This window comes from Anolis sagrei, chromosome 3, assembly GCF_037176765.1.
Source record: "Anolis sagrei isolate rAnoSag1 chromosome 3, rAnoSag1.mat, whole genome shotgun sequence".
NCBI classification, from domain to species: Eukaryota; Metazoa; Chordata; class Lepidosauria; order Squamata; family Dactyloidae; genus Anolis; species Anolis sagrei.
In genome coordinates, this window is record NC_090023.1 from 199,022,976 (window position 1) to 199,095,064 (window position 72,089).

Genomic DNA, 72,089 nt, shown 5'->3' on the forward strand with positions numbered 1-72,089 from the left:
CTGTCAACACATGGAACCACAGACAACACAGGTGGCACAAGGGTAGCAGAACAGGAAAGCAGTTAAAAGTTTCTGAAACTCTTTCTTTTAAACATGATAATGTTAAAGAAATCTTAAAATAACAATGGGAGAGAGAGATCTGACAGAATTTTTTGCTTAAAAAAATCACTCCATTATGTGCTGGACCTCATATGCCCACATGTGAATCTGCTTGTGTTTACATTAAGATATTTGCATGTGTGCATATGAGGTCCGGCACATAACAGAGTGATTAAAAAAAACTTCCACTGCTTATCTCCCATCTACCCTCCATCTTGATCCGCTACAAAGGAAGACTGGGAGGTCAATGAGGACCGTTTTACCCACCACATTAGCAGCATTATAATATTTATGGGTTTTTTTGTCCAGTTTCCAGAGTTTGGTTCCATTTGGGAAGGAAAAGGACATATACAAAGATATGACCAGGATGGAATCAAATGCTCTGTGGTGGAATACACAACAGTTGCTATCCCATTGTCTAATCCTGTGACTGTTTGGTTGCTGTTAGTACAGCCCCTGTTGAATGAATTGGTGAGGTGGGTGGGTGGCTTTGCAATGTGACTCACCCCTAGGAAGGGGCCAACATTTCTGTCATAGTTCTTTTATCTTCTTATTCTCCATTAGTACCACCATTATTTCCTCCTCTTCTGATATCAAGTAGATTTATCATTTTCTCATTCATTCATTCATAGCATTTATTTAGTGACACTATTTCGGGTAAGTGGCTTTGGAACAGCAGGTTATTGATGCTGTGATTTTTGAGCATTGTACATTTCATTCCTTTTATATTTTATAAAACCTTTTGTTTTTTGATATGTTGTAGCAGATTATAGGGTAGTTTTACAATGGTGTCATCAATCTACTTCAAATCAATAGAAAATATTTCAGGTATGCATTTAAAGTGCAAGCTTTGTTATTGTTGTTTCTTAAGTACTTTGGACAACGCTCTGTCAGTCTATAGCTGGCCCATTTGTTGATTAAAGCTTGTGAGTGTTTGTTCCATTCACAGTCTGTTGTGATCAAACTGAGTGATAAATTAGCATTCTGACTGACTGACAACATTTACAAACTACCATGGAGTATTTCTTAGGCAGCATCTGTTCCCAGTTGTGAATTTTTGCTTATTCTCTTCACCTAGTGAGCTGCTAACAAGTTGGCAATTATTTAAATACCTGAAGCAAACCTGCCACTAAAAAGTAGTTTTCTCAAAACATTAGCAATAATTAAGCACTCTTTTGTTCCCATGTGTTTCTCTGAGTTATTCATGTGTTTTGCTGCATGATAGTTACATTCAAAGAGTTAAATTCAAAGAGCCTAAAAGTTTGCCTAATACTTTTAAGTGAAGTTTCAATTGATTTAAAGTGTAGGAAGAGGTATTTAGGATTATTGGCAAAATACATCTATAGGATGCTGCCAATGGCAGTTGAAGTGGAATCATAGCACTATAATTCTATAATATGAAAGGTTGCTGTGCTTTTTCTAGGCTATATGGCTATGTTCCAGAAGCATTCTCTCCTGACATTTCACCCACATCTATAACAGGTATCCTCAGTGGTTGTGAGGTCTGTTGGAAACTAGGCAAGTGAGGTTCATATATCTGTGGAATGTCCATGGTGGGAGAAAGAACTCTTGTCTGTTCGAGGCAAGTGTGAATATTGCAATTGGCCACTTTGATTAGCATTGAATGGCCCTGTAGGTTCAAAGCGTGGCTGATTGCTGCCTGGGGAATCCTTTCTTGGGAGGTGTTAGCTGGCCTTGATTGATTCTTGTCTGGAATTCCCCCTTTTTTTTAGTGTTGCTCTTTTTTATTGTCCTGATTTTAGAGGTTTTTTTAATACTGACAGCCAGATTTTGTTCATTTTCACGGTTTCCTCCTTTCTGTTGAAATTGTCCACATGCTTGTGAATTTCAATGGCTTCTCTGCTTAGCCTGACATGGTAGTTGTTAGAGTGGTTCAGCATTTCTGTGTTCTCAAATAATATACTGTGTCCAGGTTGGTTCATCAAGTGCTCCACTATGACTGACTTCTCTGGTTGAGTTAGTCTATGCCTTTCATGTTCCTTGATTTGTGTTTGGGCAATAATGCTTTTGGTGGTCCCTCTGTAGACTTGTCCACAGCTGCATGGTATACTGTAGATTCCTGCAAAGGTGAGAGGATCCCTCTTGTCTTTTGCTGAACATAGCATTTGTTGGATTTTCTTAGGGGGCCTGTAGATAGTTTGTAGGTTGTGTTTCTTCATCACTTTCCCTATGCGGTCAGTGGTTCCCTTGATGTATGACAAGAACACTTTTCCTCTGCGTGGATCTTTGCCACAGCAGAGCACCTGGTGAACCAACCTGGACATAGCATATTATTTAAGAACACAGAAATGCTGAACCACTCTAACAACTACCATGTCAGACTACACAGAGAAGCCATGCAATTCCACAAGCATGTGGACAATTTCAACAGAAAAGAGGAAACCATGAAAATGAACAAAATCTGGCTACTAGCATTTAAAAAACCTCTGAAATCAGGACAGTAAATGAAGAGCAACACCCAAAAAACCAGGGGAATTCCAGACAAGAATCAATCAGGGCCAGCTGACACGTCCCAACAAAAGATCACCCAGGCAGGAAGCAGCTAGGCTTTGAATCTACAAGGCCATTCAGTGCTAATCAAGGTGGCCAATTGCAACATTCACGCTTGCCTCAAACAGACAAGAGTTCTTTCTCCAACCCTGGACATTCAGAGATATAAACCTCATTTGCCTAGTTTCCAACAGACCTCACAACCTCTGAGAATGCCGGCCATAGATGTGGATGAAACGTCAGGAGAGAATGTTTCTGAAACATAGCCCATACAGCCCGGAAAACTCCCCAAAACCCAGCAATTCTGGCCATGAAAACCTTTGACAACAATATGAAAGGTCTTCTGGAGAAACAAGGTTTGAACCTGGAACAATATCTATGCAAGGGACGTGCCATATCGTATAGCTGACCACCAACACTTTCCTTTCTGCATTTGTATATGCTATTTTTTTCTACAAGAGATACTGGGGGTGGAGGAGTAGAAGAGTAATACATGTATTTAGGTGGCATTAAAGTGACAAATATTTAAAAGACAAAATATGGATAATTATTGCTAATTGCTGGCTATGCCTCTTGTTTTACACCTAATAAATTGCTGTAAATGCCATTTTGCATCCCAACTAATTAACAGTGAAGGTCATAAAGTACACATTAACTATATTTAAATGTATGTTGGACAAGTATCAGCAAACAATCAAACTGTAGCTTTACGATGACACATAATTTAGCCACGATGCTTCATATTTGTGTCATACCCGCAATAGATTTGAGATAAACCCCATTCCATGTCAGGAAAAAAAATGCTAATCTGGAATTGACATTGCAGCAAAGAATTTATTTTTTCTCCCTTTTTTTCTTCTTGGCTGAAGTTATTATCACAACTGCTGGAGAATTTGTGAGATTGGGAGATAAGAATCATAATGATCCATCGGGGACTCGTCAATCACAGCAAACTGCTACCAGAATCGAAATTACATCTGCATTTGAATTAGCAACACTACTCGCCAATTTAGTTGAGAGTGAACATTTTTCCATTGAAGATGGAATTAAATTAGAAAATGAGTGAGTCTTTAATTTCCAGATTATAAATCACCGAAAATAATTCAGCTCCTGTACCTTAAGGCCAATTACATTATCCTAAGCGACATTTTATCTCACAACCTTCCAAGTGATTTCATGATGAGGAACCATCATACAAATCAGTTTTGCTCTAGTAGCAAGAAATATATCTATATAGAGTTACACATAAAATAGCAGGAACAGGTTTAATGCTGAAGCTTACTTTACATGAAATTTGATTGTCTGATTGATGGGATATTTTTCTGCATTGGGCTCTAGATCAGAAATGGCCAATTCGGGATGTCTAGTTGTTATCCAAAATAGCTCTTTTTAAAAGCCCTTTGTATGATGTGATGGGGTGCAATTATATTGCTACAATTTTCATATAACATGATATCACATTTTTAAAAATTAAACTTTAGGAACATCTGCATGTTGGTTTTAAACAATGACAACCACCCTTATTTTTAAGCCTTTTGCTTATCTCCTTATAATTAAAATGCCACAAAATGTGAAAAGCCACAAAGTTGTGTGTGTGTGTATGCGCAATCCATACAAGCAAGTATAGAAGCCAATATATTTTGATCTCAAATAATAACACAAAATATAGAATGTCATTATTATTATTATCATTATTATTATTATTATTATTATTATATCTAAGAATGTATTCTAGTTACTCTTAATTATCATTAAAACATTTAAGATGAGGAAGTGATTTGATTTTTTTTAAAACAGTGTATCTGCCTAAAAAGAATATTGCTAATTACAAAAGCTCATTTCTGGATATGCTTTTCCACCAAGGTGCCCTCTTTTATTGCATAGTTCTTGGAGTAGCTCCATTTTCCACAGAGTCTGAAAGCACATAATGAAGCAATAACTCCTCCTTTAATTTTAAAAAATATATTATTTATTATGAAATCGTTTGGTGTGCTTTAATATGGAGGTCACCTTGGTAGGCTTTCTGGGCCCACCAAGGGTCTCATAAATAATAAATAAATAAAATAAACATGAATAAATCAATATCTAGCCAATAGATAAGCACTATAAGTTAAAATTGTTTCATCCTAAATGATTTTATCTCTGAAATTTAAGACGTTCTCATAATTATGCCCTTCATGATAACAACTGAATAGTACTTCACTAGAAGCCAAATAATTACTAAGTAAAAACTTGGCTTTGGGATCAATAGTGCAATGCAATAACAGATTTGGAATATATGCAATGACCAAAGAACAGCTTTGGACTATGATTTCTGGATGGCATGATTTTAATATTGAATGTAATGTTTTTAAATGTTTAATATATATTAATTTTAATTTGATTGATTTTAAGCTTAATGTTTTGCATGTGTTTTATGGCATTGAATAATTGCCTATATGTAAGCCACCTTGAGTCCCCTTTGGGGTGGAGGGTAGGGTAAATAAATATAGATACATAGATAGTATTTGGAAAATGCTCCTTGTCAGCATACTGGGGAAATTCTATCATGTCCAACAAAGTGGGGGGGGGGGGAGAGAGTCTGCATGTGGGCAACGGCCATGGCCAGGACTGGCCCACGACATTTACTGCTTATGGGAGAAGAATATGTGGCATCCTATGTCTCCACAGAACTTTATTCCCCATAGAAAGTCAACTAAGTTTGGATCTACACTGCCATGTAATGTGATTTGGAGCTACATTAGTGCATAATGGTCAGTGTAGACCCATATAATGCAGTTTACTGCATCACAAATCACAGTTTACTGCATTATATGGCAGTGTAGATCCAGCTTCTGGCCGCATCCACACTAACCATGTAATGCAGTTCAAAGCTAGCTTCTACTTCAGTGTACGGAAAACAAATTCCCCAGTAACACACAAAAGAAAAACCTTAATGATAACATTGTAATAATAACCTTGTTATTCTATGATTTGTGTAATCACCAACTGATTACACAGTTTCAGGATTTTCTATGTAAACATCTCCACACGAAACCATTTTCTTTCATATCAGTTTGAAATAGCATTAAAATAGTCAGTGTAGATGGGGTCTGAGCAAATAGCTGAATTTTACTCCAAAAATTTTTATGGGACAATGTCTTCGACAAGCTGAGTTCAGAGACACGGTATGACTCACACCTTTCTGTTTTCTAGCACTTTGTTATCATGGCATGATGTCCCATCTCCTGAAACAGCTGCATAATTTTGCCTGCTGACAAGAATCTCATCCCATTGAAACCAAGAAGCATTTTTCCTCACTTCGCTGCACTACTGGAATGCTGCTGGCATGGAGTCTCCAGGAGCCCATCTTATGATGCAGGGCAAAAATTGTGCCTCCTCTGTAAGCCGCCCTGAGTCCCCCCCGGGGTGAGAAGGGCGGGGTATAAGTAAATGAAATAAATAAATAAATAAATTCTGATGAAGCTTCATTTGGGCCTTGTGCCAACAGCATGCTGGCAGTGCAGAGAAATGGAACCCAGAGGAGTCGGATGTATACCCAACTCCACATTAAAAAAGCTGGGGAGGAAGTGGTAAAAAGTAGGGGACTGTGGGGCAACTTCATGGAAAGGGATCCCACGACCCACAATGGTAAGGGAATGCAGCATGATGCTGCCTCATGGTTTCCATGGTCTAGTTTGGGAAGAGGCCTATGGGGATGACACTGGTGCTTTCCTCCTCCTGTTGTAGAATATAATAGACAAAAGCACTGAAGGAAGAGCAACTGAAGGAAATTAAGTGAGCCACAACTTTCTTCTATCCAGCTTAAGTTCTATAGGGAAGTCAATTGTGAATGACATATGACCAATGAACTTTATTTCTACTACATATCTTTGGCAGCCAAAAGAACTTCTCTTTTACCACTTGGATCCTGCTTATAAGGCTGTCTCAAAGCCAACCTTAAAAACTCTGGCATAGACACTGAGAACTGGGAAGCACTGGCCCTTGAACACTCCAGCTGGAGGTCAACGGTGGCCAGCAGTGCCATAGAATTTGAAGAGGCATGAATGGAGGGTGAAAGAGAGAAATGTGCCAAGAGGAAGGCGCATCAATCCAACCCCGACCAGGACCACCTTCCACCTGGAAACTAATGCCCTCACTGCGGGAGATGATGCAGATCAAGAATAGGGCTCCGCAGTCACCTACGGACCCACTGCCAGTACACCGATCTTGGAAGACAATCCTACTCGGACAGCGAAGGATCGCTAAGAAAGTAAGTAATAGAGAAGACAGGATCCTGACTACAGTACTAATCCTTTCCTCTGTGGAATTAGAGGTAGCCTAACTGTAAAAAAAACTGTGCTAAAAATCAGTTCCTATAATTTCACTATGTGAAATTTACTGTCAGTATTAGATTAAGAATAGTATAAGATGAAAGAAATGTCTCAAGGAAATGGGTAGGATTCTATCTAGCACAGGGGTCCTCAAACTTTTTAAACAGAGGGCCAGGTCACAGTCCTTCAAACTGTTGGAGGGCCAGATTATAATTTGAAAAAAAAATGAATGAATTCCTATGCACATTGCACATATCTTATTTGTAGTGCAAAAAAACCCACTTAAAAACAATACAATAAGTAAAATGAAGAATAATTTTAACAAATATAAACTTATTAGTATTTCAATGGGAAGTGTGGGCCTGCTTTTGGCAGATGAGATAGGATTGTTGTTGTTGTTGTTGTTGTTGTGTGCTTTCAAGTCATTTCAGACTTAGGTTGACCCTGAGCAAGGGCCAGGTAAATGACCTTGGAGGGCCGTATCTGGCCCCCGGGCCTTAGTTTGAGGACCCCTGATCTAGCAGAACAGTTGCCTGGTATAGTATGTCAACATTTTCTGATAAATCCAGTTGATCGTATACAGCTAGAATACACTGCTAAACAGCCCTTTCTGTTGTTGTTGTTGTTGTTGTTTTTGGATTTAGAACATGAAAGTGAGGAAGAAATGTGTGCATTGGCCACAGTTCCCACAACTGACTGGCAAACATTGACATTTAATAAATTAACTATGAACACATCAAAGCCCCTTTGGAAATAAAGGCTAATATGTTGTTACTTACTCAAGCAAGTGTAGGTCCAGCTTATTTATTTATTTATTTATTTGCCTTACTTATATACCGCTGTTCTCAGCCCGAAGGCGACTCACAGCGGTTCACAACAAATATGAACAGCAAAAATTCAGTGCTACAGTATAGAAACAGTTAACAACCTAACACATTACACAATTAATAAACAGTTACTACAATACCCATTCACTGTCGCCTCGTCATCAAAAACATGTTCCAGATTCGTCATCCATTGTTCCATTCCAGTGTTCATTAACCAATCATTGCACTAATTATTGGAACGCCTGCTCAAACAGCCAGGTCTTCACTTTTTTGCGGAATACCATTAGCGATGGTGCTAGTCTAATGTCCGTAGGAAGGCCGTTCCACAGCCGAGGAGCCACCACCGAAAAGGCCCTATCTCTCGTCCCCGCCAGCCGAGCTTGAGAAGCAGGCGGGATCGAGAGCAGGGTCTCCCTGGAAGATCTCAAAGTCCTGGTGGGTTCATAGGCAGAGATGCGGTCAGATAGGTAGCTTGGGCTGGAACCGTTTAGGGCTTTAAAGGCCAACGCCAGCACTTTGAATTCAGCCCGGTAGCAGATCAGTAGCCAGTGGAGTTGGCGCAACAGGGGGGTTGTATGCTCCCTGTGCTCTGCTCCTGTTAAAATCATGGCTGCCGAGCGTTGGACTTGTTGGAGCTTCCGAGCTGTCTTCAAAGGCAACCCCACGTAGAGAGCGTTGCAGTAGTCTAAACGGGATGTAACCAGAGCGTGGACTACCATGGCCAAGTCAGACTTCCCAAGGTACGGGCGCAGCTGGCGCACAAGCTTTAGCTGTGCAAATGCTCCCCTGGTCACCGCCGAAACCTGGAGTTCCAGGCTCAGCGATGAGTCCAGGGTCACACCCAAGCTGCGAACCTGCATCTTCAGGGGGAATGCGGCCCCATCCAACACAGGCTGTAACCCTATGCCCTGTTCGGCCTTGCGACTGACCAGGAGTACCTCTGTCTTGTCTGGATTCAATTTCAATTTGTTCGCCCTCATCCAGACCATCACAGCGGCCAAGCACCGGTTCAGGACCTGGACAGCCTCCTTAGTAGCAGGTGGAAAGGAGTGACAGAGTTGGACATCATCCGCGTACAGATGACACCGTACCCCGAAACTCCGGATGATCTCCCCCAGCGGCTTCATGTAGATGTTAAACAACATGGGAGACACTTATACCCCAGCTTATACCATCATATTGTTGAAACTGGAACTCCCTACAGACAATGGCCACGCTGCCCTACCAAACCTATATGTTCCAGGTATTCTCCAATATCTGGACACATATCAGTCATGTAATCTTCTAGGACCTCTCAAGGGCCTGATGAGGTCCCAGTGTATGTCCCATCACTTTGCTTCCATTGAAACATGGTCCACCACTCTTCCTTCCCTGCTCTCCTTTCTACTGGTCAATAAATAGCCATTTTGGAGCTTGAGTGAAACTAGTAGATAAGGAGTTGAGAATGGATCCACTATCTCAGACAAAATCAACTTTATTATCTAGTGGCGAACATTGACATTTAACAAATAAACTATGAACATGTCAAAGCCCCTTTGAAAATAAAGGCTAATATGCTGCTACTTACCCAGGCAAGTGTAGGTCCAGTTTATACCGTAATATTGTGGAAACTGGAACTCCCTACAGACAATGGCCATGTTGCCCTACCAACCTATATGTCCCAGGTATTCTCCAATATCTGGACCCATATCAGTCGTGTAATCTTCTAGGACCTCTCAAGGGCCTGATGAGGTCCCAGTGTATGTCCCATCACTTTGCTTCCATTGAAACATGGCTAAGTAGTCCACCACTCTTCCTTCTCTGCTCTCCTTTCTACTGGTCAATAAATGGCCGTGTTGGAGCTGGAGTGAAGCTAGTAGATGATGGGTTAGGAAAGGATGCACTATCTGAGGCAAAATCAACTTTATTATCTACTAGCAAAGCTCAAGAATGGCCAATCATTAAAATTATCATAGCTCAGAAGTGATGAATTACAAATGACATAATTCCCGGTACTGTTACTTTTCAGGGTAACAAGGATGTCACAAAACTACATGTTAAAAATGACATAACAAGAGCAAGTGACATTGCAGCCATGAATAACATTTTTAGTTACTTTCAGAAATTACTTTAATAGTACTTTTAAAGGCGCTTTTATTAAGAATTTTCAAGGTTGATGGCATTCCCTGATCAATAATATTAATATCAGTTTTCCTGATGGAGAATGTACTGTTTATTCCATCAACATATTTGGGTAGAGTAAATTTCTTGGTCTCATTTCCCCTGAAGGAAACTGTATGAGGGTGTGAGGGATGTCTATGTTTTGTTTTGTTTTGCTTTGTTTTATAGTCCTCTCAATCATCCATTGTGACTGCAGAATCATTTCTTTCCCATGATGGTCATAGAGTCCCAAAGAAGTGCAATGCATTGAGAAGACTGGAGGTTTCTATCCCTTTAACCTGAATAGTTTGACCATATGGCCTTTCATTTTCAGCAAATATATTGCAATTAACACTCCAAGTTTCCTTCACAGTTTCTAATTTCCTTTCTGCCCTTATCTTGGGGTTTTTTTTTTCATACTGTATGATAGCATGATTCTATTTATTTAATTTCTGAAATGTACCAAAATAATCATAAATGCAGGAGTGCTACGTTTAATGGAAAGTGGAACAGTAACTTGCGGTTTCTGTTGGCATTATGGTATTTCACCTCTTCTGCTTTGAACATGTTTAATTATGTATGAGCTTCTCTCTCTCTCTTTTCGAGAAAAATAAAAGCTACCCTCAAATAATGTGAAACGTCTACTAGGAGAGGAGATTTGAAGATGATAAATGTTATTTAGAATCTCTGTGATATGATTCATATTATGATGTGATTGGAAACAATATTAAAACCTACCAAGGCTATTATACCTAAATTTTTGTTTCAATTCATGCAATATTGCTGCTGCTTAATATGATTTCTATTTACTTCGTTCCATTGTTACTGTTTTATTGAGGTTGTGTCGGTTTTATCAAGCTAATCTCGACTGGAAATGGAGGTCAGAAGATCCAAAGCACAGGCAAAAGGCTTGCTTCTATTATATATTCTCCAGGGTATGAATTCACTTGAAAACCTTCACTCTAATATAAACTCTTTTTCTTTGCTGTTCTTTGGTTACAATATTTTACCTGCACAAGCCCCAACAGCTTGATATTTAAAAGCTATATAAACTCTCATAATCGAATTTTATGTTCTCTTCCTTTGAAGCAGCATTAGATTTTTTTCTTTTAAAAAACAGCTAAAATGAATGTGTTTATTGAAGAGCTTCAAATCTAGTTATCTCTACTATCAATAAAGAAATGAATATGAAAGGTTATTTTAATTATAACTTAAGCACATTTACCACTCTTGTTATATGCCATGGGAATGTAATGCACAAACTCATTCATTTATGTTCTGTTCTTGTCAAAGGCAAGGCACAGAGAACCTTGCTAGGAAATAATTTTCTCTTGCTATCTCTCCTCCCTTTGAATGCACCTCAAGACTTGGTGGGATAGGTCATATAATGCCATTTCTATACCAACCCTTTTTTTCCAAAGGGCATTGCAAATCAGTTCCATGGTGGCTACATGATGTATGGACCTCATTTAAATTAAGACTGGCTGAGGCTGCTTAACTCAGCCTTGAACCACCCCAACTGTCAAAACCTAAAACCAGAGCTTTGGAAAAAAAACATACTCTTGAGTATGAATCTCTCCATATTTTGATACCTAAAGGAGAGATTCTCCTCTCCATCCTACTATCTTATGAAACATGGTTGGAGACACAACATAATCTTTTAAAAGTATTCTTGAGGTAAAATCCCCCATTTTTGTTGCATTTATGTATGAGGCTATATTTATGCCAGTGATTCTCAAACTGTGCTCCTCCAGGTGTTTTGGACTTCAGCTCCCATAATTTCTAATAGCTGGTAAACTGGCTGGGATTTCTGGGAGATGAAGTTCAAAACACCTGGAAAAGTACAATTTGAGAAGAACTGGCTTATGCAGACTGATCTTATTCCCAAGGAGGGCGTGGGTCTAAGAAGTACAGCTGCAAGAAATAAATACTGCAACTAATGCCTGTAACATCTGCTAAATGGGCACCTGACTCATTTTACCTAATGGTTAATTATTATGGTTTTATTATTGTATTTATTTATATCTCGCTTTTTCTCTCTTAAAGGAGACTCAAAAACTCAGTTGGCCTTGACAGAGGGAACAGGTTGCTTAGTGTCTGCCAGATTTGTTGTTACTCTACCTTTGTATGCAATGGAGTGTCATTATTGAAGCTAACCTGTCCCTTTATATTATGTTGTGAGCGATGAATATGCAGTAGGATCCAACATATATCAGGTTCTTTCAGACCTTCCTGGATTTCCCTGCATGGCAAGTGGTTGGACTGTATAACTCTGTGTTGTCTTCCAACTTTATGGATCCGTGATTCAGAGGATCCGTGATTCTTTCCTGTCTTCTGGGATAACCTCCCATTCCATGCCGTTTCCTGTCATTTCCCAGATTCTTGAGTCTTCTCTCCATTTTCAGGTGCTGGCAAAATGGATTTCCACAGGCAGCCACTAGAATTGGCTGTGTATCATGGGATGGCTTCTATGGGACTCCATTTTGCCAGTGATTGAAAATGGAGATATGTCAGGTTTTCCCCTGAATTATCTCTGCAGCAGTCAGCAAACACCACAAGAGTAGTCTAGAGTTAGTCCAGGGTCAAATCACCAGTCCAAGATATAATCCAAAACCAAAATCACAGATACAGTCCATCTCTCAAGGCCCCAGGTATCACACACAGTCTCGAGGACTTTGCTGGTTTTTATGCTGGTTTTGCCGCTGTTTCCAATTGCTGGCCCTCTTTTCTGCCAAACAACTGGACCTGTGAATTTACATTCCTTCTCTACTCAACTGCAGCCAGACTGAAATGCTTAACTCTTGTCTTCCAGCTCAGGGACCTGCTCCTGCTTCTCATCTGTATCCTGAAAATTGGTAGGTCCTTCACTGTTCAACTGACGGTGCTGTTGCTCCTGATCTATAGCCTAAAAAGTAATGGGTTCTTCCCTGTTTGGCGGAGGATGCTGTTGCTCTGAGTTTGACTCCAGCTCAGATGCTGGGAGAGGCAGTCCCCCTTCCTCATCCTGACTGTCAACACTGGCCATGATGAGAGAAGCTGCAGAGAAGACTGCATCTGATAACATCCTAAGTGGAACTATCCAATATTGGGCTATATAGATCAGTTTTCAATTCCATATAGAAAAGCTCTTCTGCACTGTGGTAGAGACTTTTTCTTTGGAAGTTTATAGACCATGCTGTCAGGAGTGCTTTGTATGTTCCTCCGTGGCAGAGGGTAGGACTGGATGGCCCTTGTAGGTGTCTTCTAATTGTATGTTTCTATTATTCTATCCTGATTGTAGGCAAAATATTGGACTGTTGATATGTGACATTCCTGCAGGTGTTGTTGTTGTTGTTGACCTTAGACGTCAAAATTAATAATTCAAGGTCTTGGCCTGATCCTCAGATTGTTTTATCCATAGGGATGGGGTCCATGATCTGCCCCTCTTCAGAGAGCACTACTATCATTGTAATCAGGCATTTGGAACAAGCAAGCACATCCTACTCAGATTCGGGTACAAAATCACTTCTCAAGGCTGGGAAATTGACAAAATAGACATTAAATTCAATGGAATTTAAATGCATCCAAATAATTATGTTCGGGCTCTGTCAATTTACAATCTTATCCCAAACATAGTCTCTCTAAAGTCAATTGGTCTAAGCCTAGAATTCTAGAGGTAGATTTGTTGCTTCATAATGTTCCATTTTGCAATATTTCAGGGAGATTGCCATTTGATTCAGCCTATGGACAGGCTTACAAATGGGTATATATTCCATTGTTTCAGAATTCTTCTCTTAAGCTTCTAAACATTGTTATTGGAAATGTGATTGAAATCTGACAAAAACACACACACAAAAACATTTTATAATAATATCCTGCAGCAAAAGTATTGTGCCAATAACTAAACAATACTTTATCACCTTTGCCACTCTCAACAGCTCCCATTAATACTGAGATCAGAGTGTTAGGCCTTCTATTCCCCAGATGACCATGCTAGTGACAAGGCTGGCTTAGGCAATGACACTGAAAAATATTTGCCATGACACAGCCACAAATCACTCCTGGACAAGTTTAAAACTCAATATTCGCTAAACTTGCATCTGCTCTTTTCTTGTTAGAACATGTACAAAACAATGATTACTTTCTGGAGTCCAAAGTCTCAAAATATTGATGGAGAATGACCAAAGAGATTTTTTTTAATGTACTGAAAACCGCCAAAACACCAGTGTCTATTGTATGGAGGCTGGAGTGAAATTAATGCAGAAAAAATAGGCAAGCAATATACTATATTGTTTCAGGAAAGACATTTTATGCATCATTCACTTTGAAAACATACTGCATTTCTATTAATCATAAACTTTTTTATTTTCTTGCAATACTTAGTGATTGATTATAACTACAATGTTATACTCATTTACTTAGAAGTAGGCTCCATCAAACTCAGTAGGACTTAAATAGAATCAAATAGTCTTCTGCAATTAAAGGTAGATAGGTATTGAGTAGCTGCATGCCATGAACGTATTAGGATTAGCAATATTTTAAATAGATCAACTTCTGCTTGAGTCTGTTAAGGATGGATGAATCAATTGGTTTGTAGCCTGTATCACATTCACATGTACTCTTGCATCTCCATTCTGTTGTCTTTCCGCATCAATCTGCAAATTGGGAGAAAAGCAATGAAGCTTTGCATTATATTTGTACACATTTTACCACCAAACACATAGTTTCGTGTGCAATGAAACTTAATTTATTTTTTTGCATTTGGAGAAATGCAAAAATGGAAGGATACTTCAACAGTCCTCCAGTCTGTATTTATTAGTCCAGAAAAGGGGAACTAGGTTTGGGCACTTGAATGCAAACACAAATGCTTTAGCATCCCTGCAGGTTGCACATTACACATTCTTACATTGTTCCTGCATTCATGTCAAAATGGCCAAGAGCTTTTTCATGTAAGCTTAGATAGGAAAGCAACTTTATTACTTCTTAGGTGTGTGTTTGAGAACCAGTGTGCATGGTATAGTGGCCTCCAAACTATGACTCTGGATACCAGGTTCAAATTCTCACTCAGCCATCAAAACTCATTGAATGAATTTGGGCAAGTCACACTGTCTGAGCCTCATAGGAATCATAGACACATATAGTGGAAAGTGACAAAAAGGGCCACTCAGTCCAACCACATGCCAAAACAGATGGTAATCCAGCCTCTATTTAAAATTCTCCAGAGATGGAGACTACTGTCGGACAACCCTTACCATTGGGAAGTTCTTTCAAAAGTTTTGGGTGGGATTTATTTTGCTGTAGTTGGAATCCATTGCTCCATAAGCTAATCTCTGGAGCAGCAGAAAAACAAACTTGTTCCCTTCTTCATATGATGTCTTTTCAAATATTTAAACATGACTATCATGTCACCTTTTAACCTTCTCTTCTTCAGGTTAAATATACACAGGTCTCCAAGCTGCTGCTAATAGGCCTTGGCTACCAGACCTTTTACTACTACTACTACTACTACTACTACTCTGGAAACATTTCATCTTATCAATAACTTTCTTGAACGGTGGCACCGAGAGCTAAACACAGTGTTCCAGATGAATTCTGATTAAAGCAACATAGAATGAGCACTATTGTTTCCCTAAATCTAGACACTAGACTCTTATTGATGCAGCTTAGAATCACATTTACTTTTTTAGGTGCCGCATCACATTGTGGATTCAGTTTGCATAATAATAATAATAATAATAATAATAATAATAATAATAATAATTGATTTATATACTGCTCTATCTCCCTGAGGGGGACTCAAGGCAGTTTCCAAGTAACATCACTGAAACATACAAAGTAAACAGCATAACATAAAATTAACAAAACAATATAAGCATAAAATTATCACAATAACACATGTATGTTAAAAGTAATCCTGCCTGTTCATGGCAATTAAAAAAACGGGCCAAGGCTAGTGCAAACTCAAAATATGAGGGGGCCGGGAATTAAGTACAGTGCTATAACAGGCTAATGGCAATAGCAGGTATGGGTCTGTGGCTGCTCATTTCCAGGGCCTATTAGAGGGATGACTGGGGTAATAGGTAAGAAGTGCAAGGCCATATTCAACAATGTTTGGGGCTGGGCTAGAACTGCTCATTCTCAAAGGCTTGTTGAAACCACCAGGTCTTCAAGCTCTTACGAAAGGAGGGGCGGGATGGGGCCTGTCTTATTTCCCTTGGAAGGGCGTTCGAGAGGCATTCTACATATGACCTCTACATACACCTTCCCTTTTGCCATGGAGCCTGCTGGCTCTCACTCCATGACACACAATTACTTCTGTCGGGGCTCCATGGTAAAAGGGAAGGTGAACCAGTGTATGTCACCATGGCAGCAACATGGGAGGCTTTCTGTGTCCAATTGAGATCAATGGGGGGAAGTCAGGCAATGCAGAGCAAGGGGAGATAGGTTCCCCATGACACCTGACAGGCACCACCAGATTTGTCATGATGTGTGGCTATTCCAGTGGCCCATCTGATGAGGTCGTAAAACTCCTAGATCTCTTTTGAATGTGCTGTTGTCTAGCAAGGTGTGAAGGCGAATGGCAATGGCAAACCCTCTGTGAACAAACTTGCCAAGAAAAACTCTTGATTATTTTCACTTTAGGACCATCATAAATCAAAAATGTGAAGGCATATAAGAACACAGTGTGAAACCTAAACAGATTGTCAAGTAAAAGCAGGGCCCCAGTTCACATACTTATCTATACCATCTTGCAGAAAATTAAAGAAGGAGCAGACCAAAGACTTCACATTTATTACAGAGATTATTTGAATCTAAACATCCCTTTAGGTCAGTGATTCTCAACTGGTGGGTCCCCAGGTATTTTAGCCCCAGGTGTTTTAGCCTACAACTCCCAGAAATCCCAGCCAGTTTACCAGCTATTAGGATTTCTGGGAGTTGAAGGCCAAAACATCTGGGGACCCACAGGTTGAGAACCACTGCTTTAGGTTATCTTCCTTCCTCTTTGAGTAGGAACGGGGTTTTTTCACATGACACATCTTTTAAGCTTGCATGAAAACTGCTTTTAGTCTCCTTGTGGAGAAAAAAAGCAAGGTATAAATAAACATAATAAACATCCTTACTTCTCAACCTGGTTCAGGTTAGTTTAGTCAATTAGGCTATATTGTATATAAGACAGATCCTAGCTCTAAAGCTTCCTAAGGCAACACTGTAATGGATTGCCTACTCTGTAGTCCTAAAAGTAATATTCCCAAGTTCAGACTGTAACACAGCACCACCCTCAAAACCTTAGGGAAACCAAATCAAAGGAAAGGAAGTGCAGATAATGCATTAACGTTCAAAGATGATGACCTGCAACTTAAATTCATTTCAGTTTTCATTTTAAGCCACAGAAATAATCTATGTACAATAGTGTGTCTGTGTGCGTGTATGTGTGCGCAATTGTATCGTAAGTAATTTCCCCTCCTTCCTCTCTTTCCAGCAAGATCAAATGCAGTATCAGTTTAATATCCGATCAGTCTTCTATCAGTTCGCTATATCCTGCTTCAGCAGAAAACAGTCTCAAAAATCTAATTGCCCTGTTCATTGCCTAATTTTTAGGGCTTTTAATAAAAGTTCCCATGCTTTCAGCAAAACCAAAACACCAAATTCACTAACCTGGGAGTAAGTCTCATTGGATTCGGTGGGACTTTATTCATAGTGAACACGTATAAGTTTGTGCCATGAGATCGGTTTCCAAGAAGTTGAAAACAGTAAATCTTCTGTTTTACCAGTCAAATATAAGCCATTTTCAATCCTTTAAAATAAAATACCAAATACATAACAGAAAAATCATGACAAAGGATGGATTTTAGAGATTGTACAGAAGGAAATTGAAACAAATTGATATATAAAAATAAAAAAGCTTCTTTGCTGTTAGATGTGCTTTGTTATGACTGACTAAACTAAATGTGTTTAATATTAAAGGTAATGATGCAACTGATTGAATACTTTGCCATTACGGCACATGAAATATCATTAACAGGTTCAGGATGACTTTATATCTATATCATATCATAGAATAAAGCAAATGGAAATGCTGGAACAGAATGATTTGCGTAGGAACCTTGCAACCTTGGGGAAAAAAATATGTGTTTCAGAACAATAGCTCAGTGAACATGAACCGCAATAGAAAATTGGGAAAGGTGGTCTAAAATAAGACAAAGCTAGAGCTTTTTTAAAAAAAATCAATAAAAATTGGATGCATATGTCACAAATTCCTTAATTGGCTGTCCATATCCATGGATTTTACATCCACAGATTCAACCACGGCTTGAAAAATTCACCAGCACTACGCTAAAAAATCCAAAAATCAAACCTTAAGTTTGCCATTTTATTTCAAGGACACTATTTTAATGTGCATTAGATATATTGGGACTTCGGCATCCACGGATTTTGAAATCCATGGTAGATCCTGGAATCAATTCCCAACAGATACTAAGGAGCCACTGTATTATCTATTTATCTGTAACGAGACATTTCTAAACACTTCAAAAACACATTTCACAGTTCTGGTCCTAACCAAAATTATCTCCTTTCTACTCTAGTAGTCTGCAGCATGCATGTAAATAAGCATTATGTGCCGAACCATGTAGTTGCATGAACCATCACAAACCAATTGGGGGAAACTATGAATTGATTTGATTTGATTTAAATCAATAAAAGAGTATACAATGTTTTTAGCCTAAGTGGTGTCAAGCTCATGGGTTGGGGACATCAAAGCTGCTACATCTTTTCCCTCTTATACTCACTGATGCTATACACCCAATGACTTTGGAAGCCAATTAGCATTTTTAACCAGGGGAGATCCTAGATGTGATCCCACACTCATAAATCTCTCTCAGATTCCCTTTTGACCTCGATATATTCATGTGCTACCTTTTTCATGCATTTGGAAAAGACATCCGCATTCATGCCATCCTTGGGAGAAAGAATTCTGTTTAGAAATTTCAGAATTCTGTTCAGAAATTTAAGTCCAATATTAGCAATAAAGCTGCTCTTTCTATGGTCCACTGCATGTGTCCACTTAGTGTTTTTATATTGGTGCTGAAAGAGTGGTTCTTTTCTCTACAGTACAGCTGATCAGCTGGACCGCAGGGGGCAAGTGAGGCTCCTTCACACCCCATTAGGCATGGCTCTGGGCTGCATATGGCATGCAGGTCAAAAGTTCAGGCTTTTCTAACTGAACTTTTTGCAGGCCAAAAGTGTATTTTTATATAGGATTTTACTGAGCAAAGTCACTATTTTGCAGCAGTCATGCAATCAGAAAAACTAGATACAGAGCACTTTAATTATTGCACCTTTTTTCACTACCACAGTTGCGCTGATTAACCAGTTTATGGGTCTTAGTTTGTACTTTCGCAGATTCTTGCAACTTCATTTTCTGTCACTTCCACTGCTCCATATTTTTAAAGCAATTTCACAGTTACAACAATGTTTATTCCCTACCCCTGCCATATATTTTGGGAGATGGACTGAATCTGCCTGTGGCATGAAACAGAGTGCCCTCCTCCTCCAGCAATAAAGATCCTACAATATTAGCTCAAGAGTCTCAGTTTGCAAATCATGCCAACACATTCCACTAAATGCTGGCAATTCAATACAGGTAGTGTTTATTTATGGGATAAAAGCAAGCATGTCCAGTAACAACTACTTTCTGCCTCTATAAATTACAGTATATTAATTTATATTTTTAAAAAATCTTCTGATAAATTTAGACCTACATGTGCTTTTAAACCATATTTCTGAGACCTGGATCTTAGCTCATAGTGAATTTGGTTAGATCCTGCATACACTGTCTGTAATTGAAAGATTCAAACTCCAAGGTTGGAAAGTCCTGTGTTCATCATGTATTATGGCCAGAAGCTCTTATTACTTTACACCAGTGGTTCTCGACCTGTGAGTCACCAGTTTTTTTGGCCTACCACTCCCAAAAATCCCAGCAAGTTTACCAGCTGTTAGGATTTCTGAGAGTTGAAGGCCAAAACATCTGGTGACCCACAGGTTGAGAACCACTGTTTTAGACACTCTTAAATGTATCCTCCACTAATGGCAACTCCAGTTACATTTTACTGGACATGTGATTAGCTTATATTAATACAGTCAGCCCTTCAACTTTTCAGATTTGACTTTTGTGAATATTATTAATAGATTTGATTAACATATTCTATATTGGAATTCCTAGGTCCTCCAGCGTAACTCTGTATAGCCTTCCAGAAGTTTATCGTGTAGTCATAGTGGAGGACCTAGAGAGAGAGACCTAGAGAGAACACTTTTTCTATGAATCCTTAGTAAGTTTGCACCCATAACTCTCAAAAATATGGAACACTGACTCTGTGTGTGTGTGTGTAGAGAGAGAGAGAGAGAGAGAGGTAAATATATGGTATATATGCTTAGCATACTTTATCTATGGTATGATCCTAGTCTCATCCTTCCTTTTCTTCTTTGTTTTCCTTCTCAATCTTCTTCTGTTGCTCCCCGATTTTTTTGCAGTTATAATATTGAAATTTAATTAAAAAAATATTTTTAAAATATAAAAATTCAATCACACTGAAAGATGAATTCCTCTAATTAAAAGCCTATCATTATGATGGGCACTAAACACATTGTTATGATTGGCATTTAAATTGTCATGTTTGCATATGCCAGCTCTCCACTTCCAATGTGGAAATGATAAAAATGAAGAGATGTGCCTGGGATGAAGCCACACATTCACTTTCTTCTTTTTCTGAACTGTCGTCTAACATTATAATAGAGAGGGTTGGAGGGAAATAAAAGGAAAAATTGTTCCATTCAATGTCTAAGTAAATGCCCCTTGCCAGCCCACCTTAAACACCAGCAGCTGGCTTGGCCAAATGTATATATAGCTATGTATATATAGCTAAATAATGTGTCCCCCCCCCCCCCCCAAGCAGCTCATCTTAACTTTCAAAAGCTGGAAACATCATTTTCTTTGCAACTATCTTGATTGGTGGCTGAACTGATCTCCTTTGGCCAAGCCAGCTGCTGGTGTTTAAGGTGGACTGGCAAGGGGCATTGATATAGTCCTACCTTTGTCTTATCTAAGACTATGGAGCAATTACAGATCCATAATTCTAGGTGACAAATCCATAGCTGCAATATGCATGGCAGGGGGTTGAACTAGATGACTTATGTGGTTTCTTCCAACTCTGTGATTCTATGAATAGAGCATGCCGCCCAAAATTTAAAACAATTTTTAATACCAGTAGAGTGACAAAAATGAAACACAATCCAACTAAAAGAATTTCTGTGCCAGGCAATCAAGTCTCAAAGCCTGAGTAAAAAAGAAGGACCTTAGGCTTCCAGCAGAAGAGAACAAAGAAGAGACCGATCTAACATCTTGTGGCAGAGAATTCAAGCATCAATCACACATGCATTTATACTTTGGTACTCAAAGAATCCAAAAAAGCAGAGTCATAGCATTATTAAGTCAAGACTACCAATAAAACTTGAGTGTGTAAAAATATTAACTCAACTATTGATAGAAAAGGAAGACTGGGTAATGCACAGCCATTCATTCCTCCTGTCAGAGAGACAGGAGGTAAAGATGAAGTTATAAAATTATGACTCCAGAAGACACAAGGGCCATCCCTGGAGCTCTCTGCAAAAGGAAGAAAAGTCATGGCTTCACTAGGTGAAGCACAGATAGTTACAAGAAAGAAAGGAAAAGAGAGCTATAATGCTTGCTTCTTTTGAAGGAGAACAGAAGAAATCAGTGGGTTTTACATTTTAGTTTGGTCCCAGTTTCTCTTATTACAAATCACAATGCAACAATCACACCAGTCTTACAATTGCAATGTGTGTAATCTATTTCATTCTTATGACTACATAGATGTGGTCCCAGGAAAACAACAGCAGGCCAGGTATCATTTTGATCCCAAATTATAATTTCAGATAATTCAGATAATGATGAGATGTCCATCCTAAAAGAATTAACTCACCAAAATAATACCAATGAATAAAAAGCAGGAAAAATGAATGAACTAACTATGTGTTGATTACATCTGACTTGAGATACCAACCAAACCACTTTTATTTGACTATAGTAAAGGTAAATCACTGAGTATAAAGTTAACAACCTTAAAATCTTATACCACTTATTCCAGCTGCAAAATACAGGTCACTCTGGATGGTCAAAAGAACTGACAAAACAAGGTTTCAATATAATGTCTACACATTCAGAGTAGATGGTCTTTGGATATCTTAAGCTGATAAACAAACTTTTCAACAAGATGGAAGGAAAACTACACGGGCATAGCAGTTTGATACTAATTCAGCTGACATGACCTCATCCTACAAAATCTTGAGGTTTGTATTTTGGTAAGATACTTGTGATATTCTAAACTAGGGGTCTTCAAATTAAGGCCTGAGGGCTGGATACAGCCCTTCAAGGTCATTTACCCGGTGCTTACTCAGGATCAACCTAAGTCTGAAAAGACTTGAAAGCACACAACAACAACAACAACAATAATATCCCATCATCCAAAAGTAGGCCCACACTTCCCATTGAAATACTAATAAGCTTATATTTATTAAAATTGTTCTTCATTTTAATTATTGTATTGTTTTTAAGTTTTTTTGCACTACAAATAATAATAATAATAATAATAATAATAATAATAATCATTTGATACACCATCATCTCACCAAGGGGACTCAGGGTGGTGTACATGAGGCCAAGCCCAACAACACATAAGTAAAAACAAAACAGCAAGCAAATAAAACAGTACAATTAATATAACTCACATATAAACAATAACACAGAGAATTTAAAACCTTATGGCTGTGTGCATAGGAATTCATTCATATTTTTTTCAAATTATAATCTGGCCCTCCAACAGTTTGAGGGACTATGACCTGGCCCTCTGTTTAAAAAGTTTGACGACTCCTGTTCTAAACTATAGCACTGGAATCTGTATGGTGGAGCCACAGCAGTTAAAATGGAGTCATCATAGTGGTATTGATGTGTGCTACAAATACACTCCAAAACTCCAAACATTCCTCCCACCTTTTCCCTTACCGCCATTGCTGCTCTTGCTCCATGAAAGGAAAAGTGGAGAAATTTATTCCTTTATATCCCAGTTGGAATATGTATAAGCAGATTGCCCACTGTTTTAAAATAAAAACTGACAAAATGTGAATGTTTTCGCAGAACCTTGGAAAGTTTTCTGGTAGGATCACAAAAGGGGAAGACAGTAGGCTTGTACATTTTGGCTGAACCTCTCCGGATTCTGATAGATGCCCATATCCATTTTAATGTGCCTCCCAGGTAGTCAGATAGCCTTTTTTGGTCATCACCTGAAAAATATGGCTAGATCTGGCTCATTGGCAACAATGGGGAACTTACAAGGCTCCCCTTTCCTTTCCTGGGACACTTTCCTTGATTCCCTTCAAGGGAGCCATAATCAGCTGCCACGTGGTCCCGTTACAATCGGAAATTCATGACGTCTGGGCCCTTGCCATTACAGCCACCCAATCCAGCCAAAGAAGCTGGACTGGCCAAAAGAAAATGGCTAAAATGGATCCATGCACAAGCCTAGAAGACTGTACGAAAACCTGCTGTCTTCCTACTGTTCCTGTCTAGTCACAGGGAGTTAGCATTTGGTATAGAAGTGGGCAGAATATCTCCTTTCCAAACTAGATGGAGGATTTGGCAATTTGTTTAAAGCATGAAAGGACAAAAGTCACTGTCCTTAACTAATAGGTGATCATGATTTTGCACTTAAGTGTAGTAACCTAAGATAATCAAGTCTATTTACATTATAATGGACATGTACTTTCAACCTTCAGTCATGAAACAGTCTGAATCTTATCCATCAAATCAATTACTGAATTGTGAGTCTACACTTCAGTAAATCCCATTAACTGTGTGGATCTGCTTTAGTTGGGAGTGCAAATAGAATCCAACCCTTTGTGATTTACTTCAGTGTAATATACATTGGATCGGTTGAAATACAAATACAGCTGTACAAGAGAGAGAAAGAGAGCTAAAATGTATTGTGCATTTCTAATATGTGTGTATGTGTTCAATAAAAGCAGCTTTCCCATGAAACAAATGCTCTCAGCTGTTGTGGTTATCTGCCCAATTGTACAAATATTGATTTCATCATCTTCATACCTTTTTAAAGCATTATTTTATGAGCATACTAAAGCTACAATATTCAAAATATGAAACCTTTCTTAAGTATTCAAATGGAGGGAAATGCCGCTAAAAGCCCCATTTCAATAATAAAATATAATTACTTTACGAGGAGAAGCATCCATTTGTCACCTGCCGCACCACAGAATATCTCCATATAAGTGCTACGCACTACTATATATGATCCACCGTTTCCTCGGTTCCTTTCCCAACCCTGAAAACTTTATAAGCCGCATTTACGTTAAGCTGTTCCTGATATGCTCCAATAAGTGTGCTTTAGACACAATGTTAACATAAGGCCAAATCTGTAATACGGCATGGACAATTAAGTGCACAATTTTTGTATAAATGCAAAATCCCTCACTGTGAATTATTTAATTAATGCTCTACAGTTCATTTAATAGTGCTCTTTCAAAGGCCATTTCACTCACAGAAAACTAATTTCATTCTTCGGGTTGATTTAATTAGATTGTATGATATATGGTATTGCTAATTCAGTGTCTCTCTTACCCGGTGTCTCGGCCGTAGCTCCTATTGTCGGCAATCTGTCAGCCCCATTTTTAACAGTATTGAAAAATTCAAGCTTTATTATTGCTCGCTCACTCTTTCTCTCCCATCAGGAGGAAAGTAATGAGCTTTTCTTCTTATGAGAGCAAGCAGAGAGCGTGCTGCCCTCGGTGCTTCAGGCATCAAGCAGTATTAACAGTCTGATTCATGAGTTAAGTTTCTAACTGCCCATGGCTATTAGCACTCAGTCCTTTGGCTGTCATTTAGTTAAAAAGACTCTTCGGTTAATTCACTCTTTTAATGAGACTGTGCTATTCAACTAATGTATTTTACTGTATGAAAGGTCACACCAGGAAGCAAAACAGATTGGAGGGAATGTAGCGGGAAGCCTGGCTGTCAAGGAACAGATCAAGCCTTGCAGGCATTTAGCAGTCACTGCGTCTGTAATAGGGTATGGAACTGATGGGCCAGTGTTCACCTCAACAGTTGAGCACCATAAATCAAGGCTAAATAGAAAGCAGATTAATCAGAGCCACAGACAAAAAAGAGCACGTGTTTCATTACCCATATAATCACTAACATGATTGCCAGACAAGCTAAGGCACTGTACAGAGGGGCTGACAAAATATAGTTCAATAGAGCACCGGAACTCAGTTCTCTATAGCTGCACTTGTACTAAATCTCATCTTTTAAAAACCACCACTCCTGAAAGCATTGGCTGGGAGGGAAATGGAAGGAGAGAGAAGAAGGGGAGAGAGAGCAAGAAGAAAAGAGACCAGCTTATCCTTCAGAAAACATGGAGTGTTCCAGTGGGCAATCCAAAGTTGTAGCAAGCAACATTGACTATATTTGCCTGATGAACTGGGAAAACGATTACACAAAACAACCACCTAGAACTTCCTTTTCTTTTGATGATGCAATAGATCTAAATGATATTTGGTGACAGTCAAAGCACAACTAGGAGGCATAGGATAATGAAGGTCAAGCATAAAGAAGTTGTTCATTCGTTCAGTTGCTTCCGACTCTTCGTGACATCATGAACCAGCCCATGCCAGAGCTCCCTGTCAACCGTCACCACTCCCAGCTCCTTCAAGGTCAAGCCAGTCACTTCAAGGATCCCATCCATCCATCTTGCCCTTAGTCGGCCCCTCCTCCTTTTTCCTTCAATTTTCCCCAGCATCATTGTCTTCTCTAAGCTTTCTTGTCTTCTCATTATGTGACCAATATACTTCATCTTTGCCTCTAATATCCTTCCCTCCAGTGAGCAGTTGGGTTAAAGAAGTTATACCTTCCTAATAAAGAAGTTATACCTTCCTAATTTCTGATCTAAAGAAGTTATACCTTCCTAATTTCTGATCTAATTTCTGAATTCTTGATAAGTTTCATGGAAGCCAGGTTGGGAACTGTAAGACCCAAGTGTGATCTTTATTATGTCTGTTTTTTTAAAAAAAATCTGACTTGCTGAATAGGTCTAAAGACCAGCAAGGCACATAATGTTCCAGAAGGTTTGGAAACTGGAAAAAAATGTTGAATTAATTCATTGGACTATTAATTAGCTAGTTTCCTCCTCTCCTCTCAACCTTCAAACCCAAGTCCACAGATTGCCTGCAGTTATTTTACATCATTAGAATTTGTTAAGAGGTGGGTTGGCCCACTCTGTATGTCTCTCTTTCAGATATAATAAGACCAAGAGGTGGAGGAGGACTGCAGAAATGTATCACATAGTTGAGCTAATCTACTTGCTGTGTCTTTCCTTGAAAATATTCAAGACAGGGAAGGTATCATTAAACCACAAGAACAGTATCAGAAGAAGATAGAGAAGAGCTATGAAGCTATGATGAAGATAAGGATATTTGTTATTATATTTATTTGTACTTCACTTTTTCATGATTGAGATGAGCAGAAGAAGGGAAGTATGACTTGTTCAAAATGAAATGATGGAATGTGAGCTGCTATGCTAAAAGCCGTTGTGTCAATAACTGAAATGTTAATTGGCATCTATTAAATTGGTTTGTTACTTAAACTGTTAATTTTTAAAACAAGCCATGGGATTTATAGAGATATAACATGTGATTTTCACCACGAATCCCTGGGGCACATTTGGTTATTGATCCTTTTTTTTTTCAGAGGGACCACAAACCTATCTAGAACATGATGTGGGATTCCAACATACCAGGAGCTGTCATGTCAGTTAAGACCATCCTAAGCCTGGGATTGTATCTGATCATCTGTTCAATTATGTATTTGCAACTGATCTGCATAATTCTTCTCACCACTCTCCAAAACGTGTACCTTGGTCCCACTAATGTCTTGTAAAAGTTATTAAGGCATGAGATTAGAAGTTAGCATGGAATGATGTGTCTGTTTCAGTTGGCAAGTGCAGCAATATTTGACCAGTGAAATGAAAAATCAGTGAATCAGGGAAAGAGAATTCTTAATCAAAACTGGTTGGAATTGTCTCTGAACATATGTAGAATCTTTTTCTGAACAATTACAATACAAAACTTTATTGTGGTTGCTGACCAGCTTCTGAATAATTGAATCAGTGCACTCTCCACCTCCCCACTCTCTATGAAGAAGTGTGGTCTGCAAAGTGTTGGGTATTGCAATGTGACATTTCCAGTTTATGGAATCAGCTACTCAATGGCCAAAATCCTATTACTGACCAATCACACTTAAGTCGAGTTATGCATGCATATTTCTCTTCTTGGATGGAGTGCAGGAATATATTCTCTGGCCTTTTTCAGCCTGTTCCAAGCTTTCCCTGGTAGCCACTAAACCCCAGAAGTGAGAAAGAAGCAACTTGGATCAAAAAGATGTGGCTGATCTTGATTCAAAAGAGAAAGGAAAGGAAGATGCTCCTCATTTTGGACTTGAGAACTGTTCCATTTTCCTCCTTAATTTCCCTCCATTCTCCACTAGTAAGCAGCACATAAGGTGACCCTACTGGAGATTAAGAGCTACCACAATGGGGAAGAGGGAAAGCATGGAATGTATGCACGAGATGTTATACTCTACACTATCTTGATGCAAGACTTTCACCAACTGTTTTCTGCACCCATCTTACCTTGATGGTTTTGAGCTGTTGTGAGCAGTTTCACACCACCTTGTGCAGCGAACATAGGGAAAATTGCATGAAGAAAACACAGGCAGCTTCATGGACAATATAAAACTGACATTTGTTAACATTTTATTAACTGAACATGCAATTGGTCCTCCTTTTTGGATCACTGTTATGTTGTGCTTAAAATAACAAAGTGTGAAAGACAGGACTGAGTTAAAAGTCTCACAACTGAAACTTCATCTCAAAATGTAGGGAGGATGAAATGGAGGAGATACATTTTTTCAGTGTTAGGGGACAAAAGGAATACCCCACTTCTGCTCACATCAAACTTCACCCCATCCTTAAGACATCATCCAAGCATAAACTCACACACATTGCAAATTGACCATAGAATTGGAAAAACTTAAAACTTAACCTAAAGAAAATGGATCCTTTAAAATGATAAACAAGGGTTATCATTCTAAGGATATTGCATACTCTTACCCCTCAAAGTACCCATCTTCAATAGCTACCAACACAACCTAAGGATTTTAGATATTCTTACCCCTGAAGGTACCTATCTTTAACAATAGTTACCAACACAAGTTTATACAGAGTGGTTTCTTGATGTTAGCGCAAGTCTCTCAAGCATACATATGCATACCCCTCTAGAGAAAACCAATTCGTTTTCTTTCTTTTATTTATGGCTTTACTAAGATGCATGCAATGAAGATTAAGGAATTCAGAAGTTGAACCAATGGGGGTGTGTGGATATCAAAATGCCATTTGGTTTATGTCCAACCCTGCTTGTGGGAACTATCTGACAGCTGAGATTGGGGTCCTCGTCATATTGATGAGCCCCAGAGAGGTGATTCACTAGCCTCCATGGTGGGGGCAGCAGGGCAATTCTGGTGTCTTGTACCCCACCTCACCCACAGCCATGCTTCCCCATCACACATGGGGAAGTGTCACTGTGCAGCTTTCCTCTGCACAGGCCCCACTGTTCCCAAGGGAACATGAGAAGCCTCCTGTGTTTTGGGCAAAGCATCATGGGATGCTTGCACCACAATTGATAGATGAAATCCCGCCAGAAGTGAGCATGCATCGTGTGATGGGTGGTGTAGGTCTCCGTTGAAAAGCTGTGCTGCAAGCGTCCTATGATGCTTGCAGCCTCCCATGTGATGAAGTCCTCGGAACTCAATAATACTTTAAGCCCCTAGTGACATAGTTTCCATGCCTGGATTTTAGTACAAACTTTAATGCAAGGCTATTAGCTTATTTGGATGGTATCTTCTAGAGCATTTATTCCCAAACCTGACATTGATTCACAGCCACACCAAAATGGAAGCCACCAGCAGCCATGGCTGTCCTCTAGGTACTACAAATCCTCTGTTATATTTTATGAAACAAAACTCACAATGCAAATCAGAACCTTGACATCGGAAATGAGCATTTCCACTGATGTGTTGGTCTGTCACTCCGACCAACCATATCCTTTATGGCCAATGGAAGTTGTAGTGCCAGACTAAAAGCTAAAAGTCCTTAACTGTCACATTCCATATTGCTGCAGTCTGCATCAGTGGGAACAGAGAATTATCACCTAATGGCCTGACTCACACAAATTCTGCTTCACAATTCTGCAGCTGAGAGGAAGAGAGTTTATCTAACAGGATAATATCCAAGAAGCCATTGTTGATATATTTTTTTCAAATGAAAGTTGAATTTAAATAATTCAAATAATAATTTAAATAATTTAAATAATAATTCAAATGAAGTTTGAATTTAATAAAATGAATTTATTTTATTAAACCTCTGTACTTCAAATGACACCAGCCATGTTCTCAACACACACACAATGTGAAAGATGTGACAGCAAATGATTCCCTGTGTCTCCTTGACTGTCTCAGAAACCTCTTTCTGTATTTGAAAAGTTTGGAAATCCAATACACTATTCAGGCCTTGGTCCATCGGATGCTAATCTTTTGCATTTCTCTCTGACTGTGTCCTTCATGGCTATAATTTGAAGTCATACATGGCATTGACCTAGCTTCTATATCCAACATTAAATTGAAGATGAGGGTACACCAGAACAATGTCAATAGATGTTATGCTAAATTCAAATGGCTAGAGAGGTTTGTTCGAGAAAACTCACAAGTATATTCAGCCTTTCTATAAAACTTGTGTTGTAGCTACAGTTGTCTCATTTTTCTTCCGGAACTACTCTTGGAAATGGGAGGGCAATATTTAGGTTTAATAGTCTTCCAGGGCAAAACCAAAGTTCCACATGACCCAGTTGTGCACATGGGTTTGGGCACCAGCAAGAGTTTTTGCTTTTGCTCCACTAGGAGTGGTAACCATGTGGCCTTCAGATGTTGCTAGAACAGAACTTCTATTTGCTATCATTATTGCTTTTATTAGGGCTGATGGCAGTTGCAAATCCAAAACATCTGGAAAAACAGATGTTCCCATACTCCCAACATGTTTTGTGGAATTATATACATAGAGTGTTATTGCTCAGTGAAGGGAACAAAACAGACAGTTCGCCATTGGGTTTCAGAGCTTAGAAAAATTACATTTTTTTTGTCTCCAATTCCCTGAATTTCTGGAATTGCAATCCTAAAAGTATTTTTTCTAAACTCTGGTGGAGTTTCATATGTCTGGCAAATTCCAATGTGTACAGTTGGATCAGCAACATGATTTAATTATTATTTTTTTGCTTAAAAATATTTTTAGCTGATTTCCCCATTATTAAGGGAAGGGGGGTTATAAAATGCAGCAACACCTTAGGGCCAAAAGTAAATTATTTTTTAGAAACAGACATTTCCTCAAACTACAGTAAACAAATCACGCTGATTTAAATTTCCTGAGCAACTTCCAAACCAGCAAACCGTATGCTTAATTACCAAACATCTGTTGCAAAGAATACCCCTTGCTTTTTGCAGCACTAATATCATGGTATGAATTTTAAAACCTGTCAGCAAGGGATCACCAAAGCTTTGGGAGCAGAGAGCGCCTCACTTTAACCCCTGAACCAGATAATCTAACTGTAATCCATTCAAAACTAATCAAACATTTACAGAACTACACCAGCACTGAGCAAAACAATTCATCATCTTCATATGCTCATTACAACGCCAACATCTCAATCTACCTATGTAAATGAGTCCTGGGATCAGGAATTGGGTCCATGTACAGAAATTATAAACAAATATTCATCCATTATGCTGCTGAAATTTAACAGCTGAAGTACTAACAGTAGCTGAACTCCAAGCCCTGAGTATCAATTATTTATGAACCTTAAAACTGACAAGACTGTCTAGGTGAATTAGCTGCATATGTCAAGCTTTGTTATAAATCCCAGCCTACTGTAAAACGCATATTCATAGAATGTATGTACAAGACTGACAATATATCAACAGTATGGCATTAATAATTTAGAAGAATGGGATTGGGAGGAAGCACCCAAGAGCTGGATTTTTTTTTTCTGTAATGGGGCTAATATGGCCAATAAAAAAGTCAAATAAAAGGAATTTGCAGTACCCAGAGCATCAAAAAAAGTATTTGTTTTATCATTCTATTTGCAGGGTGCTCTTTATTAAAAGATACTAGTCAGTGCCTTAAATGTTATGTAGAGTTGCTAAATTCTTTTTGAGTTATCTTGCACTAGATCCCTCTTCCCTTCCAGTTATTTTTATTTATTGCATCAGAAGCAAATTAAGAATGCAATTATAATGTACCACAAACAAAGTTAAAAACTTGGCACTATGCTAGATTTCCTTTGAGCAGAAACTGGCCACTTCAAGGGCCTCTGGTGTCGCTGTAAGAAGGTCATCCATTGTGCATGTAGCGGGGCTCAGACTGCATTGTAGTAAGTGGTCTGTGGTTTGCTTTTCTCCACTCACATGTCATGGATTCCACTTTGTAGCCCCATTTCTTAAGATTGGCTCTGCATCTTGTGGTGCCAGAACGTAGTCTGTTCAGCGCCTTCCAAGTTGCCCAGTCTTCTGTGTGCCCAGGAGGGAGTTTTTCATCCCTTCCAGCAGATATCACATTTTGTTTTATGTAATATGTATTCATTAAAGTTTAAAAGAGGTATTCTTGACATGTACTAAAAGTGTGCTTATTGCAGAGTACACTCTTGATTTTAGTCTAATGTAGCTAATAGACATTTGGTATTCAGAGTACATAGATCAAAAGAGAAAGAGAGATTAACATGGAGAAACCAGACCTTTCCTGATTGGTGGAGAATACCCATTCATTGTCTTGTTCATTTGTTCAGTCGTCTCCGACTCTTCGTGACCTCATGGACCAGCCAACTCCAGAGCTCCCTGTCGGCCGTCACCACCCCCATCTCCTTCAAGGTCAGTCCAGTCACTTCAAGGATGCCATCCATCCATCTTGCCCTTGGTCGGCCCCTCTTCCTTTTACCTTCCACTTTCCCCAGCATAATTGTCTTCTCTAGGCTTTCCTGTCTTCTCATGATGTGGCCAAAGTACTTCAACTTTGTCTCTAGTATCCTTCCCTCCAATGAGCAGTCGGGCTTTATTTCCTGAAGTATGGACTGTTTGGATCTTCTTGCTGTCCAAGGCACTCTCCTCCAGCTGGAGTGCTCAAGGGCCAGGGCTTCCCAGTTCTCATTGTCTATGCCACAGTTTTTAAGGTTGGCTTAAATCTCTTTAAATCTCTTTTCCTGTCCACCAACATTCCGTTTTCCGTTCTTGTGTTCGGAGTAGAGCAACTGCTTTGGGAGATGGTGGTCAGGCATCCAGACAACATGGCTGGCCCAGCGGAGTTGATGGAGGAGGACCATCGCTTCAATGCTGCTGGTCTTTGCTTCTTCCAGCTTGCTGACATTTGTCCGCTTGTCTTCCCAAGAGATTTGCAGGATTTTCCGGAGGCAGCACTGATGGAATCGTTCCAGGAGTTGCATGTGACACCTGTAGACTGTCCACATCTCACAAGCGTATAGCAGGGTTGGGAGGACAATAGCTTTATAAACAAGCACCTTGGTATCCCTATGGATATCCCGGTCCTCAAACACTCTCTGCTTCATTCAGAAAAAGTATGCACTTGTATAGCTCAGGCTTTGTTGAATTTCAGTGTCAATGTTGACTTTTGTGGAGAGGTGGCTGCCAAGGTAGTAGAAATGGTCAACATTTTCTAATGTTACATCATTGAGCTGTCATCGAGGGGGTGAATTACTAGTATAGAAATCCTGAATGACATTGAGAAAAAATGTTCCCTAAAATAATTGGAAGACTATAAAATTGTAAGTATACACCAAAGAGTTGATATGTTGATATGTTTAACATGTTTATGTAATAAATGCTCCCTCAAATGGTAAAAGATGTGTGTTTTCCATTATAGATTATTACCCTGATATAACACACTTTGTTTACTACTGATCATTGGAAAGTAAACATGAGTTTAGTCTGCAAACCAGATTCCTAAAGTATGTATCTCCGAAGAAATCCCATTTCTTGAAGTGAAATTTAGTTTGATCTAGGGATGCTATGTTAACAGTAGTTGAGCATTGCCGAGTTTGAGTGACACCACAGAAAAGGCTCTCTATTGTGTAGATACAGAAATAATCTTTGATAAGCAGAGTATTTGGGAAAGGGTCTCAAGATATCAGTAATGTGGTATAGTATTATCTTTGGATATTTGAGATAAATCAGGCTTAGTACCTTTGCATTTAAAGAAACTTGGGCTTGTTGTGTGTGTGTGTGTGTGTATTGCCATCTCAGGACTATTGTAACAAACTATACTTACCACCAGTACAGCATGAAAGCAGCATGTTTGTGATTGAACCCAAATCAACACTGCTGGATCTCTTCCTGATGCAAAATTCAAAATGCAAATGTATGGCCAAAATTTTGAAGGCAGCTAGACACAAATATAAGAGATACACTATAATGTAAGGTTTTGAGTATTTAAGACTTTGGAGACAAAGGTCCAAATCCCCACCTAGTCATGGAATCCCATGAGGTGACTTTGAACAAGTTGCATTTAGTTTCAGAGGAAGGTAAAGGCAAACCCTTTCTGAACAAGTCTTGCCAAAAAAACAAAAATAGCTTTGTATTAAGGCTTCCATCATGCACAACAAATCCTGTGGAAACTTACTAATAGGACTTGGGGTGCAGACCCGAAATTAATAAAAACATCAGCCCTGGCCTTGTCTTACTCAACTGCCGAGTATACCTGCCCTATCTGGCATAAATCTGCCCATGCGAAGCAGATGAATATAGCACTAAACGAGCCATGTAGAACAATCACAGAATGTCTTAAACCTACTCCTGTTGGTATACTCTATAAGCTAGCTGGCATTGCCCCCCACCTCCAATGTGTGATGGGAAGTTGCAGTCAATTATGAGAAAAGTAAGGTTGAACATTGTGAAAGCCACCCATTATATGGCTATCAGTCTCCTCTCAGTAGACTCAAATCAAGGGAAAGTTTCATGAGAACCACCACTCCTCTAAATATTCCTCCAGCAACAACAAGAATATCCCTGTGGGAAGCAAAATCAGGCAATTCCAGCTGGATGCCCCCCTCCCCCCCATGAGAGTCTTCCTCCAAGGGCAAACCAAGAATGGGAAACTTGGAAGTCCCTGAAAAGACTCAGAAGCAGAGTTGGCAGATCAAAAGACAACCTGGCAAAAGGACACTACCTTTCGCCAGAATTCTCCACCTTGTGTGACTGGAGCAGAACAAACAACTCCACACCTGTATGCTTGCCCGCTATGCCCTGCCTCATGCACAGAGGAAGAACTGTTTAAAGTTATAGACAATGCGGTTGCTGTTGCCCGGTTTTGGTCGAAAACTATCTAGCAGCTTGTGATCTCTTTATTTTATCAGTTTTAGAGAAACTACTGTATTTTATCAGTTTTAGATAGATAGATAGATAGATAGATAGATAGATAGATAGATGGTTTCCATGTTTCAGAAATAACTTGAAGGCACACCAAAACAAATATAAAAGCTGTCCTAAATGCTGCCTTGGGTACTTTTTCAGTATCATTCCTATTCCACATTACAAAGCTTAATGAACATGTGAACTACAAGCAATTGATTAAATGATGGCATCTAAGGGCACGTTGATTTTTATAGGTATATGTATGTGTCTATGTGTGTACATACACATATACATATACTGAATGGGAAATGTGGGTTAATCTATCAATATTTTAGTGCTGTAGAAAGAGCTTACTTAAAGTGTGACAGTGAAATACCTTTCCTCCCAAGCTTAATTGGCCTTGCTGGAATCCTAAACATTTTCATTTTCTCTTTGTTGATTGTAGTGAGTCTTAATCTATCCATCTGCTATGACACTTAAAAAGGCCTCAGGGTACATTTTGTTCCTAATAAAATACACTAGAATTGTTTTTATTACTATTTTTGAAAATGGAGCTGCTAATCCATCTGTACATGGACAATTAAATTTAAAAACCATTTTTAACATGTGTGTGTGTGTGAAACAAGTGATATTTGGATGGGTTGATGTGAAGACTAATACATTTCTTTCTCTGCTCTCCCTCTCCCCATCTACTGCTCATTCACTGGACGCAGTCTGTACATCAGAAGAAAACAAGCCCACTCACTAATAACATTTTATATGCAGGATCATTGCAGTGGTAATGAGTCTGATTTTTTTTAATGATGTCATTAATGATCCTTAAAAGAAGCAGCAGTTGCACACTTTCTCCACTGAAAAATGGGAGAGGACCTGATCTATAAATGTTCTTGCTTTCTTTCCACTACAGATCCAAAGGAAATCAGAATGAGAGCTTGAAAAGGCTACCACTGTGGCTACTTTTCCCAGAATTTCTCAGCCAGTGTAGAGTCTGGGAGATGTGGTCCAAAAATTAACTTTTTCAAGCTTCTATTGGAATCTTTTGCTTGCACACAAAACCAATCACAGTTTAGGAAGTTGCCAAACCAGCTATGATTTGTAAAAATAAATCACTCCAGGTAGTTTGAAACTGGCTTCTTTCGATTCATCTCATAAATATACTTGATGTTTCCAGATTTGCATTTTATTTAATGATTTGCAAAACAGTGTGATTTTATGGTTTGGGTTTTGGGCTACAACTCTGTAGATCAGTGTTTTCAATTGCCTGTTTGACCATAGAAATTCATAGGGTGACCCTAGGTGAGTCACAAACTCATCCGCAGAAAACCCCATAATAGGTTTGCCTTAGAGTCACCATAAGTCAGAAATGACTTGAAGGCGCACAATCTTAAACAATTTCTTTAACATGCTGATCAAGGAAGGAAACTATAAGGAGATTCCATTTGAACATTAGGAAGAACTTCCTGACTGTGAGAGCTTTTCAGCAGTGGAACTCTCTGCCCTGGAGTGTGGTAGAGTCTCCTTCTTTGGAGGCTTTTAAGCAGAGACTGGATGGCCATCTGTTGAGGGTGCTTTTAATGCAATTTTCCTTCTCCTTGGCCCACAACATCACTTCCAACTCAATGATTCTGTGATTCTATAACAAATAGCACAATACAAATAGTTCTAGGCATTTGATTTCTACTGGGAGTCAATGGAAGACATAAACTTTTGGATTTTTAATGAAAAAAATTAAGTAACCTTGAGCTGATTTCTGTCCTCATTTATCTGAAAAATGATGGACATATTCCTTCTTAAAGGGTTGTAATACTTCCTTTTTAGTTGTTCCTTTTTTCAATCATAGGTTACATCTACACTAGGGGTCTATGCACATCCAAAAACCCATACTCTTTTGGGTTTCATTTTCAGCTTCCCCATTTCAGTTTTCTGGGAAATTCCCAAAATTATTAGGAGGTGCCTTTTTCGTTCCAATAAGTTTGGTCCATTGGCGCCAAAGGGGAAACTTTAGAGGCTCGTTTTGCCATCATTTTAGGCCTCTCAGGATGATACTGGCCTCACTTGTAGGCCACATTTACAACTGCAAGTCTGCCAAGTTTCAGAACATTTCACCAAATCCACTGACTTTGGGGATTTAAAGAAGTTTTTACCATGACTTTAAAAAATAAGAACACACGAGGTTCTGAGAATTGAAATCTCAACCAACATGCACCACAAGAGGGGAGAACAATGAACACAGTCAACCAAGCCTCTGATTGGCTGAGAAAGAAACATGAGAAATTGAGAAAAATCTCAACTCCCATCATGCCATGGATCAACTGCTGGATCACCAAACAGAATTCTGCACACCCCTAATCCATACTATCTGTATATAGAATTAATGCTGTTTGGCTTTACTTTAACTGCCATGACTCAGTGTTGTGAAATCATGAGAGCTGTAGTTTTACAAAGTCTTGGTGTTAACTCACCAAACTACCTACTCCAAGATTATATTAGTGAAAGGACAAGTTATTATAAGACAGGTCAAATCAAAAGGACTTGGGAGGCAAAATGGAAGGGTCTCATTTCCAGAATAAAGGGGAAAGATAGATATAAGGAGTTAAATAAGATTATCCTCATGATTGAATAATTGTAATAAGTATAGCAAAAGTGGTAAACTTTCCTGAGTGGGGGGTGAGGATGTGGTGGGTTTGGGGAAAAATGCTGAATTTTCAAGATTGTATGTTTCTATATGTGTGTGTGTATATATATATATAAAACAATTTAAAAAAACTTTTCAGTAAATCCCAGAATTCCATAGCATTGAGCTTTAGCAGTTAACATGGCGTCAAACTACATTATTTCTATAGAATAGATGCAACCCCACCCCCGTCAGTAGGAGGCAAAATATAATGGGTTCAGCACTTTGGATAGCTCCTTTAAAGTACAGATGAAAACCTTTATAATATTAATTGCTGTATCGATACTAGAACTATCAACATACCTTGTGAAATAATGCAATTATCTGTAACATTTTATATTTTAATGTATCAGTGAGCTCTCTTATTCTGTGTTTTTCCTTGAATTGGTTTCAGGAATAAAATAGCATAATGATCACATAGATACAAGCAGTTGCTTGAGTGAGCATAGTTTAGAGGTTTGAGTACTGGAAGAGAATCCTGAAGACCAGGGTTTGAATCCCTGCTCAACGATAGAAACACATCAAGTGATCTTGGGTAAGTCACACTTTATCAGTCTTAAAGGCAGGCAATGGAAAACCCTCTGAACTTGCAGAAAACCAATAATAAATTAGCCTTAGTTGCCATAAACTGTAAACGACTTGAGATCACGCAAGGACAAGCAGAAGCTGATGTCTATGGGAGGCTATTTATTATAAAAAGAGTAGATAGAAACATAGGGAGAAAGACGCTAGCTGATACATAAAGGCATCGATATTTTGTAAGAAGTTTGTAATCAAACAAGGCAACAGATATCTGATCAATGCACACCATTAATATGCAACTGTTCAAGAAAATCTGAGTGATCTTTTGCTATTACTTAAAACAAATAACGTGAGATATTTCCACAGTGCTATCTAGAATCAGAATCACCAGTTGCTTGTCTAAAGTTGATGAGCAAGATCAAAAACTAGAAATCATATTTTGAAGCACATACATCTGTAATTCAGATTGAATCCAGTCAATAATCCTGTTGTCTTGACTATTTAATTTGTTTTATTTATTTCGGAGGAGAGAAATGAAAATAGGGCATGGGAAAATAAATAAAAAATAATGACAAGAAAAGGCTGGACTACCCTAAATAAATCACTTCAAGATACTATACCTGCAGAGAAGATAGGAAACAGATACTCATCTCTTCTTATGAAGCAAAACATATTCATGGTACAAAATCTTGGATAAATGCTATATGCTTAGATTTTGCATTTGTATTGCAGAGTTCAGTTGTGTGTGTGAATTGGATCACTAATTATAGTACAGGCAGTCCCCAAGTTACAAAAAAAAATAGGTTCTGTAGGTCTGCTTGTAAGTCAGATTAGGTACAATTTTAAGTGTAACTCCAACCAAAAATATGTGGGTTTTTTTAAGTTTTGGATAGCATAGGAAGGGTTAATACCCCTGTGGTGTTTATTTTGCTCTCCGTGCCCCTCTTCAGAAGATATCACCTCACTTTCCATCCCTGTGATAAAATTTGAAAAAATTGGCTTGTTGTGGAGACAAAGATTGGTGAGACAGCTTCAGCAGAGACACCTTTCCCCCATGTTAACTCTTTTATAGGTTAATTTCCCTTCCTAGGTGTAGAATTCTCTCACTTCCTGTTGTCTCACCCCCATTGTCATTATGAGTCATTTCTAAGTCATATGTTTGTAACTCGGGGATTGCTTGTATGTCACTTCAAATGTCTGCAGACAGTAATAGATGGGATGTGGGCCAATGAACATAATTCAGGAGATGTCCTAGATATTTTGCCAACAGATGTGCATGAATTTTCCATATTCCATATACATAAGTGAATTGATATAGCAATTAAATTTTACTTCCATAATGGCCACAGGAAGTGATATCTAACATACAGAAGCTTGTATAACATGATGCATTTATACTGTAGAATTAATGCAATTTGTCATGGCTTTTAACTGTGGCTGGAGCCACCAGTGATGCAACGGATTAAACCCTTATGGCAGCAGGACTGCTGACCAAAAGGTCACTGGTTTGAATCCAGGGAATGGGGTGAGCTCCCATCTGTCAGTTCCAGGTTTTCATACGGGGGCATTAGGGAAGCCTCCCACAGGATGGTAAAACATCCAGGCATGTCCTGGGCAACATCCTTGCAGGCAGCCAAATTCCTCACACCAGAAGTGACTTGCAGTTTTTCAAGTCACTCCTGTCACACAAAAAAACTGTGGCTCAGTGCTATGGGATCATAAGAGTTGTCATTTAGTTAGACACCAGCATTATTTTGGCAGGGAAAGCTAAAGAACTTGTAAAATGACGACTCTCATGACTCCATAGCATTAAGCGATGGCAATTAAAGTGGTGTCAAACTGCATTCATTATATAGTGTAGATGCACTCTATATGGCATAACCATTTCTGTCCTCCAGTAGAAAGGAATGGCCTGAGAAGGTTCATAAGGAAAGACCGGGGGGGGGGGTGCTCCATGGAATCTACCACCCAAAAATATTACTTCATCATGACTAATGGATGACTATCATATATAGTGAAATTCTGTAAAAACCTAAAAAAAACTGAGCTCCAATAAATAGCATGAGGCATGCTTTTAAAAGATTAATATCCACTCAAAACCTGAATGCTTTCTTTTGGGATTTATCGACGATCAGCTAGAAAGGAGCCATGGAAGAATTGCAGCCTTAACTGGGCTTTTAGAAGCTTTATCATAATTTCCATTGCTGATATTTTCAAATTGTTGTTAAATGATGGCCACAGGAGAGGGAGGCCTTGGCATTTGTTTAACTACTGCATGTTTCTCAAGCATGAAACTAAATTATTATTTCCAGAGAATCCTTGATCTGTATAAATAGTGGTTGGACTTCCTTTGAAAGGAGCTCTGAAACTGTTTTGTGGGAGGAAGCTATACATTAATCTCAATATCAGCTAAAGTACCTGAACTGCTATGGCAATTTGATGATCAATTACATCCATGGAAGGTACTTAGCAAGACAACTAAGCTCCCATATTTTATGGCCCACAGCCATACAGGATCATTCAGTAACATGATAAGTATTTTCTTGAAACATCCAAGTTCAGAGTAGTCTTCATTATAATTCTGCATTGAAATATACCTTCGGTATAGAATGAAACCTACAACCATTGTTCAGTTGATGGATTCTTGAAATGATTTTCAAATAAAATATACCTGCATCACATTTACCTATATTTGTTTTAACTTTTGTAGGACTCCTTGTGTCCTGGACTACAGAAAAGGTGGAAAATAATAGATAGATAATGAGATAGATAGATAGATAGATAGAGGTGATAAGTATAAAAGACAAGCCTGAATGTCTTAAGCAATTTTAAAAATATTTTTATTTATTTATTTACTACATTTATATGCCACTTTTCTCCCCCTAAGGGAACTCAAAGTGGTTTCCAACATTATAAAGGCAAAATTCAATGCCGTACATACATTTGAAAACCAAGACAATAACATATAACTATGAATTAACCTAACCAAATTATAACATAAATATAAAATAACATTTAGACATAAAGCAAAAAAATTAAACATTGATTATACAATAACATTTATATTAAAACCCACCAATAATCAACATGATTTTAAAACAGTTATTAAATCATGCCATCCAAAATCAAGTCCGCAGTCATTCTATTGGTCCGTTCACTATTCCTTGTTATCAAATTTTAATTTAGAAAAGCATGTTGTATAGACATAGATCATGGGCTAACAAACAAGAGGTACTGGTCACTTCACATTTATTGTCTAAAGAGATAGAACAAAACTGAAGATTTATACCTGTGATTAGTACAGGATATAAATCCTTCTATGTCTTTTTCAATCATATTCAGCAAATCTGATAGGCAAAATAATTTTGAAAACAATATCAGAGGTGGAGATATTTTAAAGAAAATTTTCAAAGAGAAGGTTCTAAAATCTTCTGACCACTTTCTTGCAAAGCAGATGCAATTCAATGTCCTGTTTTTGTTGGTCAGCTGTCTTTATGGCAAATAGCAGTCTCCCTAGCTTCCCATGCTTTAGTGAAAACCCAGCATAAGAGATTGTAACATATGGCTTTGGGGAAGTCAAGTGTAGACCATGGAATCATACAGTTAAAAGAAACTATAAGAACCATACAGTCTAACCCTCTTCTGCCTTGCAGGAATACACAGTCAAGGAACTCCCAACACACTGTCACCCAGCCTCTGTTTAAAACCCTCCCAAGAAGGAAACTCCACCGTATGCCAAGGTGGCATACTTCACTGTCAAGCACCTCTTAGTATCAGGATATTCTTCATAATATTTAGTTGGAATCTCTTTTCCTGTAAATTAAATGCATTGTTGCAGAAAACAAGCTTGCTCTATTTTTAATATGACATTCAATATGAGGAGACATGATAGCCATGTATAAATATGTGAGATGAAGTCATAGGGAGGAGGGAGCAAGTTTGTTTTCTGCTGCCCTGGAGACTAGGACATGGAACAACGGCTTCAAACTACAAGAAAAGAGATTCCATCTAAACATTAGGAAGAACTTCCTGACTGTGAGAGCTGTTCATCAGTGGAACTCTCTGCCCTGGAGTGTCGTGGAGGCTCCTTTTTGGGAAGCTTTTAAACAGGCTGGATGGCTATCTGTCAGGGTTGCTTTGAATGCAATTTTCCTGCTTCTTGGCAGGGGGTTGGACTGGATGGCCCATGAGGTCTCTTCCAATTCTATGATTCTATCTTTTCTAAGATTTAAACATATATATTATGCCACTTCATAACTGTCTCTCCATGCTAAATATACGCAGCTCCCTGTGCCAGTCCCCAAATCCACCAATGAAGAGTGATAATTTCCAGTTGCAAAAATGACAGCAGTGATGGAATGGCTGTGATCCTTCAAGATCTGAAATATTCTTGGATTATAATATAAGGGCCCTTCCAGACATGGCAGAAATCCATAAGGAAGTGGGTTAAAATAAGCCACTTCCTCCAAGGTTTCTGTCTCCACCCCCAACCCAAACTAGGGCCATCCCTCAATGCGTGGCCGGAGGCCACGATGGCATCCAGCTCCCCTCCAGCCCCCCATTTCCCCTCCAAAAAATACTGCAGGCAGTGCAGGCTCCTCTGCACAGTATTTCTTACACACACAAATAATGTCAGAGGAGGGCCTCCTCCCCATCCTACCTCCTGACATGCAATTTTCACTACTGTGCAAAAGATCCTATGCTGAAGGGAAGGGGGTGAATGCCCTCCCACTCCTTTGGGCTCCAGGAGCCTGAAGAATCGGGGTGGCTGTGGGGATTGACCCCTGGGACTGAGGAGGCTGTCCTGGGAGTCAATCCCCACAGGCCCAGCACCTGGAAAGATCTGGATCTTAATGTATTGTCGAAGGCTTTCATGGCCGGAATCACTCAGTTCTTGTGGGTTTTTTCGGGCTATATGGCCATGTTCTAGAGGCATTTCTCCTGACGTTTCGCCTGCATCTATGGCAGGCATCCTCAGAGGTAGAGGTCTACCTCTGACCTCTACCTCTGAGGATGCCTGCCATAGATGCAGGCGAAACGTCAGGAGAAATGCCTCTAGAACATGGCCATATAGCCCGAAAAAACCCACAAGAACTGAGATCTGGATCTTAGTTTAGGATTTTGATCTTTTCAGGTGTTTAATTAATCTGGAGCAAACTGGGAGATTTCTCTGGATTAATTTACTTTTATCTGAAGCATCATTTGGATGCCTCAGGTAAAAGTGAGTCAGGGCTTGCATTTGGAGCCTGTGTGGAAGGACCCTGACTCTTTCTACTGGAATTTTTCAGATCAGGTGACTAGGGAAACTGTAGAATGATTAAGAGTTGTTCAACATCCAGCTCTTTAAATGTTGCATCATCCTGACAATGTGACAGTATAAAATAAAAAGTATTCTAAAAAGCTTCGGGAATGATGCAGAAAAACTGAAACTTTTCTAATGGGAAAATAAACCTTTGGGGAAGTGAAGGACTCCTTTGACTCCAGAGTAGCTGGACTTAATTCTTTTAACTCATCTGAATGCTGCAAGTCACTGGCCTATCTTACAAAAATATCTTTCCTCTTCTCCATACTACATTGCTATCTGTACATCCATGACTGCGTTTGGGGTGCAGTATGAAATACATCATCAATCACATGGTATATCTCCCATCATTTATTGAAGCATCATTATTACATTAATTTAATGTAATAATAAAAAGTAACTAAAAGTTACTAAAATAGTAACTTTTAATTGCATCAAAGGTGCTGGAAATTTCTGTGGCTCACAGGTCAGAAAGAAATTCAGAGTGGCTTCCAATTCTGTTAAAAATAAATGCATTATATCTTTTTAGATATTGCCTACAGCCTTCATTTTTATCCTTTAAGTATGACAAGTCACAGGATAGTAACTGGATTTCAAATGAGCACCTCTCCCTCCACAGCGTTCTTCCATCTTAGCCAACCCTTCAGCCATTCAGAGGGGCTTTTGAACCACACTATGGCCATTCCTTCTAGAAAGGAGGAATCATAAAGCTACCACCAGCACCACTAAGGCAGTAATGACTACTCTGAAGCTTTTTATGGCTGGTAAGTGACTATAAAGGTCTGCTGGTAATTTGTTGATAGGACATATTACAGATATCCCTCTGGAGTTTTTGTTTCAGTTTTTCTACATCTATCTTCCTCTTGAGAGATTTTGATTTTTAAAAAAGGAGAGAGAGAAAAGGGGTCTGAAGCTTTTGAAGCTCCTTTGATGAATCCTATTTAACATTTATTTTTCTTCCTGTAAAACACCATAAAGGGAGACACATTGTTGTATGCGGATTAATAATTATTTGCCCCGCTTCCTGCTTTTTTCATCTCTGTGGTTGTTGAACAAAGGAAAAGGACACAATTCTAGTATTTATAAGGAAATAATTTGTTCCAATATTATTTTAGTTGAATCACAAAATAGGACTGACATGGCCACCCAAGGGAAACATCTTATAAGGCTACAACTACTGGACAGCATTCTCTATCATCTACCTATTGAAGAATACTTTACTGACTAACTACTCTCTCCTGGCTCAGCCTCTCACCAAAAAACAGGTGGAAATGTTCTTCACTCATGCTTCAATCAATTGTAAAATTGACCTTTTCCCCATGCAGCGAATGCTCTGTAAAATGGGTTAGGATGGAATTATGATCACACAATATATCACAATTGTGACTAAAGAGTGATCATTTTAAAGAATACTTTTCAGCACATGTTTGGCAATCCAAGATGCATCAATGCCATAGAATTAATGCAGTATGGCACCAAGCTATGGAATCACAGAAGTTGTAGCTTTGCAAGGTCTTGAGCCTTATCTGCCAAAGAATGCTGGTGTCTCACCAAACTACAAATCCCAGGATTTCCTAGCATTGAGCAATGGCAGTTAAAATAGTAGTGTTGTGAGTCAGCTTTCTGAGACCTTACCTACTACTGATAGTTTTAGACTTTTTGTGTTCTGTGGGTCACGACAAGTATCATACTGCATTAATTTTACAGTGTAGATTCAACCGCATACATTTAAGCATCAACAATGCAAAACTATATATACGTACATATCTAAATGAGAGGTCGGTGTCATTTATGACTTAGCTACATTGACCACTTAGTTTGGTTTGGAACAGATTTCAGAGAAACTGGAGTCACTGTGCAGATTATCGCATTGATATGTCTGGAACAGGTTTGAGTCTAGGAAGGTGGCCTTGAACTTGTTCTAGAATCAGTGGCTTCATGGCTGCTGGACAATGTGTTTTTCCCCATTGATGCACACCAGCGTTTAGGGGGTATAAGAGATGTGGAGAAAGGAATAGTGGCATTTAGCAGTGGAAGTAATCAATTAACCACCCCAGGGAGTCAATTGGCCTCTCCAGCCCAGATATGGCACTGCCCTCCCCTGTTCTCAGATCCTGAACCTGATTTATGAAGTGCTCCAGTGTAAGCGGATGTCTATAAAGCACTTTGCATTTGGGGCTTGGTGAAGCACACTAATCACTTACCAATTTAAACATCCTAGGATGCTTGCCAGCTAGTTAAGGGACAGATGAGTATGCAGCCCATCATATGACATCCCTCAACTTCTGCTCCCAACTGGGGTGGAAGTGTCCTCTTCAACACGGGAAGACTCCCATGTTGTGCTGACTCCAATGGAGGCAGCACACATCTGACCCGGTTGGGCGATGATTTCCCAATGTGATGGAGGAAGCATCACTGTGCTGGAGTGGCTCGGGGTGACAGAGTTGACCTGCACACCTGCTGTTTTACCACAATTGCTAATGAAACAGCATGAAGGGGGCGATAAGGGCCTCAGACTTTTCCCTGAGTTTGTTCGAAGTGCTTTACTGACCTTGATTAGCATTGAAGCATGCTTTGGTGGTGTGCATTTTGTATCCACTGTAGCTTCAAACCATATTATATGGCCAGTGTAGGTGTGACCTTAGTTCAACCGGATACATTCGAAGGTAGGCAGATATAGAATGGTTATTCCAAAATAGAAAACTGCAAATGTTGTGGCATTTATACCTGGATTTGCATGCCATGAAGATGGTAGTGTGACCGGAACTTGTCAAGTCTATGGTTATGAAAAGTGATGGTGTGAGTTTTGCTATGCTATAGCTACTGTGATACCAGCTGCAGTAGTTCACAAGTTCACCCTTTCTTTCTGCTCAGCAAATGGTTAATACTGCAGGCCGTATTTCCACCAACAAATCAATCATTCCTAGATCATAAAATGTTAAGGAGTTCATTTGTTTAAAGCACCATGAAATAGTTGCCTTCAGGATCTCATCCTTTAATTTCCTGCACTGAGGCGAAGGTGCAGGACACCAATACTAAAAGATAAGATTAACACATCTGATGCTGAAGATTTCCCTTTGCGCTATGCAGACGTCAAAGACCTCATCAGCATTTGTGCGGTGGGCTGCATTTCCTGGATGAGGCATTGCCAGGGAACTGATGCATAGCAACTTCCATTGGGCTCAGAGTAACACAAGGGAATCCGTTCCTTGTGTTAAAAGTATGTATCTTGTCAGGAAACAGATGAGATAACCAGCTTTCAACAACCATGCAATAATTTATATTTGTTCTAAATAGGAACACCCAATTCTGAATGCCAATGTTTAATCTGAATAGCTAAGGCCTTTTTTTTTATTTAGACAGACCTTTGACTGATTTAATCAGACACAATTGTATTTTAAGTGGTCTGCTGTTTTTATTTCATATCTTTTAATTATATATAGTGCTTAGAACTATGCATATTTCAAAAAATGAATGTTTCATGAGTATATATAATAAGATAACATTTTAAAGTTTATAAGTTTCCTCTGGTTTTTTTTTTTTTTTTGACAGGTGAAAGGCAAGGTATAAATGGAATAAATAAAAAAATTGAAAAAAAATGTTTGAGGTTCTATAACATCAACCGAGTATGTAACATTTCCTGCATTCTGGTGTCTAAACTTTGCTCCCCAAGCACTATCATAAGCTTTATGAACCAAGTCCAAATTAAAGTATAAATGGAATAAATTAAAAAAAATTGAAAAAAATGTTTGAGGTTCTATAACATGAACCTAGTATGTAACATTTCCTGCATTCTGGTGTCTAAACTTTGCTCCCCAAGCACTAGCATAAGCTTTATGAACCAAGTCCAAATTAAAGTCCTAATAAATTAGGTGATATATTAACAATGATCTTAACAAAGTCCTAGACCAACGACATTTGATCTAGTACAAATTGATGTTTCAGCATATTGGATACTACTATGCTTTTTTGGGAAAAGAATTGGCCATTTCACTCAATGCTAGCAATGTAATACAAAATATGTTCCTGGTGACATTGGCTGTGGTATCTACAATATCTGTGTTGATAGGGGTTCTTTATGTTAAGGGACAAGGGCTAAAAAGCTTGTCCCTTAGAGAACTAGCAGAGTTAAAGTAGCAGAAATTTTGGGAACAAATTTAATGATATATGACTGTAATGGCTGTTTATGTTTGATGACTGGCAATCTTTTTATTTTCTAGAAAGAACAAAATTCAGCAAAATTCTATATTTCTGCATAGGGGCCCTTCAAAGAGGTAGAAATGTGTCCTTCATGTGATTTATGAATGTAGATGATATCTTAATTTTATGGAGAAATACATGATGGTTATTACAAACGTGTTAACAGCTCATTCATTTTTGTCAGCCCTGTAAGTCAATTTCAAATCTCTCTTGTATATCCAAGGGAGAAGTTACTCAACAAAATATTGGAGACACATGGAGTTCACCTATATGGGTTTAATAACCCACAATCACTGTGTAGTTACTCTTGGCTATCTTCATGATGTTCTGAAACTTCCAATGCTCATCCAAGGGTTAAGCTTGTGAAGAAAAGTTGGGGGGGGGGTACAATTCCATGACTTTGGTACTGTTGGGACTCCAAGATCCAATCCATTGGCAACCATCACTGAAGAACAAGCTGTACATGAAATGAATAATTATCCTGTATTCCATTACAACTCCTGAGATCAGCAGATGAATCTTCTTCTACATACTGGAAGCATGTTCATGATAAGCCTAGAAAGCAAAGTATACGGAGATGCCTTCTTGTGCAGATAGACCCGAACTAACTCTTGAGAGCTTCCAACTTGGGTTACTTTAAAAGGAGATTGGACAAATGTATGGAAGATGCAATTGTCGTTGTCAAGTCAACACTGGAACAATTCCAAAATGTGTCTTGAATAGAAGAGTGCGGTTATGAGCTTCCCATAAGGAATAAGCAGAATCTTGAAATAGGTAGGCTAGTAGGGCAGTTTTTATGGTTTTACTTTCTCAAAGATAGAAAAAAAGATCCCTCAGGAAACTTGCCAAAGTTCAAGCATAAGCATCTTTTAATGTTCAAAGCTCATCCTGTGTTAGACTGATCTTTAGAGTAAAACTGGCAGAAAATTAGAACTTTTTAATGATATATTAACATGCTGAAATGTTATACTGGTATTGGATATTATTAATGCTTTTATAGTGCTTCCTAACCCAGAGCCTTCAGGGTGCAAAAGGCTATAAAACAGAATAGAGCACACATGCACATGCACACACTCTTTCAGAGTCAGTTAGATATTGTGGCAAAAGTGATGAATTTGGATACTGAACTGCCAAGTCCATTAGCTAGTCATAAAGCTCCTTGGGCATATCGCAATCTTTTGACCATCTCTATTTCATGCTCACCCTGTAAACAAAATGGTGGGATTCAAATGTAGCCATCTATGGCAGTGGCCTGGATCCAGAGAACTGCACAAATAGTCTTTTGTCCAAGCGGAAATGGGTAAAAAAGCATGACAGATCATCTTGGAAAAGATAGGAGTAAAGCAGGCAAATTTGTGGTTGTTTTTATTCCAGCCTATTGGCTGTATCCAGGTTCAGTTGATGAAAAGAGGCTAAATCCAATGAAAGGATGTCTTTCACTACAGGAAGATTCTATCTATCTATCTCTATCTATTTATCTATCTATCTATCTATCTATCTATCTATCTATCAAGCATATTTTTCATTGACATAAATTGTCCTTTAGAGTCACTTCAATACCCAATTTCACTGTCAATTAGTGAATAATCAGAATATAGCCAATCTAGAAATGGACAGAACAAATGTTTTCCAATGGGCAGAAAGAAGAATGTAAGATAACAGTCCAGAAGGGCTAATGCAATCTCAGTCCAGTTAAAATATGTGGGTGCCAAAATGCACCACAACAACATCACACAGGTCAGCTTGGCTGCCTCTGATGTCACTATATGCACACATACATAGACATACAAACAGGTATATACTGCTCCAGTCTTTCTTTGTACTGGATGATACAAATCAATACACTTCATTCAGCCATCAGTGTATGTTCATTGCAAAACTTAATGAAATAATGTTTGTTTTTGAAAAAGAAAACACTATACAAGAGGTCAGTGTAAAAAGTAATTTTATACATAATAATTTTAGACCCCAAATGAGAAATGTGTATGACTAGTAAGGGCCAGAACATGGCACAGTTAATTTAAGCCCTGGCAGCAAGGGGCAGGTTCCACTGCAGCTATAATAAATTACATACAAGTGCTACAGAACAATAACAAAAACTGTGAGCCATCCATTTCAGTACCATTTACAAGAAATCAATATCAATACTTAATGCAATACTGGTGAAAAATGAGCAAAGATACAGAAAGCATAATAAACCAGTAATGAAAGACCTTGCAGTGTTTCACTTTGGAAGAAAAAACTAACTGTCTATATTTTCATGTAGAGGGATATTTCACAAAGGCAATGTGCTGGAGGTATGAGTGCTTTGCAGATCTAAGTGTAAAATAACCTCTTTATTAAATTTAAAAAGTTCCTTAAACTATGGATTACTAGCTTAGTGAAAATGCATACATACGGAGGAAGGTTGTTCATCTCTCAGATGCTGTCCATCTTTACCAGAGGGGTGTGGGCATGCCAGTGACTCATACATTAAAATATGTCCGTATATTTGGAAAGCAGATTTTAAACCTTGAGTCAGAACTAGGGAAAACTCCTCCATTTTCACCTAGACCTTCAGTGCTTGAAGTGCCTACCAGTTGTTGGTAGTGCCAATTACTGCCCAATCAAATTCTTATGGAAAGCCCATAAGTATGCTGGTTATCCAGAAAGTAATGTTACAAGGCATGTAACTCTCACAGGGAATTTTCTCAGGGGAATTTGGTATCACTGCCGTGTAGTGGGAAACCAGCAGAAGCGAATGAGCAGTGTCAGTCATCAGTAGCTCATTCACCGAAGTAGCGAAGTTCCAAAGTCCACAGAAGCAACGTCAAAGTCAAGCCGGTCCAAGAAGGGAGAAATCCACACTCACAAGAATCCAATCCGAGTTGAAAGCACACACGAACAGGAACAGCAACCTGCAGATCCCAAACCCAATGCCGAAAATGAAACAGGCAGCGACAAGTCAAGACAGTATCCAATGCACGAATGTACCAACACCTTTCCCCATTTCTGAACCCACTTTTATCTATACATCATCATCATCAGAAGATGAACTGACCACCACCCCATGATTAACTCTTGCAGCTGCTCCCAAGTCTTCATGTTAAGTCCTATGCCCATCCCTCCATCTTCTCCATCTCCTATCAAGACTTAGATCCCCCCAAGACTCAGCTGGATTCCCTGATTGCCAGTCTTCACTCCTAGAGAATCCCATAAATGTATCACTAGATGTTGGCTGCGCACAAATAGCTTGCACTTCTTTTACCTTAGTCCAATCCACAGTGTGACCCCTGTTTTCCCCACTCTGTGATCCATCATCCCCAGAGAATCCCTCAAATGAATCCTCATCTGTAGGAACCATAAGTATATCCCAGATCTTCTTTCTTTGCCTTTCCTCATCCGATTCCTGCTACCGAGTAACCCTCTTTCTTCCCCTAGTCCCATCCATTGTGTCTCCTTCTTCTCCTTCATTCATTGATCCTTCATCCCCAGAGAACCCCTCAAATGAGTCCTCATTTGTAGGTGCCATAAGTATATCCTGGATCCTTTTTCTCTGTTGTTCCTCATCAGACTCCTGCTCTTGAGTAACCCTTTTTCCCCTTCTGGCACCCATACTACTGCTTGCAGCGTTGCTCACAGGCTCTACTACAACACCTATTGATGCAGGCCAAAATCCCATTGGCTTTTTTTGCCACCACGCCACATTGTTGGCTCATGTTTGTATTGTTACCCACAAGAACTACAAGATCTTTTTCATGCGTACTGCTCTCGAGCCACGCATCCCCCATGCTGTATCTTTGCATTTAATTTTTTCTGCTTAAGTGGAGTATCTTGCATTTGTCACTGTTGAACTTCATTTTTTGTCAAAAATGGAGATAAATTGCTTCAGGAGGAGAACATACCCTTCCCCCCCCCCCCCCCCCACACACACACACACACTTTTTCACTCATTACTGGACTAAACATCAAAAGTAGAAACTATAAATGATATAGAATGCAAAAAGTGATCTTTTAATTGCAACTTGTTAATGTTACTTTTTTTACTAGAGCTCTCAGAATTCTCTAGCCAGGGTGGAACTTGTATCTTCCTGGTCGTTGGGAAAGTAAATCTACAGTGGAAACCAATTCAGTCTTTAAAGAAGCACTGCAAGGTGCAACCTCTGACAGTGAAATAGGATCAGTGCATTGCATGTCTCCTTTAAATTTCAAAGTAAAATCCAAAATTTAGGAAAGAGATTAGGGATTTAGTTTGCAATAAAAAATGGCATACAAGCCATTGGTTGACTTTTACAGCTAATTGGGGCTTTTCTACACATATACCAGAGTTCTTTAATATCTTGGTAGTCGCATTTAGATAATGTTTTATACACTATCAAATCCACATACAGTATAATACAATAGGAAAATGAAATATATTTTCCTCATATCATTTGGAAAGTGTTAGTATTCAAGGACATTTTCTTTCTCCTGCTTTGTTTTTTAGCCAATTTTTTAAAAAATCATGAAAAACAAACTGCAGTGAAATTCTTATTCCATTGGAATTAAAGCCACTACCCAGAAAGCATTTGAAAACTGGTGTGAGTTTGTTCAGAAGTTATAAAGGATAATCCATCTCTGATATCAATTAATTATTTGCAATTGTTTATAAATATAACCTGCCATTTGGCAGAGAGTGCTGGTTTCAATCATCCATTGGGAGTTTTGATTTAATCCAGTCTATTCTGATTTAATAATTTCTGTATTATCTGGAATAGGTGAATTTCACAGTGCCTATTCAGACAGGATTACTGCCATGTTCAAGGGACATGAGTTAAAAAGGAAGAGTTGGACCACTTTGCATGTATATTTTATATTGAAAAGTAATTATTAAAAAAAGAAATCAATCACATTTATTATTAACAGATACAAACCATCCAATCATACTTGAGTGATTATTATTATATTGACTGCTAAATAAGATACGAAATGCTGAACACGTAATAGCTATTTCATTGAACATTGTGCATTTAGTGATTTACTGCTCAGTTTATGAGGCAAAGTTGTTGTTGTTTTAAAAAGGGGAAATAATGAAAAGAAATGAATTGGGAACAACATTTACCCAGCACTGGTGAAGATAGTAGTGAGCTAGATGAATCAATGATCACTTTACCATATGTGGAATTGTGTATACACTGATCTACCCAGCCCATACTTTCAACACAGCAATTTGACTGTATGACTTTTCAGGGTTCATTGTTATCAGCAGCAGAGGCGGCCCTAGGTAATTTTCAATGGTAAGCAAGCAGTATCCCCCCCCCCCCCCCCGCCCAAACCAATCACTGATATATATTTTCTGATCGTCGTGGGATTTCTGTGTGCCATATTTGGTTCAATTCCATCATTGGTGGAGTTCAGAATGCTCTTTGATTTTAGGTGAACTATACATCCCAGTAAATACAACTTGCATATGTCAAGGTCTATTTTCCCCCAAGAGCGCCTCAAGAGCGCCCCTGGGCAAAATCAACTATACTGCAAAAGCTTACTTTGTGTAATGGGAGGAGCCGCCCCTGATCATCAGGAGTCTTTAAACATGTTTAATGCGATGCGGGATTGAGTACATAGAGCCTAAATAACCTATATACTAAACCCCACATAACATTTACCACTTCATCATATGGGGCTTTTTTAGAGGATGCTTCCCTGCCACTCCAGCCATGGATGGGTACACTGCCCATCACACAATGTCACTGGATTTCTGGCAGAGGCTCCGCCCATAACTGGAGTGGAAGCACCGTAGGAAGCTCCCTTCCAAAGAAGGAAGTCCGCCTGTGTTGTGATGGCTCTATTGGAGCCAAAACAGATCTGCACAAGGTCAGCAACCCTTCTCCAATGTGATGGGAGAAGCAACTCTGCAACGAAGTGGCACACAGGGTGATAGAGTCATTCCTAATTCCTGCTGTTTCTCCAGAGACGCTGGTGAAACAGCATGGGGGGAGTTCCCCCATGTGATGAAGCTCTAAATATGCATAAAGGCCCTAAATAACCTACATACTAAAGCTACGCATCAGATCAGGCCCGTAGCCAGGATTTTGTTTCGGGGGGGGGGGGGGGGCTGAATTTTTTTCAGGGTTTTTTTGGGGGGGGGGCTGAGTTTCAGGGGGGCTGAGTCTGAGTGAAAGAGGGTCTAGCCTAGCAAACCTTTTGTATCATTACCCCAATACCCCCATGCATATGGGATATACTGAGTATGGTGATCAGATCATGATATGAATAAACATAACAGTTTAAATAATGCACCAGTAAGGCCTTTTCACGAACCACCATGAGAATTTCGGGGGGGGGGGGGCTGAAGCCCCTCAAGCCCCCCCTCCCCCCGGCTACATGCCTGCATCAGATCCTGTCAGATCTTGGAGGCTAAATCGATCCAGCCCTGGTTAGTTCTTGGGTGGGAGACTGCCAATGAGCACCAGGTGCTGTAGGCTATATTTCAGAGGAAGGAACTAGCAAAACCATCTCTGAGAACTTCTGCTTAAGACAATCCTATGAAATTCATAGTTGCCATAAGTCGACAGGCAATTTGAAGGCATATACACATAGAATCAAAGAGTTGGAAGAGACCTCATGGGCCATCCAGTCCAACCCCCTGCCAAGAAGCAAGAATATTGCATTCAAATATGCATTGAATATGTCTAGATAGATATATAGATACATAGACAGACACATACCTTTTTCCCTTTTGACAAAGAAGTGGGTGCACATGAGACACATAAGGGGAAAACAGGGTTTAATACCCAGTAGATGGTGCTGTAATCAAATTCTAAAACATACTACACTAGAGACACATGAATATATCTTGGCAAAAGTCATTATCCCAGAAAGCATAGTTTTAAAAAAAATGTTTCAGCATTTGTAACATCTTCATCTCAAAGCCACATCCTTCCATATACCTATCTAAAATAATGTTATTTTGAAGCTATAATGGAATATTTGGGGGATTCTTTCGCAGTTTCTAATATATCTTCTGATGTTTCTCTCTTTCCCTTTCATGATGGCAAAACTGTTAAAGGAAGAACAACCATCACATTTTCTCTCTTTCTAGAGTGTTGTGTCTCCCCATAGTTAAATATTTTACAAAAAGGAAATAAATAAAAAGACCCAATTGATAAGTAATAATGAATTATTTCTAGTGCTTGGCAGGTTAACTCTGACTTCAAAATCTGAAAAAGCATTTCTATTTGAATAACAAATATTGGAGAAACAGAAGACAAGAGCACAGTTTTATAAAGCATTGCAGGATGCTAGCTATTGGAAAAGTAGTTTGGTGTTTCTCTCCAACTCATTCCATTACGTTATTGCAGACATTTTTGTGAGCATTTATGTTAACAGGTTGTTGGCTTAAGAAATATAAAATCTATGGAATGTGGAAGAAAAATGAATTAGTGGAAGTATGTGGAAAGCTGTCGTTATTTTTAAATAAACCAAAAGACACGTCGTCCTATCTCTGGCAGCAAAATACTATAAAATGTATTTATTTATTTATTTACTACATTTCTATGCCACCTTTCTCAGCCCGAAGGCAACTCAAGGTGGCTTACACTGGCACGATTCAATGCCATAATGAACAAAATTAAAAACAATTAACACACATTATTAAAACCCTGTAAAAACATTAAAAGCATAAAACACCAGTAACTTCCTATTAGCTCATTTTCCAAAGATGGAGCCTCCGGTGGTGCAGTCGGTTAAAGCACTGTGCCAGCAGGACTGAAGACCCGAAAGGTCGCAGGTTCGAATCCGGGGAGAGGCGGATGAGCTCCCTCTATCAGCTCCAGCTCCTCATGCGGGGACATGAGAGAAGCCTCCCACAAGGATGGTAAAACATCAAAAATCATCCGGGCGTCCCCTGGGCAACGTCCTTGCAGACGGCCAATTCTCTCACAACAGGAGCAGTTGCTCCTGACACGACAAAAAAAAAATTCCAAAGATATTGTCAAGTTGTTCCATATTCATTCTTTCCTGGGTTCCATATTCATCCATTACACTGCGTTTTCAAAGGCTTGTTCAAAAAGCCAGGTTTTTAATTTTTTTGGAATGTCAGTAGGGAGGGGGGCAATGTCCTTAGGGAGAGAGTTCCACAGCCAAGGGGCTACCACTGAGAAGACCCTGTCTCTCATCCCTGCCAGGCGTGCCTGCAACAAAGGTGGGATTGAGAGCAGGGCCTCCCCAGAAGATCTCAAATTCCTAGCTGGTTCATAGGTAGAGAAACGTTCAGACAGGTAGGTTGGGTCGGAATGATTTAGGGCTTTATAGGCTAAAACCAGCACTTTGAGTTGTGCCCGGTAGCAAACTGGCAGTCAGTGGACCTGGCACAACAGAGGAGTTGTGTGTTCTCTGAGCGCTGCTCCGGTTAGCAACCTGGCTGCCCCCCGCTGGACCATTTGAGGTAAAAGTAATGCACCTAAATAACGAACAATTACAATTTCTTTTTTGATGCCCCAACTACTCTTCCTATCTGCTGGCTATCACTGATGTCAGAATAGATCTTGTTTGCACTTCACTTGTGACATAATGTACAGAATGGGCATCAGTCATTAAAGGGAATTCATTGAAAACACCAACTCTAGAAGTTGCAATGGTGCAATGAGTTAATTCTTTGTGCCAGTTGAATTGCTGCCCTAAAGACCTGAAGGTCGGTGGTTCAAATCCGCAAGATGGGGTGAGCTTCCGTCTGTCAGCCCCAGCTTCCCATGTGGGGACATGAGAGAAGCCTCCCATGGGATGGTAACATATCTGGCTGTCTGCTGGGCAATGTCCTTGCAGATAGCCAGTACTCTCTCACCAGAAGTGACATGCAGTATATTCTTGGTTCACTTCTAACACATAAAAAACCCAACTCTATTTACTGTTGGAAGAAAAAAATGTAACTTTTTGGATTACTTTTTTAAAAAAAAAGTCACTGGCTGTGTTTGGATATAATAATACACCATGGCTCAATGTTAGAAGCCTAGGATAAGTGGGAGAACAAAGTTACACTTTCATTTGTGGTTAATCTTCATTATTGTTTATTGAAATAAACCAGAACAGTGTGCCAAAATCAGTTAGCTGTAAGCACTGTATATGTCCTGAGTGGATATATTTAGCAGTTGTCATTCTGAGTTTTTGTTATTACTTGTAGATAAGGGTTTCTATTTAGTATTTGCACTGGGGAAGAGGACCCAGACAAACCTTTGCCAGGGTCCTAGTTCCCTTTTGTGATTATCTTGCCTTTTTGGGTATTATCTGACTGATTTAAGGCAATTCCATAAATGACAGGCCAACAGCCCTGCCCAGACTCAAGAGTTGTGGCTTCTTTAATTGAACCAATCCATCTGTAAGGCTACCTTTCTCTCTTCCCACTGTCTCCCACTTTTTCCCAGCATTGTGGTCTTTTCCAATGTGTCATAATATGCCTGAAGCATGGCAGGTGGTTTGAAACTGGTATGTTCCAACTCTATTGCTCTTGTGTAGCCTCATACTTGGCTACATTATACCCAACCTCCCTTTCCTACTAGAATTCATTGTTATCAATGCAACATTAGAAAAAGGGATGCTAAGCAGTAATGTCCCCTCCCCACCACTCAGGTTATATATGAATTGCAGTAAGGGGCTGAGAAACATAATAAGATGAAGATCCTGAGTTACGAAGGCATCCCCGGACTGTAACCATGCATGTGGGAAGCAACAAAAGGCACTTTCTCTACCACCACAGGGAGATAAGTGTGTTACCTCCCCTTTCCCTCATATGATGGGAACCTGGCAGCAGGACAATGCCTGCTGCCATGTGTTTCTGCCATTTCTCCCATGTGATAGGTATAAAGACTATCACCACCGTATGATGAGGGAAGCAAACTGCTGACAAAAGGGCCATATGAAGAGGTCCTAACATCGCAACTACTAAAAAATCTGAACAGATTCAGACCAAGGAGTATATGGCCAAGTAAATTCACTCTTATCCTCCAGACATCTAATTGTATGGTTGGTCTTCATCGCTATGATACTTCATCTTGTTGATGGGAAGCTTCCCACCCAAGTGGAAATCTTCGGACAGATAGCAAGCTATTTAACCTCAGCAGATTGAAAGCCAAAACCAAGGTTACAACATCTGTTATAGAACTCCAGTATGCTGATGACAATGTTGTCTGTGCACATTCAGAAGAAGACCTAAAAGCCACTTCAAACACCTTCGTAGAAGCACACAAGAAGCTCAGCCTGCCATTGAACACCAAGAAAACCAAAGTGCTCTTCCAGGAATCACCAGCCAATCCCTCTCCAATGCCAGAAATACAGCTTACCTTGGCAGCCACCTCTCCACAAAAGTCAACATTGACACTGAAATACAACACCGCCCGAGCTCTGTGAGTGCAGCTTTTTTCTGAATGAAACAGAGAGTGTTTGAGGACCGGGACATCTGTAGGGATACCAAGGTGCTCATTTATAAAGCTATTGTCCTCCCAACCCTGCTATATGCATGCGAGATGTGGACTGTCTACAGACATCACATGCAATTCCTGGAATGATTCCATCAACGTTGCCTACGTAAAATCCTGCAAATCTCTTGGGAAGACAAGTGGACAAATGTCAACATGCTGGAAGAAGCAAAGATCACCAGCATTGAAATGATGGTCCTCCACCAACAACTCCGCTGAACCGGTCACATTGTCCAGATGCCCAACCACCGTCTCCCAAAGCAGTTGCTCTACTCCAAACTCAAGAACAGAAAACAGAATGTTGGTGGGCAGAAAAAGAAATTTAAAGATTGGCTCAAAGCCAACTTTAAAAACTCTGGCATAGACACTGAGAACTGGGAAGCCCTGGCCCTTGAACACTCCAGCTGGAGGTCAGCTATGACAGCAGTGCTGTAGAATTTGAAGAGGCACGAATGGAGGATGAAAGAGAGAAATATGCCAAGAGGAAGGCACATCAAGCCAACCCCGACCAAGACTGCCTTCTACCTCGAAACCAATGCCCTCTCTGCAGGAGAACATGCAGATCAAGAATAGGGCTCCACAGTCACCTATGGACCCACCAGTATACTGATCTTGGAAGACTATCCTACTCGGACAATGAGGGATCGCCTAAGTAAGTAAGGTTGGTCTGCAGCAATCCTATGGTGGATCTGAAGAGTCTTTGATTTCTCTATAGGGAGTAAGACAATACCAAGCTCTACCAAACCCAAAAATAAATGTGTGTGTTTCTGTGCTTTCAAATTGCCTGTAGAATTATGGTGACCTCATGATTTTCATACAGTTTTCTTAGGAATACTCAGAGGTGGTTTTGGCAGTTTCATCCCCTGAAATATAACCTGATATTTATTGGTGGTGCCCCATCCAAATATTAATCAGAGCTTGCCGTACTCAGCTTCCAAGATCGGATAGGATCTAACACCTTTAGGATTAATATACCTGTGAATGCAATTAATGGTATGTCAACTCTGATCTGACAGATCTAAATTCCTGTGAACTAGTCTGAACCCTTGGACTACCAATAGCTTATCTCTGGCCTCTATTTGAAAGGAAAGCAAGATAAAAGTCATCAGACATACATATGCTATTTGACAGCATTAACAGTGCATGTTAAAAGTCTGAACAGAATCAATAACCTTATATAAATGCTGGCCACATTTGAACTCATGTAGCTTAGATCTTAATATCCATCATTGAAAAACCTCTGTCTCATTTGCAGTACTTTTTTACTTTTCTGAAAGGTTCTTCAAAGTCTCAATAATCTTCATTCAAATGGACATAGGCCATGTTAATAATGAAGAACTAGAGAATGAATAGCCCATTTAATTCAGTGGATCAGTAACCATACCAGCTTCACCTAGAAGTTTCATCCATTGTTTTGAACAAAGATACCACTTCAATTTTCTAGGTGAACCACAACTTTCAAATGTCTGCTGCTGTATTGCAGGCAAGGTTTAAGATTAAGCTGAAGAAAAAACAGTGGCAAAATGCTATTGTTTAGTCCCAACTACAGATGTGAAGGCCTAAGAAAAAGAGGTGGGACATGAGTGGAATGACAGATTTTCCTCCCTAAAATAATGTTTTCCAGAAAAGGAGATCTAAAAAATGAATTTTGAATGTTTAGTATGGGACCATTTCATTCTTGGTCTTGCTCTCTCTCAGATCTTTTTATGGAGATTAAAGTTTTATTTGCAGAAGACTAAAGGAAACAAAGTAGTGTTCTCTATTTTACTAATGCTGATGGTTTCTTCTGATTTATTATTTTTTCCATGCCATTAATAAAGCAGTGAAATGAAAGGGTCTCCTTCCACTTTTGTGTCTAATAGATCCATTTGTTACAATAAAATAAAATATAAAATAAAATGAAATTCAGTTTAACAATTGTCTGACTGAACAGTACTTTTAATATCCCAAACATATAATTCATTACAAACAATATTGAACATGGTATATTAGTTATGATACATTACATAATACAAAATTATTTCCAATCTGGAATAAAATTCATATTATTGGTTGGAATTCTGTAACAGCTTCTTAGCCAGGTAGCATCTCCTGATCTAGTTCCCCTAGACTGGATGGAAATATCATTTCGCCAGTTACTGGCTGAATAGACCTCCTCATGTCTCTGATCTTTAGGGAGAGAGATATGATTATTGGAATAGTGTCATATTTGTGAAATGGTTCTGGCCCAGCTTACCTGTGCAAATGTATCTCCCCCTATGAACCAGCTTGAGTGTTAAAATCTGCTGGGGAGGCCCTGCTCTCAGTCTCACCTCCTTCTCAGGCATGACTGGTGAGGACGAGAGACAGGGCCTTGTTGGTGGTGACCCCTCGGCTATGGAACTCCCTCCCCAGCAATTTTAGATCAGCCCCCTCCCTCCTGGTTTTCAGGAAAAAAGTTAAGACCTGGCTGTGGAACCATGTGTTTGGGGAATAGTATAACAACAGTGCAAAACTAATTTGACATAAATGAAGCAGCATGAATGATGAGTACAGCACTAGGTGCTATGTTTTAACAGTTTTAAATTGTATATAAATGTTTTATTTTTTATTTTATGTTTAATGTGTTGTATTTTGTGTTGTGTATTGCAATTCTGGCATTGAATGATTGACAAAACTGTAAACCGCTCAGAGTCCCCAAGGGGTAAAATTGAGCAGGGTAGAAATATAGTAAAATAAATAAATAAATAAATTCAGTAATAATCATCTGGAGCCCCCGGTGGCGCAGTGGGTTAAAGCCCTGTGCTGGCAGGACTAAAGACCGACAGGTCGCAGGTTCGAATCCCGGGAGAGGCGGATGAGCTCCCTCTATCGGCTCCAGCTCCTCATGCGGGAACAAGAGAGAAGCCTCCCACAAGGATGACAAAACATCAGAAATCATCTGGGCGTCCCCTGGGCAACGTCCTTGCAGACGGCCAATTCTCTCACAACAGGAGCAGTTGCTCCTGACACGACAAAAAAAAAAGTAATAATCATCAATGTGGAATGGTAACCAAGAGTTATTCGCCCATAACTTTAATATTCAGAATACCTCGTCTTACCGAGTAGATCCACTGAATTAAATACTGAATGGTAAATCCATTTTATTTAATGACAATTAACAATAAGATTTAATGACAACTAACAATAAGACCCTGCAAGGTCCTGCCACAACTGCTTCTCTTAATGCAAAGAGCCATCAGCTCCCAATATTCCAATCTGTAGCAACTCTGAAACACTTTATCTGGGCTCCTGTCTGGCTTAACAGGTAGATTTTGGGGGCAGCAGTTGTAATGTTTTGAGCATTGGACAATGTCTTTGGAGACCAAAGTTAAATTCCCCACTCAGCCATGGAAACTCACTTGGTAATATTGGGCAAGTCATTTATTTATTATTTATTTATTTGCTGCATTTGTTGACCGCCGTTCTCAGCCCTAGGGCGACTCACGGCGGTGTACAACATATAAAAAGACAGTTTACAATAAAACCATAACAAAATATCAACATATCACTAATACCACAATAATATAATTACACTAAACAATCCGCTCCGTCTCATAGTAGAATCATAACCAATCTCGTAATCCATATTCCGTTCCGGTCGTCATTACCAATTTTTGTAGCACTCAATTAAATGCCTTCTCAAATAGCCATGTTTTTAGGCTCTTACGGAAAGACATAAGGGAGGGTGCCTGTCTGATGTCAACAGGGAGAGTGTTCCACAGCCGGGGGGCCACCACCGAGAAGGCCCTCTCTCTCGTCCCCGCCAGACGTGCCTGTGAGGCAGGTGGGATCGAGAGAAGGATCTCCCCAGACGATCTCAAGGCCCTCGTGGGCTCATAGGCCAAGATGCAGTCCGAAAGGTATTTTGGGCCGGAACCGTTTAGGGCTTTGTAGGCCAACACCAGCACCTTAAATTGGGCCCGGTAGCAGATCGGCAGCCAGTGGAGCTGGAACAACAAGGGCGTTGTGTGCTCCCTGCGTCCCGCTCCTGTTAGTAACATGGCTGCCGCGCGCTGGACTAGCTGAAGCTTCCGGGCCGTCTTCAAGGGCAGCCCCACGTAGAGAGCGTTGCAGTAGTCGAGGCGGGATGTGACCAGAGCGTGTACCACCGTGGCCAAGTCAGACTTCCCAAGGTACGGGCGCAGCTGGCGCACGAGCCTAAGCTGTGCAAATGCTCCCCTGGTCACCGCTGAAACCTGGGGATCCAGGTTCAACAATGAATCCAGGATCACACCCAAGCTGCGAACCTGCGCCTTCAAGGGGAGTGCGACCCCATCCAGCACAGGCTGTAACCCTATACCCTGTTCGGCCTTGCGACTGACCAGGAGTACCTCTGTCTTGTCTGGATTTAATTTCAGTTTGTTCGCCCTCATCCAGACCATTACAGCGGCCAGGCACCGGTTCAGGACCTCGACAGCCTCCTTAGTAGCAGGTGGAAAGGAGTGACAGAGTTGGACATCATCTGCGTACAGATGACACCGCACCCCGAAACTCCGGATGATCTCACCCAGCGGCTTCATGTAGATATTAAACAGCATGGGGGACAGTATAGAGCCCTGTGGAACCCCACAGGTCAAAGGCTGTGGTGTTGAACAGGAGTCCCCCAATAACACCTTCTGGGTGCGACCCTCCAGAAATGACTGGAGCCACGGCAGAGCAGTGCCCCCAAGGCCCATTTCCGCAAGGCGCCCCAGAAGGATACCGTGGTCGACGGTATCAAAGGCCGCTGAGAGGTCCAGGAGCACCAACAGGGACACACTCCCCCTGTCTAGCTCCCGGCGCAGATCATCCACTAAGGCGACCAAGACTGTCTCGGTTCCATGTCCCGGTCTGAAACCAGACTGTGCCGAATCCAGATAATCCGTGTCTCTCAAGAATACCTGGAGTTGTGAGGCCACCACGCTTTCCATGACTTTGCCCAAAAAGGGGAGATTGGAAACAGGCCGAAAGTTGTCAAATTTAGTGGGGTCCAATTATGGTTTCTTCAACAGCGGTTTTATAATAGCTTGTTTTAAGCTCGCTGGAATCTTGCCTTCCCGAAGGGAAGCATTAACCACCACCGTTACCCACTCGGCCAATCCCCCTCTGGCCTCCTTCAGAAGCCAGGATGGGCAGGGGTCTAGGATGGACGTGGTGGGCCTCATTCCTCCAAGTATCTTGTCCACATCCTCGGGCTTCACAAACTGAAAAGAATCCATCAAAATAGGACAAGCAGGTGCTCGTGTCACATCCTCAGAGACTGCATTTAACATGGTGTCCAGCTCAGAGCGGATCAAGGCGACTTTGTCTGCAAAGAACCGAGCAAATGCTTCGCAGCGCATGATCGAATTGTCAGGGCTCCCGCCTGAGATGGCGGGAGTTAAAAGACCTTTGACAATCCGAAACAACTACGCTGGACGGTTCCTTGCAGACGCAATAGTAGCCGCAAAGGAAGTTTTCTTTGCGGCTTTTATTGCCGCGGCATATGCCCTTAGAAAGGACACAAACCGTGCTCGATTTGACTCACTCGGATCCGAACGCCACACGCTCTCTAGTTCCCTCTTCCTTCGCTTCATCACTGCCAGCTCCTCAGTAAACCAAGGAGCTGGTTTAGCTCGGCTACTTGAGAGGGGACGTTCCGGAGCGATCATGTCAATTCCCCTGGCCATCTCCCCATTCCAGAGAGTGACCAAGGCCTCAACATGGTCACCTACCGAGGTGGCGGGAAAATCCCCAAGAGCCGTCAGGAATCCATTAGGATCCATAAGCCTCTTGGGGTGGACCATCTTAATGGGTCCTCCACCTTTGCAGAGGTTGGGGGGCGCAGTGAGCCTAAATCTGATCAGGAAGTGGTCAGTCCATGGCAACGGAGAGATGGACAACTCCTCCACACCACCACCCTGCTCCCATCCCTGGCAGAAGACCAAGTCCAATGTATGTCCAGCACAGTGGGTGGGGCCAGATATTTGTTGGGACAGCCCCATGGTTGCCATGGCAGACATGAAGTCCTGAGCCGCTCCTGTGAGGGTGGTCTCGGCATGGATATTGAAGTCTCCCAGCACCAAAAGCCGTTGAGACTCCAACGCCAGGCTCGAGACCACCCCCGCTAGCTCAGGTAGGGAGACTGTAGTGCAGCGAGGTGGACGGTACACTAGCAGAATCCCTATTCTGTCCCGGTCACCCACCCTCAGGTGGACGCATTCAAAATTTGTGGTCTGCGGGATGGGGCTCCTGGTCAGATGGATGGAATCTTTATAGACCACTGCGACCCCGCCTCCCCGTCCTCCGGATCTCGGTTGGTGCTGTACGGAGAAACCTGGAGGACAAAGCTGGGTAAGATTTACACCTCCAGCTTCATCCAGCCAGGTCTCCGTGATGCACGCCAGATCTGCCCGCTCATCCAGGATTAGATCCTGGATAAAGGTCGTTTTTCCGTTGACAGATCTGGCGTTCAGCAGCACCACCTTCAATCCAGAAGGCCCGCTCACCTGGTTACACCAATTTACCTTAGGAGACCGGTTTGGGATTATTAATGTAGATAAGCGGTCCGAATTAAGCCGAATTTGTGGTCTCCTTTTCCCGAATCTCCTCCTCCCCACCACGACCTCTATGGGGACCCCTCGGCTAGTGGAACACCTCTCCTCCTCCATGCCGCAGTCTGAAACCAAGGTCTTAATTTCTGTTCCATTTATGGTTGTTTGGATTGTTGGAGTTTTTCCTTGCCACCTTCTTATATTCCCTTTCTCCCCCCTCCCCACCTCATTGTAACCCCCGGCCTCCAGCTCACTTCGTCCCTTGCCCTTTCCACAAGTCACTAATATCAAGGACAAAACAAATAGGGGAATAGGGAACCACATGGGTGGTAGTGGTAGTACACTTCAGTGAGACTGATAGTAACAAAGAGCAGTCAGCGTCACAGCTGCGGCAGTAGGTAGTTCGTAAAGTGCAAGAGTCTTAAAGTGCAAGTACAATAGCGTCCCAGCTGCGTGCTACTGGGTGGTTCCTAAAGTGCAAGATCTAAAGTGCAACAAGGTACCTGAGTCTAACTCTAAGTGCTATCTATGTGCGGCATGGAGGGATAGGGGGAAGGGGAGAAATGCTAGCTCACTAAGCAGCAGGAGAGGCAGGTGCCTTAAAGTGCTAAACTGAGTTCTTAGTACTAATTAGCAGCAGACTAGACCAGGAACAGTAAAGTGCTACATTAAGCAGTATGTAAACATAAAGCAATATATAAACACAGCGTTAGGGAGATTGGCAAACAGTATCAGTTAGTAAAATTGTTGTGATTCAAGATATAATCTATGGACGACTGATGTAAAATAGCGGATGGAACTCTCAGTCTTTCCGGAGATGGTACACACGGCGATTGGTCAGCACAGGTTGGTCTGCACATCCATTTGCTTATACAATCGGGCAGCACAAAATCGGTCAACACAGAAGAGGTCAACACAAAAAAGGTCCACACACAGCTTGCGTCACACATCCACTTGCTTGCACAATCGGACAGCACAGAATCGGTCAACACAAAAGCGGTCACCACAGAAAAGGTCTACACACGGCTTGCGTTACGCAGTCGGGCGGCACAAGGGTCAGTCTGCCCAGTGGATGGTCCATGGAGTTGGTCAACACGGACGATGTTAGGCCCAGCGGCCAAGGCGTTTGGTACAGGCCCGGTGGTGGCGGTCCCGATGATATGGGCCCAGCCGGAGCAGCGCTCACGGCGCCGCGGCCTGCTTGAAGGGCCCAGGTGGTAGGCCTAGCTGGAATAAGTAGGCCGCGCTCGCTGCGTTAGCGGCAACGGCCTCAGCCGCAGTAGAAGGCCCCAGCTCGTTCCTCAGCTCGGGGGGGGGATGGGCCTCAGCAGCAGCCCACCCGATGAAGGCCCAAATGGCTGCGATCCGGAACGGCCGGGCCCAGCCAAGTGGCGCTCGCAGCAGGCGCAGTGGCCTGCCCAGCAGGACCCAGGCCATGGGGGCCAAGGAGCAGCAGCGCGCCGGGCCCCCCCAGCAACAGCGGCGGTCGCGCTGAGGCCGGCACGCCGAAAAACGCTGAAAAACAGCTGGCGCGCCTGATGGCCGGCCTGGCGCGCCTGATGGCCGGTCATACACTTTCAGCCTCAGAAAACCTTGAGATGATAGGCTCACCTTATGTTTGACATAAATCAAAAGTAACTTGAAGGCACACAATGATATTTGTGGGACACGTTCAGTTGTTAATGAGAATGCCAAAAGTTATGAAACCGTCATTCTGGCTTATGAGCTCTGAAATATAGAACAGGATGCCAATCAACATTCTCAAGTATTGTAGTCTTCTAAATAGGTGTGGCTTCTTCCATAGATGTAAATATTTCTGTCAAACATTTCTACCTGTTGCCACACTTAGTATCTGCTTGAATACAGTCTTCATATTACTTTGTATAGTAACATCTGTGGCAGTGGTGTAGTTAAAACATGATTATATGTAACATTTTAGATAGCATTTCACTTAATAGATATTTTGTTGTACCAGTCCAATACCTTGACTGGTGATGCTACAACCAGGCTCATCTCTTTTTTCACCATGTTTGACAGTAAATTGCCAGAGCTATAATAGTGGAAGATCTGTGAAAAGGGGCCAAGGAACATGACTTTAACACTAAGTCTTTTTACCTGAGGTATTCTATTTGAGGAATGTCCAATTCCAAATGTTGCAAAATGAGAAATTATATGTTCTAACAAATCAAAAATAAATGAGGTAATCCCATAAAGGTAAATTTACTGTTGTGTATAATTTACCATTTTTACCATGTTTTCAATTGTCTTTTAGTCATCTTCATTCTAGATGCCCATTCTATTTTATTATGCTAAACCCTATCTTCTGTCACATAAATAATGGTTAAAGATCTTAATATTAAAGGCTCTAAGCTTTGAGGCCATATTTCAAGCTTTATTCAAGCCACATATTAAGGCTGAAACTGAACACAGACCACTTTGTCATCATTACCTATGATCTCAAAAGTATAATACAATCTTTGCTATATCTGGCGAGAAAATACTTTGTTGTATTACACTGAATTATGGAGATATATTGATAGTCTTAATATTTTGACAAAACAATAAAACCCAATATGCTAGCTCTTCAACACTTATCAGGTTATCAGTCCTGTTACTACAGCAACAACAAATTATGAAGATAAAGGCCTATTTATTCCATTTCTTAAAGGAAATGCTCATGCATTTATTTTAATCCTGATAAAATCCTGATAGTCAGCATTTCCTATAATAATTTACTTTTAATATACAGTGCAGTTTCTTTCTCTTGGTATGAAAAACTGCATTGTAAATAGAACTATCTTTGTGGTTTGAGATATAGAGTTTCTCATACTATCTCATCACTTGCCACTGAACTTGATGTTGTTATATACCTTCAAATCCTTTTCAATTTATGGCTCCCAAAAGGCAAACCTATCACAGGATTTTCCTGATAAGATTTGGTCAGAGTTGTCTTTGGCATCTTCTGAGGTTGAGAAAGTGGGATTGACCAAGGATTTTAATGGCTGACCAGGGATTTGATCTCTAGAATCCAGAGTCATGTTCCAACGCTCAAACCACTACACCATGCTGGCTCTGCCACTGACTTAGGACTTCATCACATGCCCCCTTCACCCATTTCCACACACTTTTAAAACAGTTCATAGACAAAGCAACAGGGATTCCATCATACAACACATGGGGACTTCCACCTCTTGCCTGTGTTGCTTCATCTGTGAACTGTCTCTGAAATGTAAGGAAAGAGGGAGGGGACTGGAGCCAGTTAGAAAGCCTCTTCTGAGCTCCTGATGTGCATGGAAATAGGAGAAAGCAAGGAGAAACTTGTGGGATGGAAACTGTCAAATTTGCCTGTGTTGAATCACTTCAGTGATGTGGGCATTCCTATGGGCAATCTCCTACCGAGAATTGACATTTCTCTCCCAAAATCTTGCTTTATGTGTCTGGCATGATATCTCTCAAAAATTGATTTAATCATTAGGAATATCATAATTTTTGGCTTTCAAAATTGTGCTATGGCTAGCTTTTTAAGTTTGTTTTCTCCTCTTTTTTTACCAGCTAGAGCATGCTCTAGTTCCTAGTAGGTTTTGGAAATTCCATGACTGAGAGTTAGGAGATTGGTAGGGAAGGTAGAGAAGCTCATGTCTGGCTTAAAGAAGGTGCCTTCTGCCTTCTTGAGAATAAGGATTGGGAGGTAAAACAGAGGAGCCCACAGAAAGAAATGGTGTCTGTCTTAAGAATGATGCCTCCTGTCTCTTTAAGAGTAAGAGAGGGAGAGCAGAGGAACCCATGGAGAGAAATTGTGTCTGACTTAAGAGCCATCGCAAACTAGGTTCCTGCGGGAGAAAACCTTGCTAGCAAGTCCCTGACGTAATGAGCCTGCGCCTCTCTCCCCGCCCCTTTCTCCGCCCCTTTCTCTTTGCCAGCGTGGTTTTTCCTTTGCTAGGGCAGCATTGCCCGCATTTTCTCTCAGTTGAATTCTGCCAACTGAGAGAAAATGCGGGCAATGCTGCCCTAGCAAAGGAAAAACCACGCTGGCAAAGAGAAAGGGGCGGAGAAAAGGGCGGGGCAAGAGGCGGAGTCTCGTGACGTCAGGGACATGCTAGCAAGGTTTTCTCCCGCAGGAACAGAGTTTGCGACGGGCCTAAGAACAATGTTTTCTATTTCATCTAAGCAGTAGTTGAGCTGGGAGGAAGTGATCCTGTGTGATGGGGGTAAGTAAATTCTCTGTCTTCTTTAAAGACAAAATGTCACATGCAAAGAAAACGAGATCCTCCACTTTCCCCCATTTTCACCAGCTCCATCTGGTGAAGTCCATAGATCCTACAAAATGTATGACAGAATTGTACTCTATTGTATTTGCAATATTACTTTTAACTCTAGAGGTCTGCAAAACATTTGATTTGATTCTCTTCCACATATTTGAGCCTCCTCAAGGACTGAGTAAAAAGGTAACTTTGTACATTACAGTAGTGGTAATAAGAGAGAAAATATTAAATTAACTTTATGAATAAATACAGTCAGGTGTCTGCTGGGCAACATTTTCTTGTAAATGGCTAATCTTTCCAACCCCAAAGCATTGCTTTACAACATTTTAATTATGCAACGCTTTTGACGCAAAATTTTAAAAAAATCTATGGAATTTTGGGATTTGTAGTTTAGGCAGGAATGTTTAGAATTCACTGCCAGAGTGCTTTAGTGCATCGCCTAAAACTGTTGAATTGCTTTCAAAGGATAATGTGCGTATTGACCATAAAATCTTTCATTTATCATGGTGTTGGACTGCCCTATAGGCTGGTACTGTTGATGCAGAGCATCACTCCTCTTTCAGCTCACTGCTCCTCCGCCACCTCACAAAAAATACCCAGCTCCGGAAAGATCCAAAGCAGAACAAGTTTTGGGGTCATGGGGTCTTGGATTTCAGTTCCCTCCTGTTCTACTCTCACTTGCAGAAACTCACAAGTTCATTTTTTTGGTAATCATTTATCAATCCAGGTAGTATTTTGATCAGATCAAAAAAAACCAAACAACAAATATCCATTAGAATTTCTCTTTTATTAGTAGCTCCTACATCTTTCTTTTCAAAATGTAAGTCACATATCTCAAAACATCAAAATGTTCTTCTTATCATGCACATGTTAAATTGTAGTGTCTCATTCTACTCATTTTCACCACTATCGTTTCCAGTTCAGGTTCATCATTAACTGAGGCCTGTGAATTGGACAAAGTAATTTCAGAAGTATGCTAAATCTGAAACAAGCATATAAGCAACCACTCTGCTTTGGTCAGCGAGTCATTGAAAACAATTTTGAAAGCCCTCATGGCTGAGGTCCAGGCAACATGAGAGAACAGTAGAAAAACTAAGAAGAATAGGAGTGAACCTTCATTTGGTGATACCATCACTCTTCTCTCTAAGCCATTACCGCAATATCAGAAGCTTGACCCTTTAATGGAAGGGACTTTAGCCACACTTGGAGTAAAAACCAGAGGCTTTTCAGATTTCTGTTTGGGTTTTTTGTTGTTGTTGTTATTCAAATACTTATATTTGCATATACAAAGCTGTGGGGCACAATATGTTTGCATCTTTGGAGTCTGCCTGGAAAAAGGATGCTCAACCTGTATTTCTAACTAGGTTCTGAATATCAGATGCTTTTTTGTAAAGGTGGACAGTCAGTGGAATAAGATTTCTACTCTTATATTCCCCCCTGTGGGTTTCCCAACCTGAACTAGATGGACTTTTGATCTGATTCAGAAAGGCTCTTATGTTTTTACAGCCTTAGTGAAGCAAGTAATTGACAGTTTTCAAAAAACAGAAGTGCAAAATGAACTGATCAAAAGTTAAATAGGCAGCTTGATTTTCCACAGACACCCACTCACTGAGGCTTACAAAAATGAAAAAGGAAATTTTCTTGTGTCTTACATAATGCTAACTGGTAACTGTAACAAGCATGCTAACTGTGTGTATATATATGGCATGATGCCATATATCATATATGCTATATGGCATCTTGCCATATATACACACACAGTATCAGTCTCAGACAACGCTGCACAAGTCTTGCAATCTCAGGGCCATGCCTTCTTTGAATGAGGCAAACCATCTGTAATGCGGTCTTCCTCTTTTCCTAATGCCTTCTACTTTACTGTGTTTTCTGGCATCAACAACCTTTCCATAGAGCAATGCTGTCTCATGATATGTCCAAAGTACAGTAGTCTCTGTTTAGTCTCCCTGCCTTCTAGGTAATATTCATATTTGATTTCTGCTCAGACTCATATATTTCACTTTTTTACAGTCCATGTTTTCTACAAAACTCTCCTCAAGCACCACTTTTCAAATGAGTGTCTTGCATTCACATCCATGTACATACAGTCCTCAAGTTATGAACATCTGACTTACAAATGACTCATGGTTAAGAACAGGGGTGAGACAACAAGAAGTGAGAGAAATTACCCCTAGGAAGGGAAAATCACTCCTGTGAAAGCTATCATGAGGAAAAGGTGTCTCAATAGGCATCTTCTTACCAAACCTTTTTTTCCACAACAAGCCAATTTTTTCAAAAATCAAATTATCACAGGGACAGAAAGTGAAGTGAAATCTTCTGAACAGGGGCAGAGACAGCAAAACAAGCACCACGGGAGTGTTAACTTTTCCCTATGCTATCCAAAGATAGATAAATGACAGATGATAGATAGATAGATAGACAGATAGATAGATAGATAGATAGATAGATAGATAGATAGATAGATAGATAGATGATAGATAGATAGTAGGGCTGGGCGGTTTCGTTTCGTTAATTCGTAATTCGTTAATAATTCGTTAATTTTTTCAATTACAAAACAATAACGAACCATTCTGGAGCAATTATTTAAAAAAACGAATTTTCAAAAACGTTTTGTAAATGCTTTGTATTTTGATATTGTATTCGTTTCGTTATTGTTTTGAGGTCGTTTTGTTATTATTTCCGCATGTCTGGGCCAGTTTTATGGTTTAATTAGTGAAAAAAAATTATAATATCACACCAACAGTCAACAACAGAGGGAGAGGGAAGCTTCAGAAGGTTTTGGAGGTTTTTTAGCGTATTTCGCGGTCGCGTCCGCCATTAACGAATCGATTCGTTATTGTTTCGGAAATCAATTCATAAAATTTTTACCATTTACGAAATTTCGTAAATATCGAACTTTTTAAAAGAAAAAATTTGTAATTATTTTAAATATCGAAACAAAAAAAACCCAAATACAAATCGATTTTAGAAACAAATTTTTCCGTTGTTACCCAGGCCTAATAGATAGATGATAGATAGATAGATAGATAGATAGATAGATAGATAGATAGATAGATCATAGTTATTTGGATGGAGTTAGACTTAAAAAAATACCTGTTCTCACTTACAAACAAATTCAATTTAAGAACAAACCTACAGAACTTGGGGAGTGCCTATATAGAAATTGGAAATACTATGGGCCAATTGATTCTGGCTTTGGTATAACAATTAATTGATTTAATTCATTCATTTCTTTTCTTGGGTTTCAGTGGAAATGTCATGATAGTGCCAGTGAGGCCCAGCCAATATGTTTTAAGTATTAAACTAGGGAAGGGCAACATCAGGAGGTAGATGGACTACATTCCTCTGACCACACCACATTCCTCTGAGCACACCATTGAGCACACCACTTCTATACTATGGAATCACAAAGAACTTTATGGGTGGATTGCCACTTGGCTGTCATAGCTTGGCTCACTGTGCAAATTCAGTGGTAGCAGCTGACACCAGTCATGAATTCTGCACTTGCATCATCACCTCTGTAAAGTTTATTTTAAGAATTAAAGATGACAAAACAAATTAAAACCTCTGCTGTGTGTAAATATGTCACCATAATAGTATGTTTAATGAACCTCCACCAGAGGTGGGCAATTTCATAAGGTGGGGGAAGAGGCCAAATTTTCACTACACACCATGGGCAGCATCC